The sequence below is a fragment of the Trichoplax adhaerens genome, genomic scaffold (assembly GCF_000150275.1).
Source record: "Trichoplax adhaerens TRIADscaffold_6 genomic scaffold, whole genome shotgun sequence".
Lineage (NCBI taxonomy): Eukaryota > Metazoa > Placozoa > Uniplacotomia > Trichoplacea > Trichoplacidae > Trichoplax > Trichoplax adhaerens.
The window spans coordinates 4473427-4545515 of record NW_002060948.1 but is presented as its reverse complement, the minus strand read 5'-3'; the positions used below and the strand labels follow the sequence as shown (position 1 = coordinate 4545515).

At 32.1% G+C, this 72089-nt stretch overlaps 8 protein-coding genes across 8 annotated transcripts; 4 read left to right on the top strand and 4 right to left on the bottom strand.

The window, feature by feature from the left end:
* Positions 1 to 2312: 2312 nt before the first annotated feature.
* Positions 2313 to 3972, bottom strand: TRIADDRAFT_57620 (uncharacterized protein; the record flags this gene model as incomplete). The annotated part of the gene is made up of 2 exons (XM_002113404.1): positions 2313 to 2603; positions 3784 to 3972. 2 exons carry the CDS (start codon positions 3970 to 3972, stop codon positions 2313 to 2315), a joined length of 480 nt encoding a protein of 159 aa, XP_002113440.1.
* A 22383-nt stretch (positions 3973 to 26355) lies between these two features.
* Positions 26356 to 29848, top strand: TRIADDRAFT_37880 (expressed hypothetical protein; the record flags this gene model as incomplete). Its single annotated transcript, XM_002113784.1, has 16 exons — positions 26356 to 26548; positions 27107 to 27165; positions 27290 to 27359; positions 27453 to 27520; positions 27688 to 27753; positions 27924 to 28089; positions 28188 to 28244; positions 28318 to 28398; positions 28471 to 28535; positions 28657 to 28711; positions 28787 to 28871; positions 28956 to 28985; positions 29070 to 29156; positions 29254 to 29362; positions 29463 to 29521; positions 29595 to 29848. The coding sequence occupies 16 exons, from the start codon at positions 26356 to 26358 to the stop codon at positions 29653 to 29655; spliced, it is 1311 nt and encodes a 436-aa protein (XP_002113820.1). The 3' UTR covers positions 29656 to 29848.
* Positions 29849 to 31413: 1565 nt separating this feature from the next.
* TRIADDRAFT_26288 (uncharacterized protein) lies at positions 31414 to 33813 on the bottom strand (the record flags this gene model as incomplete). The annotated part of the gene is made up of 13 exons (XM_002113403.1): positions 31414 to 31528; positions 31631 to 31725; positions 31816 to 31874; positions 31993 to 32042; positions 32119 to 32173; positions 32237 to 32332; positions 32406 to 32505; positions 32590 to 32715; positions 32797 to 32892; positions 33013 to 33097; positions 33253 to 33328; positions 33497 to 33545; positions 33730 to 33813. Coding segments are annotated over 13 exons (1086 nt in total), but the record flags the coding sequence as incomplete, so codon positions are not given.
* Positions 33814 to 42428: 8615 nt separating this feature from the next.
* TRIADDRAFT_57617 (uncharacterized protein) lies at positions 42429 to 45841 on the bottom strand (the record flags this gene model as incomplete). Its single annotated transcript, XM_002113402.1, has 11 exons — positions 42429 to 42512; positions 42599 to 42715; positions 42811 to 42933; positions 43034 to 43111; positions 43215 to 43319; positions 43456 to 43510; positions 43622 to 43656; positions 44806 to 44864; positions 44998 to 45088; positions 45159 to 45228; positions 45321 to 45841. 11 exons carry the CDS (start codon positions 45839 to 45841, stop codon positions 42429 to 42431), a joined length of 1338 nt encoding a protein of 445 aa, XP_002113438.1.
* Positions 45842 to 46139: 298 nt separating this feature from the next.
* On the bottom strand, positions 46140 to 49273 carry TRIADDRAFT_64028 (uncharacterized protein; the record flags this gene model as incomplete). The annotated part of the gene is made up of 8 exons (XM_002113401.1): positions 46140 to 46573; positions 46943 to 47108; positions 47286 to 47348; positions 47493 to 47517; positions 47706 to 47808; positions 47903 to 48045; positions 48589 to 48707; positions 49205 to 49273. 8 exons carry the CDS (start codon positions 49271 to 49273, stop codon positions 46140 to 46142), a joined length of 1122 nt encoding a protein of 373 aa, XP_002113437.1.
* A 3600-nt stretch (positions 49274 to 52873) lies between these two features.
* TRIADDRAFT_57615 (uncharacterized protein) lies at positions 52874 to 56037 on the top strand (the record flags this gene model as incomplete). Its single annotated transcript, XM_002113783.1, has 12 exons — positions 52874 to 52966; positions 53275 to 53364; positions 53458 to 53483; positions 53662 to 53734; positions 53844 to 53922; positions 54070 to 54114; positions 54219 to 54410; positions 54488 to 54874; positions 54981 to 55116; positions 55245 to 55559; positions 55653 to 55855; positions 55949 to 56037. 12 exons carry the CDS (start codon positions 52874 to 52876, stop codon positions 56035 to 56037), a joined length of 1728 nt encoding a protein of 575 aa, XP_002113819.1.
* Positions 56038 to 62357: 6320 nt separating this feature from the next.
* TRIADDRAFT_64027 (expressed hypothetical protein) lies at positions 62358 to 65376 on the top strand. The gene is made up of 3 exons (XM_002113782.1): positions 62358 to 62473; positions 64265 to 64556; positions 64746 to 65376. Exons 2-3 carry the CDS (start codon positions 64275 to 64277, stop codon positions 64974 to 64976), a joined length of 513 nt encoding a protein of 170 aa, XP_002113818.1. The 5' UTR covers positions 62358 to 62473; positions 64265 to 64274; the 3' UTR covers positions 64977 to 65376.
* A 3330-nt stretch (positions 65377 to 68706) lies between these two features.
* On the top strand, positions 68707 to 71848 carry TRIADDRAFT_57613 (uncharacterized protein; the record flags this gene model as incomplete). Its single annotated transcript, XM_002113781.1, has 10 exons — positions 68707 to 68778; positions 69580 to 69648; positions 69738 to 69818; positions 69935 to 70075; positions 70223 to 70264; positions 70578 to 70709; positions 70933 to 71003; positions 71084 to 71137; positions 71361 to 71541; positions 71633 to 71848. 10 exons carry the CDS (start codon positions 68707 to 68709, stop codon positions 71846 to 71848), a joined length of 1059 nt encoding a protein of 352 aa, XP_002113817.1.
* Positions 71849 to 72089: the final 241 nt, after the last annotated feature.

Genomic DNA, 72089 nt, shown 5'->3' with positions numbered 1-72089 from the left:
TTTTCTAATTCTAAAGAAACGCTATTTCGGTAGATCCATTATATTTGGTACCCCTAAATTTAAAATGCATACCATTTAATAACAAAAAGATATATTAATCATACTTATTGTTATCGATATAAAATTATTCTTACATTTTTGCATTATCTTTCATTTAAAGATCTCAACTAAATAATCAGATATTTATAATATGAATTAACCTATCCAGTAGATTATATTTATCTTTCCATTTTTATGGCGCAATTATTCATTATCATACGTTAGCGATTTAAGTTTTGGGTTAGTGATTTTGGTTTGCTCGTATTATAATACCTGAAATTAAATAGTATTGTTACATTACAGCATTATTAACATCTACTAGCTTTATAAAGACTCAATTATATAAATCTACTACGAATAATAGCGCTGTATTGCTTTTAATAAGAACTCTAAATGCAAACTTGCTAACGATTTTATTTGTAAGGGTTTTCATTACATAAAAGCTCGAATTTTTGTAGATGATAAATAAGACTTATTATACAAGTACTCTTTCATTATATCCTAAGAGTAAAGATTATTAAGGCGAAATTTACTTCAATAAATCAACTCCATAGAGCGTAGCAAACATTTATCTAAGATATGCAACATTTGAACCTTTAACTTTATGTTCATGATTGCTTTCCACAATTATAAGCCAGTGGGAAATATTTGCTAGGCTCCACGTAAACATCGAACATATATAAGGATAACCTTTGTTGATTGATTTAGAGACAGAGTCGTAGAAGTTTAGAGATATTATCGCGTGTTTTGCAGTTCTACTATTATAGACTAGCCGACACGCACCTTTTTAAATATTGTAATAAAAGCAGATCTTTATCTTAAGTTCGTAGGCCTACCTTTATTGTGGTTTAGTAAACTTATGCAGAATAAGATATAGTCTGCCACATTACAATCCTACAGCATATTCAATTAGGACTTAAGCAAGACATAAGGCTCTTTATGATTATGATACAAATTTATGAACCTATATTTTCATTTGCTCGCATTAAGGATACAAACAACTATTACTAATATTAATTGTAAGTTATCAACCATTAAAACCTCACTGGCGCCTGAAAAATTTACAATATATAGTGTCACAATAGAAATAAACTATATAAAGGAAAAGGATGGCTAATTAAATGTAAATAAGGTAGGTGTTCTATCGACAAATTGTCGGTTCGTAATTATTTTCCCTTTAAATATATTCCTATTTGTTACGTAGGGAAATAATGTACCCTGGTAGATATTGAAAATTATGCTGGAGATCCTCGCCTAATCAAAAGGCTATCTGATTTTCAAAACAATTCGAAATAGTTTTTGTTTCTTCGAGCAAAGATGATGAAAAAATGTGAGCAACAGAAATTGTTTGCACCAATTTTAAGAATTTTAGGTAATTTTTAGCAATCATGAGCACTATCGTTATTGAAATTGTAACTAAATACCGACATAGAGAATTAGCACAATATGGCGTACTCAAAGAAAATAATTCAATTTCAGAAATTGTTCTTAAAAGAGATGTTAACTAAGATTAATTAGCGTAGTCAGCGATTTTAATGCAGCTCAAATGCTATCTGTCTAATCAGTTATTAGGCCGTTAGTTCACATATCTTTTCTAGTACATTATTAAATTATTGGGCAAATTATCCGTGCAGGTTTAACTAAATAAATTTTCTTGATACCAATTGGTCGCTAGCATAAGAAAATTATTTTTATAGAGTGACTTATTGAAACTATCTTATTAATATACTGTAATCACTCAGGTTTTTGATTACTAAATATGCACTGAATACAATCTAAAAGGAAGTCTGCCAGATGGCAAAAACTTCAAAGCTTTCACAAAATCCTACTCTAAGAAATTTAAATTCATTAGAGAATAAGATCAGGCAATTCTTTCGTGTCATCTGAAATTAATGAGTCAATAATTAATTCATAAAATTTTATTTAAGCTATCAGTAAAATATTTTGATAGATTTTAAATCTATGAATATCAGGAGTAAAATACGAATCGACTTATTAGCATTATTCAGAAACATTTTAATCGATTTCATATTAGCTGTATATGACGGTATTTATTCTGATTAAATGCCTTTAATTCAAATATTTTGGGATAGATAAAGGTTACTATGCATGCGGTGGGCGACATACATATTTTACTATCTAGCATTAAATTTTATATAATCTCTATAGTAATTGATACTAAATTCTTTAAAGGAGAAGAAACTATAACTTTAGAGGCTAGAATACAAATGCTATACGATAGTAAATAGGTACCTTAATTTTTGACATCTTTACTATACGGCAATTTCACAGGTAGAATCTGGTAGGTCCAATTCCGCCAATTTAAGGTCTGGTTGTCGATATCGATCTAGCGATTGAGGTTTGTAGCAACATTTTTTGCGGTAATTTTCATCAAAAATGTAGTAGAGAACAGGATTTATCAGAGCTGTCGCCATAGCTGCCAAGTGTAAGATAATTATACGGTGAGAATTAATGCTTGTCGATGTCTCATACGGAGGTATAATCTCAATTATTGCTAAAGGCGCTTTGCAACTCAATGCAACAATTGCCGCAGCTACATAAATCTGTGTGATAAAAGGAGTATATCAGCTAATCTAGCAACCTACAATGATGAGTTTTTCTGATTGGATAATTATTTACAGTTATCGGTACTTAGAAGGAAATTGGGTGAGAAATATATTTGAAAGCAAGTATACTACTCTTACTTAAGCAAACAATATCTTATGTAGCTCTCATTTACATACAAAACCTTAAGATTAAATTTTCTTCATTTAAGTGACCTATTCCTTGACATATCCAAATGGTATTGATAGCTGGATATTCTCGAGACAATTTGCTGATAAATGGATAAAATTACAGTACTAATGATTGCCAATGACAAACTGACGACATTCCAGATTAGTAGAGGAATGGTGAAAAAAGATATCGCAGAAATCGTGCAATCCTAGCGCAAGAAATTATTGCAATGTATCAATTAACTTCATATATGAAAATAATTCTTACTCGATTAACTAAGTTAAAGTATTAATGACCATCTCACCATCAAATACAAAATATAAAATATGAAGCTGATCTGAAACCGAATTAGTACCGCTACTGTAGCAAGCAAATTATTTTATAGTTCTTAATCTTCTATTTCTCACACTATTCACAAATTATGTATTTGCGATGAAATTTCATATTATTCAACATAGTTTTACTCCATTAGTGCAATAAGTAATAGAGGTGATACTTGCATACTAAAATAAATATCGAATGTTTTATGCTAAAGTTAGAACTTGAATTAAGTAGCAAGATAGTTAAGATATTAATATCTATTGCTCTTTGCAGAATATCGAGATATTTTCCCTAAATTAAATTTGGCACAGTACCTTATAGAAAGAAACATTAAATGTGTACTAAACTTAATCTTTTCGTCTAAAAGCCTATATAACATCTATGTAAGAACTTTTTCAAACAACTGCATTGCACTTAAAACTGGCATTTATTAAATTTTAAATGCCCATTAATTTTGCATGATTTCTCTTTATTTTCACTATCACTTATAGATATCATGATAAGAAGTAAACTTTCATTATTAATATCTATAACATCTGTACATTAATAACCTGGCTAGAAATAGCTATTTACCGGTGTCAAATATACTCGAAATTGATTACAGTATAGTCTTTATAAATGACGATAGCTCGATATTTGATTAAAAGTTTGGTACTGATAAATAGCATAAAGATCACCGTAATTTACCTGAGTTTTTGAACAGTCTGCTTTTTCGTACGGGAAGAGAAATTTTCCAACATTAAGAGCCATCAATGTTACAGTTAGAATCCAGGAAACCACTATAGCTTTTTTATAATATTTTTTCCGAAATCTAACTGGATCACGACTAATTTGATCGATCATGTAACAATGAACTACATCTTTATCGACAGCCATTATTATCAGTATACAGCCTTGTATACATGAAACTCCAACCAGGCCACTTTTGAAAAGCTGATTAATAAAAGGATATTGAGCACCAATAAATAGAATCACTACGTATAAAGGTATAATCACGATACTGCAAATAAAGTCCGTTAAGGCCAGATGAAAGATTAAAACGTAAGCGTAATCTTCGGCAGCTTGAAATTGCCAATTGATGCCAATTCTATAACGTAATAAGGCTACTATGTTACCATATGAACCAACTATGAACATCAAACAGCAGAAACATATGTAAATGATCAAAATTGGCCAAGATAAGCTTAAAAATGGCAAGAACGTATCCGGAATTTCTTCCTCCATCGTAGTATCAGCATCAGTAGTTTGAAGGTAGTCCTGGATGCAAGTTATTTTAATTTCTGGTGGCGATACAAGATCAGTACAATTCTAGTACTAGTTGTAGGATAGAAAACTTAATGGCTGTTTTCAGGTCAATATATTTCTAGCAAAACAGTATACTGATGTACATATAGCTTTCTATAGCTGATCTAGGATATAATCTGAATAATATTTGTGGCTTTGCCAATAGGACATCACTTTTAAGCTTTAAGAATATCATCTAAGTACGTACTAATAAGCAAAGTTGTGCTGCGTGTCAAGTGAGAAATACTTAAAAGACTGATTCTTATAAATGTATCTACGTGTTTTAAGTATCTGTTGTTCTATTGATCAACATCGCTATTAAAAAATAATTAGATTCAAGAGATAGTTTTCTTTTAGTTGTAATGCCGGAAAATAGGTTTTCCAAATAAAAGAACTTGCATAATAATATTTATAGATTTTATATCCCACTTTTAAAATTGCAAAATGTAGATGCATTCGCTTTATAAAATAATTTTAAGTTTTCTATAGATTATTTTCTGTATATCCGTAAAAAGTTTCATTAAAACAGTACTTTTAACACTTCTTTAATGGATATGTGCCTATCGTTAGATATATTATATTTCCAATAATTTTATTTCTCGAATTGCCAATTTAGTTTCTATACATAATCGTAAAATTATTAGCTACTACGAAATAAAAATATAGCTAAATTCCAAGATATTTTTAATATTTATGTGTTTACTCAGCCATATATATCTACTGTAGAGGTTTTAGTAATCATGTGGTTTTAGAATTAGATAAAAATTGAATTACTAGACAGTCAGCTGAGTTGTATATCTAATAATCGAAACTTTTCCGAAACGAATCTGTATACGATACATAGGTATGAAGTTAATATACAGTCGTAGACCTACGATTTGCTTTATTTTAGACTGTCTATTATCGAAAATTATTAAATAATATAAATTAATCATGAATATTCAAATGTTTAGCAGGTATGAAGTAATAGAAAATATTTTGCTAGACGGACAATAGCAAGGCAACCATAAAATGGGAAATAGTACAATCAGGATTTAATTAATTAATGATCGCAAACAAATACTCTATGTGAACTTCGACTGTAATTGTGTGATTGTATTTATTAAACCATAGCCACTTCTATACAAGATCTTCGTCGCATTTTATCTTAAATTCCTAATACTATATCAGTATGCGTGAGTTGCTTGATCTTTAGCATCGCTCGCTCATCATAATTGGTTTTTCTTATAAGATTTTGCCGGAAAAAACGTTCTCAACAACTGACACGGGTCTGTAACTCTGCTTTGCACTTTTCTCCCTCAACCTTAAATCTAGCAATAGCCACTGTATCAGGTGTATAGAAATACGAATTTGTAGTCGGTTGGTTAATTAATTGTTTTAAAGCAATATTAGAGAAAAGATTAAAGTTATATTTTAATTTGAACAATATATTATTAATACAATAACTTTAGAACTTGATAAAACATCCCATTTAGTGGTAAAATAATCTCTAACATGCTAAGTAAATTATCCTTCATTGCCCTAATGCCTAATTTGACTCGAACTCCAGCTTGCCTATTTCTGCTCAATGTACTGCAGTATTTAACAACATTGTTAAATGTAAATTGCGACAATTCTTCAGAGTGAAGCTTACTATGACGTTAAAACGTTCTGAAATTTAATCTTGTTACATTTGATTTTCAGATTTTGTCAAAATCAGTCTGTCTCGACTCACTGCATTCTGTATTGGTATTTTAAATCACCGGTGTTTTTGTTACTTAATTAGTGAAATTCGTACATCATTAGGCCGAACTATTTATGTATCATAAGAACAAAACAAATTATTGCGATATTTATCAATATTAAACGTGTTTCAAATAAAAACATATCTATCAGCCTCATTACGTTGTTACCAAAGTGATTCGATTTATCAACACAGTATGCACCAAAATTAATATTATTGTAACATAACCTAAGTCAGAGTGACATCATGGGATTCCCTAATAATTTACCCTATTTTATCATATTATCTATGATGAATAGAAATCGTAACACTTCTAACTAAATATCAACTACCATGAAACACTAACCAGGCATTTCTAGCAATCTACACTTACTCTGGATGCTCTTTTACCTTAGAGGTAAAATATACTACATCATTGACTACCCTTAGTTTAGTTAGCATTCTATTGCCGTAGTCGCGTGTTGTAAAATTAAAAAGAGACTTTAATAACGTGAGAGGGTATATCTTATCAAGTAATCCTTTTATACGTTCTCGACTCAGTTAGTATCTTCTTTAGTAGCAAAGGAGCTTGCAATTTACAATAAGGTAAATTCTTAAAGATAGTTTAATATCATACATGCTTACACTCATATCTTGTGTAGTCTATCGTAGCCATTTTGAACTTAATAAGATTCATCTTTATTAGCAATGGGTTTATAATTTTAAAATAATAAACAATCAGTTAGCTAAAAGAACTTAATATTATTTCTCAGATATTTATGAAGGATAAGATATACCAATATTTATTTCAATATTCATGTTACTAAGCCAGAAATTATTTCTATCTTCGCCACTAGCAATCCATAGTTTGACAAAATAATAACTTTAGTTTTAGGATTCCTTTCTAGCCATTTCTCTCTGTTTACATTATAAGAACTGAACCTTCAATTCTGTATACAAGTGTAGCTCAGGTTATCATGACTATTATTAGCTATTCAAGCTAGTCTGGTAAAAGTATAAAAATTTTAATTATGTACCACTTACTTAGAATTTATAATAAAACAAATTTATCGAAGTTGTTGCCTATCTTCTGATAGAAACAATTTCTAACAATTAATAATTAAAGGAATAAGTTAAACTGAATGTACATTCTATAGTTAAATTAGCATTTAAAATATAAATCAATTATTTGCTCAAATATCCTTTCTTTAAAAAGCGATATAATGTTAATGGATGTGGGAATAGCCTCTACGAATATAAGATGCAATCGTCCGTGATATTCTCATAATACTTACTAAGAATAAACGTGATGGTATGTCGGTCTCTACTATAGTGAGTACTATTGGGCTAGATACTGGTTAATACATAGATTACTTTTACTTTTGAGATTTAAATGCCAATTTATTCTTAATGATTGATTATTTCATTCTCTAAAAATTTGTTTAGCTGCTATTTTTCAGAGTTCTCTGAGAACTAGTCCTATTAATGATATTACCTTGAATTCCTATTGTAAGATTCTAATCACTGCAGCAACATTTCTTAATGAAGTCCTATTAATGCAGTTATTGCTGTATATTTGTTATTTCGCAATTCGTAAATTTAGAGTCCTATCAAAATTCTTGATCAATTATAAATATACATATTTATCATAGCACAATTCGGGGATCAAAGACGAAACCTTTCTCTGCCCTTCGTCATAATTACAATTCTAACTACGTTCACTTTTCATAAATTGATATAAAGTTTTTCTTATAATAACTTTTTGATTAGTTTAAGCAATGGCCATGAGCATTTGTATAGTAGACCTATAATATAGTCTACAGTCCCTAAATTATGCGGTGTACTCCTTAAATTGATATCAAAATCACTCTATTATAAGCGCCATGGAAAATTTAAATTGTGGTTTAATGTTTTACGTATTTGATAACGAATACAGTACTTTCTTGATATTCCTAAGTTCATAATATCAAAGCATTTCGTATTTCTCTTATCAAATATATTTCTTAAGTAGTGTTTTACTGTCAGCCCTACAGTCATTATAAGATCATGAGAACATTGAAAATTTTCTAGTGCAGTATTAAGTATGCTGTGATGAATTATTCCAGCATACTAAGAGGTATTACAGTAATATGTAAAATTGAAAAATCACGGAGAAAGATGTCAATTTGTACATATAGATGAAATATAACCTCCTCCCATTTGGGTTTCTATGTATATCGTATCGTGAATACAAGTATTTATTGCTACTCTTAAAGACTAATAAAAGGATATTATATCAGCATGCTAGAATTGGGGTCGTCATTTCTGAGTATCTGCATGATTGAAAAGGTAATTTAATTGCTAAATTCTATTTTACACCATAGTTGTAGTTAATAATCATCCTCAATCGTACTTATGTACATTTTAATAGTCTATTTTCCAACACTTAGCTTAGTGCTCAATTAAAAAATCCCTACTTTTCTTAAAGTGAAAATTCTAACGGGAATAATGACCGTGGCTACAAAATCGAGATCTAGGCATACTTTCATTTCGCGATAAATGGGATTTAGGGAGTTTTCTCTAACATCATAAATTCTATTATTTCAAATAGTTGCAAAATAGATTGTCATAAATGATCTAATTTTAATTATGTAAGATGTTCCTATCCTAACATTCTAGTTTGCTAGTTATATCAATAATATGATATGTTGTACAGTGAGAGAATTTATGGTTGCAAAAATATAAAGAATAAATCAAGCAACGTACAAATATTAGTCGTGGTAGAGTGCACCGCTAAAATACGATTTTTAGATTCAGATAGATAAATGATGATGAAGTCTAAGAAAAGGTTAGACTCTAAATAAAACGTAGTAATATCTTCCTAAAAGAGATAAAATACGCGTCACCATCTGTAATAAAGTGTCTATCGAAACGCAACGACTTCCACAACTTGAAGGAAAATCACTTTATTACAATAATTACGTCTTCTACCAAGGACTAGATTATCTATGGCTACTCTGTCTTCGGAGATAAAATCTCCTGCTTATATACAATTGTGTACAGAGTATCTTCGTGACACATAAATCATTATCTACCTTAATAAGGCTAACATCACACCTCTAGCGTACCTGGAGGTGCCAAGCAGTATGACTAATAACTTTTACAATCCGTATTGCAATTACTAATACAAATCCTCACATATTTAATCTCACTCTACGATCTAGCACCTATACAAGGGTATCTATCTTAATTAGCCTAGTAATTACGTCATGCACGATATTCACACATACTGTATATAATCTTAAGCTATATTTGGGCTGCACTACACCATCGCTTCCTTATACCAAATAGTACAACTTACTCAAGCATAATGATTGACTGGATTTTTGAAAAGCCTTATATCAGAACGTCGTTTGTGGCACAAGTAAGTAACTTTATTTCTATTGTAACCGCTCTACCGCAATATACCGTTGCTAATAAATAACAAAAGTGATAATATCTATTACACATTCTACTCTTATTAAATGATCTAATTCGTCAAAGTCGCTAATGGAAATCCATTAACGATTTAACATATCCCAACTCTACTTTAAATGAAAATATGAATAAGTGTTTTTTCTATTTACGGTAATGATGAACCGTAACGCCATATGTTAACTTTTATTCATATTTTAACTAGTTTAACCTCAAAACTTAACTGCTGTCTATCAATCTTTGCAATAGCAATTTCCTAAAATCTAGTAAAAGTCAAAACCAATACGGACATCTTAGCAGGTTCTGCTTCAAAAAATGGCATTTATGAATATTATTTTTTCCCTCCAATCTGAGGATCTAAAATGAATAGTGTTAAATCACAGCGCAAGCATTTGTAATCCTGTAACGAGGTTAGTGTATACTATAATATAAAATTTAATGTTATGGTAAGCATAGCTTACTGTATAGTTTCATAACTGTTTAGCGTTCCGTAAGTGAGCGAACTGCCTAGTATGAAAGCTACTGAGAAAGCTATCGTACTTTTCAATGCTAAGGAATAAATTTTAAGTAAATAAGTGTAATAAAAGTGTCTCTCAATAAGTGTCCTAGTCAAATGGTATTTTCTAAAAGGCTTTTATTGAAAGTTTTTAGGAATAGTAGAGCAATAATTGATAATTACAAGCATCTAGTCTAAATCTACAGTATTCCGAGCTCAAAGCGAAGCGAAATCTCCTTTCTCTCCGTGAGCTCATCTCTTAAGTTCTTAAATACATTTTACTAAATCCGTTTATGATAGCTTAATTAATTTATAATCAGTCATCAACAAAATACTTTTCTGAATTAGAACATCATTATCTTCTACAATATAAACCTATATACTTAAGATATCATTACTCTTCTATTAATGTTTAGCACCTTTCGGTTTTGGGCATCTCCACAATTACAGAGTTTCTAGTCACATAAATCTCGTACCATATTTAATCAACTTGCTAATATTAGTCATCAACAATTTATAATATAGTGGTTATCCATCATCTAATATTAGCTTGAGATAATATCTATCCTTAGTAACCTAAATATATCAAATATAGCTATTAATACAATCAAACATAGCAACCCTTATAATTAAATAAGGGGCACATCACTGCAATAAGTTACTTGTTTCAACGCGGACAACCTTTAATAAACTACCAAGGTCACTTTATAGTAATATTGGTACTGATGATAATTATCGAACGTCTGGCTGGCTCAATTTAATTAAACGGTAATATCCTAAAGGACTAGTGAAAGTAGACACAATTATATTTGCATAATACCTTAAAGTCGCTTCATCATATAGATAAACTGATAATAATTATAATATATTGCAGACAAGATTTGATCTAAATAAATCTACCCATCAACCGCTGTCTTGAAACGAAGTTAAAAACTTACATAATAGAATAATCCAACATAGCCAACTTTTACGTTAAAATTTTTATGCATACATATGCACGAAAAACATAATAGTCGTATTTTTAATGTTGAATTAACCTCCTGTAGCTTTTAGTAGGCCATATGGTGTTAAAGGAACTGTTTGCTCTTATCTCAAATTTATTCAGAGGATTAAAGTTTACATAAGTAATCATATAGCATACATTATTATTATCTTAGCCTTTAAAGTACTGAAATAATAGATACCTCCTTTTATTTTATTATTCCCAATCAATTCTACTCAAATACTTATTAGGAATCCTTATGGCAGACTTACTGCAAAATATCCTATTACTTGGTTTACTAGCAAATAACAGAAGTGATCGTTTGACCGGATAAAAGTCTTACGCCTACATTCGTAAATCAAATACACCCGACTTTATCAATTCTCTATTAAATCTGGCTTACATCAAGAACGATATAAAAAAAACTTTTATGCTGTAACTATCTCTTGTTACGTCAGCAATGTTATTTCTTTATCCAAAATACTCCCACATAACAAGTATCGACGGTAGCTCTAAAGATTAATTCTATTTAGAGGATATAACAGTTACAATTAGGCTATTCTATTCCATTTTCACCGCCTTTTTAATGGCTTATTTGCTACAACATACAATAAGTACTGCTAATTAATTTTTGTAGAAACTCTTTTAAGTTTCACGTCCATGAGCTTAGTTATGCAAAATTCCGAGTTATGTATACAGCGATCTTAAAATGACTTAAATATCAGAAAGAGAGTATTCATGTTACGTATATAATATATTAAAATTAATCAATATATCGATTCATGGATTGTATTAATAATTTTAATCAATATTTAATTTCTGATATTGTCGTGGAATTTGAGCAAATACAGCCCGGTATCGATAATAAACAGGGAGTATTAGTAAAAAATGTGGCTGATAAATATCATATTTACGTTTTACCGACCGTAACAACAACGGTCTACTTGTAATATGCCCTGTCTGTGTAGGATTACCTAAAATTAATCTAAATATGCTTTATTTGTAGACCATTAACTGCCATCAGCTATGAAATATTGAGAAGTTGCTTCCGCTGCCGCACTTCTAGTACCGGCGGTTATTTGCTAGCAATATGAACTACTTAATATTTCCTTTATCAATACTTAATAGTATATTACTGTACTTGCAGTTGGATTTATTGAAGATATCTCGTAATAATATAATCTTAAAATGCAGAAATAAGTGACACTAGTAGTTTAGGTTACCCGACTAATACTACCACCCATTATACGTAGTTGTTGAAAGAAAATCTTAATTCAATCAATAAAGTCATGCAAGAGTCCAGATGATATAGGCAATGTTTATCATAATTATTGCCCTAATATCTATCATACTGCTATATTTTTGTAAATCCACAATATGAATATGAGATAGTTATCATATCAACATTATTTACATCTTCTATGAAGGATACATCAATCGCAAATCGCAGGTTACATATGAAGTAGTAATTGTTCTCATTCAGATCCACTGGCATACTAGTCTATATAATTCATCCAGTAAACAAATGCAGCAGCGAAGTTTCATATCAACTCATAACTTATTTTTATTTTATTTATCAATAGTAGAAAAATGAAGATAATAATTTTACTGAAATTCAATGAGATTCATGCGAATGCGATATAAACTTAATTAAACGATTCCAAGTTATGGAACTGTGTATACTTGGTGTCCAGTAAAAGGAAAGCAAGTAAACATTAGTCAAATGGCCTACTTGTCATGACTATGTCTTTGTTAAGATTAATAATTTCATATTCTCATTGTTAAAATACCGTATAGATTTTAAAAAATTTTGTAACTTAAATAGAAAAGAATGCTAGCGGAAGCGTAGGTCTTGATTCAAGACTGTACATGTACTGGGGCAGTGTCATATAAATTTAGCGATCCAAAAATTTTTAAAAAGTAACAAAAACATGTCTCGTTAACATTTATCATTTCCTATTTCACGTCAAATGACTCATGAAAAACTACGTAGATTGTCGTAGTAGATTATGAAATGGAATACAAACATTATATATATAAGTCATAATTTATTGTTATACTAGGAGGTAATAGTTTAATTAATCAATTCATTATAAATTTATTAAGCAACGGATATTCGTTGCTTTTTCTTTCAGGCATCTTAACTAAGGGTTATCAAAATTGACATATATATTAATTTATCATTTGTACCTTTAACGACCTACATTATTGATTATCTAAAATAAGTAACTACCGTCATGCTATCAATCATATTTCATAGCCTAAGCTGAAATAGAGACTATTTACTGCAGATTAAAGTTATATTTAAAAGCACAATTTCAACTTATGGAAAAGTAAATTAAAATCTGGCTTTGTTTGGATTTCATAGAATTTTACTTGATGTATCGCCATCTCATCATGGCCTTTATAATTGTTATTACTGTAATTTTACGTAGATATATTTTTGTTACAATCATTGATATAATCTTCTAAAGCTATAACATCATTTGATGAACTATTATGTAGTAGCAAATTTCTCAAAATAAAACGAAATTGAAGCTATTTAAATTATTTCTTGTAAATGATAGAAGTTCATTTACAAATTCATATCGTTCTTTCTATGAAATAGACTAATACTTACAGTTCATATAGAATTGAAGTTATTTTATGAAAAAGCCTCATCGTATTGTTAATAATACCGGCAATGTTAAAATTTAATAGGTATAAAGAATAGTAAAATATGTGTAGGTGGAATTATTGATGATAACAGTTCTTTGTTTTCATGTTAGAAACGTATGTCTGTGATTGTGATTAGAACAATTCTATTACTTTCTAGGCTGACTGACCTTATGGATCCTCCCACGATATGTACAAAACTGGCGGCAGAATTACCTATGAATTAGGATTACAATTCAGATATGCTGCTATGATAGATACTCATTTTAAATCGAAAAAAACATTAAAAAGTATGATTCAACTCTATTTTAATATATGGTTAGCCAATAGTCATAGAGTAGATGGATAACGCATAAATTTTCATGAATACTTCATGGCATACTGATTATTAGGCGAAAAAGGAACAGTTAAAACATCGTAATATACAGATTGTGTTGTAATAGTGCTCATATTGCATACTGCTAATTTATCATTTTGGTTATCAATTTAATACAAGATTGATAAAAACCGAGCAACACTCAAATAGTAATTAATTTTCTATAAACTCGAGTGCCCTATATTTTTACGTAAATAAACTTTCCATTTAAACTGATTTCAATCCACCTATGATAAATAATAATTACAATTTTGAAAGACGATCAATTGAAATCATGTAGATCAAGATACGCTTGGAAATATTTCCTTAATGACTACTTATGATTATTCATGTAATCAAATCATATTTTAGTATAAAGCAAAATTTTAACTCTACTCAGTAGCAATTTAATAGAAATAAGCGAAAAACATCCGGAGATCGACAATGCTCTTCTTGTAATAAATCATCTTCATGCCAATTTTAGTTTGATTGACAGATCATTATACTCACTTTGAATGAGTTGATAAGTTTTTCATGTTTTTAAATGTTGAATTTAAGCTGTAACAATGTAAATGATAATTTATGCCAAAACGATAACAAGCACTCTGGATAAAAAATTAAGGCTTTGGTTTTTATTACCTATTGTTAAAGTGGATATTGCCACCGCCAATTTTCACCATTCAACCATAACATGTTCATTTCCATCTTACGTAGCCGTGAGAAACTTAATGCACTAAATTATTATTCTTTCATATATCTATTAACTTCCATAAAACTATTTAACATAGCTACGTCTCATCGTCTTGATAGTATCGAGAAAGTCCTTCAATATATGATATTTATGTACGATTGAAAAACAGGAGAAGTATTTATTATTATGCTCTTCGTATTATTCTCGAAAATAAATGTAACATTACCAGTTAGTATTTAATACTCTCCAATCCGCAATATATAAGCATCATCAAATCAAACATAAAATACAGATCAATCTGTATCTATTGCAAATAAATAAATTATATCAACAGACAAGACAAACAAAATTTTTAATTCAAATCAAATGTATAAATTTACATTCATAATACGTTTAGTATTGTTACACAAGGTATTTGACATAGGAGAGATAACAATAAGTTAAATTAACAACAAGAGAAACTTTGTCATCATTATGACTCATTGTTGATCGGATTTGATCGTCCCATTATCATTTAATAGCATAAAAAAGACATTGCTACATGAAAAACATATTCATTTATCATGTTCGATTTAAGTAATGAGTGAAAAAATTGTGAACTAATCTCTTATGTATGAGTAATTTTGATGTACCTGGTCTTAGGCAGAATATCTAGGGCTTTCTTTACCGAATATTTAGTTGATAAGTAACGGTAATTATTATTGGCTGCAATAACTCTCCATTCAACGCTATAGTATCAAATATTTTCAGAGGAAGGTAAAAGCAGCAGGTAAATTCTATTTCTATTTGTAGCTATGCATTTCGATGTTGATAATTATAACAGTAAATACTTAGACGTTAACAATATTTCGGAAGGACTTCACCTTGAGTACCGTAATATATCATTATATTTAATTTTGTAGCCTAAATTATTCCGAAATCATAGTATAATAACAAGTTCGTTACATTTTTCGTCTACATAAAGTTTTATGACAAATTTATACCGCCATAAGTTCACCGTAGTTAATTTAATTCACGCTGACATCGAATGCTTGCTCAAATTTTTCAATTACTTCAGTTGAAAACTGTATGAATAATATATTTTTTAATTTTTATTATCGTTTCCAACATGATTAGTCGTCATTCGTCGGGGGCTCTTATGTTATATACTAGATAAAGTAACGTTATAATGTATGTTCAGGCGATGGTATTATCTAATCTTCTTTACTGATTTGAAATTATGAGCGTGAATAAAGATATATGTTAGAACTGAGTCAAAGTGAAATACCGGAGAAAAAGCAATCTCATATCAGATTTAGTATTGGCCAAGAAATGTAAAGAACCTACTAAGAGTGAATTGGTATATGTTTTACATCTGTTATGGACTGCTGTATTACTATCACAGTAAGAATATCTTAATTGCAATCTCGGCTATTTTCATATAGTCAGTTGATAACAAAAAAGCCTTAACATCGAGGGAGTTTCGGTACTTACAATAACATTCTTGATACAGTACAGCAATTGTTCAAATTTGTGGAGTGTTCATTAATATCGTACTTCTTTAGGCAAAATTCGTGTTCACTCTACGGTTGATCAGTTGCCAATAATAACCATCGCCGGTGATACATGTCTTCATAGCTTACAATTTGGTGATACTATGCAACCTCACTGTTATTTTTTTGCAATCACTACCGATTATTCAATTTAATTTTAGCTAGTTCCAAGGTACAGTATCTAATCACATCAGTAAAAAGTATACACGGTGCATTTCTACAATTGCTAGAGGCGATCTTATTGTTTCTTATAATTTCTTTTAAGACAGAGATCAGTTTATTAAAGAAAGAGCGACTAATCAAGCAATTTTAAGCGATTGTATGATAATCATGGCCAAAAGCATACTTCTAACTTCAATAATGATATTTATTTACAGATTTATCAAAGTTGACCGTCAAGTACAACTTGGAAGATCACCAATACTGCTGTTTTCCTTTAAACTAAAGTACAGGCACTGAACATCGCACAAGAATGAATTTAACAGTCACTGTGCAAACCTTTTCCTTTATTGTATCAATGACTACCATACTGTTGGCTGCAGTGAGTATTGTGGCTAACACCTGCATCTTGATTATTTTTTTTAACGTAAGAAGATTAAGATCAACGACTAATTGTTTAGTCGCCAATCTTGCTGCCTCTGATCTTTGCTTCAGTATTTTTGCAATACCCTGCCAGTTATTCGAAAGATTTCTACCTGAATCTGAAGCAATCTGCTTACTAAATTCGATATCAACTATATTTTTCACTACTTCGTCTATCTTCAGCCTTTGTTTCATTGGTATTATAAAATATATTAATATTACTAAACCTTTGAAAAATAACCTTATCATCACTCGAACTCGGGCATATAAAGCTATCGTATTTATTTGGCTGTTTTCTTCTCTATTAACGTTCGTACCCGTTATTTTTATAACGCATAGAAAATTACTATGTCATGGATTTAAATACCGAACCGGAAAGCTTCTTGATAAATTTTATTTTTTAACCGTGTTTGTTATAACTTATCTTATACCAACTGTAATATTAATTTATGTATACACAGTTATATATAAAATAGCTCGACGCCAATGCTCACGTATACGGCGATCAATTAAATCCATTCATCGTAATACAAATGAAATTAGGTCCTCTTTGCCTTCATCGAAATCTGCAACATTTTTGTTGGCTTTAGTTACCTGTTTTATCGTATGTTATACGCCATTCTTTTGTTCTGAATTAATTCATAGATTTATTGCACCGATATCGAATAATGTATCGCTATATATTACAATTTGTTTCATTACTGCTAATTCAGCGATTAATCCCTTCCTGTACGGAATACTAAAACCCGAATTCAAATATAATATTCAATTTTATTTTCGGTTATCATTATGCAAAGACGACGGCAATATTACTCATTCATCAAGCTATAGCCAAAGATTACCGTTTCAGCGATCACCGAGTCAAGTATCTACAACAAATCCACGATATGTATAATATTACTATTACTGTATATATATAATTACATCTTAATGATGAAAAAAAACTACTCATAAAATATCCACAAAATGAAAATGATTACAGTACTATAAGTACCATTCCAAAGATATCACGTATATATTACATATAAGTTAATCCTGTTCAGATATGACTTTCTATTACTTTATACTGTTAATTTCTATTCAATTTGTGACTTAAAAATACCATCTTCCGCCTGCATGACTGTTATACATTCACTCTGTACATTATTGTAAAGAAAAATTTAATGTATAAATGTGCATATGTTAAATATTTTGTACAAATACATAGAAATTTATGATTTTGTGCCATAAATCCATTCAATATAACAACTGAATATATATTGCCAATTCTATTAGTAATCTGAATGAATTAATAAATTCTTTCTACATATATGTCAAAACGAGGTTACATTACTCTTTGTATCAAAAAAACTTATGGTCTAAGGTTTAGATCATCAACTATTCCTAAACATTAACACAATTCCTTATTCAAATGACTGCTATATAGCGTTGCTTGCTCTTGCTTTATGATAATATATCATTTATATAGAGCAGATAATTTTAGTGAGTGACAATACTTGCCATTTTAAATCATTATTTGGCATAGTGATTTCGAGTATAATATCATATTCAAAGGTTACCCATGTCAGGTCTTTCTCACAAAAATCGGTATTGTAGGCTTGAAGGGAATTTAATTATTCACTGAACTATGTTAATAAGTTATTTCGCAAAGCTATTTAATAATTTGAGATAACTATGTAAATACGTGCAAGCTACTATTAAGAGTATCACGAATTTTCTTATTACTCATTCATTGTTTTAAATCCGTACTGTATCTAAGGAATTTACTAGTATTAGTAATTGATTGCTTAATTAATTCTTTATACAAGAAATAGAATCCTGTCATTATTTTATACCTATAATTGATCTCAAATTTTGTATCTTTCATTATCTTTTATACGCAAGAGTTAAAGAACTATTTCGCCGAAAATAATGAGTACTCTTTATGTACTGTAATTTTTATATTACTACTGCTAAATAAAATAGAATAATTTAGTCTGAATATCTTTCTAGTTTTACTCCGGATATTATGTAGCGTTTGCATATAAGAAAATCATAATGTAAAGATCAGTAGAAGTTGCATTGGAATGCTTATTAACTAACGGAGATACATATTTTGACTTAAACTGAACGAATAAATTATATAACAATAATAATAGCCATGAAATGTAATTATCCTTACTTAAAACACTCGATATAGAATTTTTTTTAATTAATTGTAGACTGAATGTCGTCTAGCCAATTAAAGTGCGGGGTATAAAATCATAAGTATTCTATACTATACTCAATTATCATTGATAAAAATTCTAATTTGTGCTATCTCTACAAGGCAAATATCGCATTTAATAAAAAGAATCCTGTATGATTATATATTTTAAGATTTTAATAATTTTTAGGTTATTTTCATTATCATACGTTAATTAAAACTGTTATAATAACAAAATATTATTACAGTACCGACATCAGGTATTTTTTTCTATTTAATGCGATTGCAAATCTTATTTTCTTCTACTAATTTTACTTAAAAACTACTTTACCTAATAATAAAAATTTTATGCTGACTTACTATTGTATAATATACAGTATGCCTCACGATAAAACATTCTTACTTTAAGGTAGAATTATTACAAATTTTAGTACGTAGCTCGATAATATTTATCATCTGAGAGTAGCAGTATACGTGTAGATCAGAAGATTTGCACTGGCGCTGCAGATGAGCAGTGCTAAACAAAGAAATCATATAAGATTTCAGTAAGTGTATAACAATACAAGAGTTGGGCATTAAAAATTAGTTTAACATACGCCATTCAAGTTCACATGGAGAAGATAATAAAAGCATAAATGCGAACATGACACGTAATTTTTAATATTCTATATTTCAAGTACTGTACTGCAATGGCATTGTTAGCGTAGTTGTTAGACTACCAACACTTAAGAAAGACTACTACTTTATTTAAGGATATTATTTTATGCTGTAGAGGTGGAGTCAGTTGAATGGGTTTAGATATACTAAAGCAACTTTCTTTAATAATAGAAAATAAAGTAAGTTTTCATTCGTGAGTAAAAAATTTAAGAATATTAATTATTAGGTGCCGGTAGAGCTTATTGCTCAAGTATTGCACATATTCTTAAAATATACTATCGTATTATTAATGAAAAGAAAAAAATTATTGAACTTTGATCCCTTATAGATCATATTGTAACTTACGCTAATTATAACTAGAGATTTCTTATTAAGTCAACTTTTATCATGAATACATTATTAACATTACGCAATGCATCATATCAGGTGATGGAATTATAATTGATGCCATTCAGATTCTAGAACCCTTAACAAATTTAGTTATCATCAGCTGCTATTTACTATCAATAATATTTTATGACGCGAAAGGCGTATCCATCGTTTGTTAATATCTTTTATGTCATATTTTATCTGCAATAAATATTTTCGTTATTAATTAATTAATTTAACCGAATCACACCTGCGCCAAACACGATTGGTAACGTATCAAAATAAATCAAATTGAAGTCATTTAGATTGCGTTCGTTTTGATATGCTTTCTTAATGCCATTTTTAAATTATTGGAATTACGAAAATGAAATTGCAACTAAATCTCTTTTACGAGTATGCATCTGGAAACCTAATCAGCCGTTATTTTTAACTGACATAATTCTAGTGATCTACAAATTTTTTCAATTAATTGATGCTGCATTTAAAGGTCTATAGTGAATTTGAGTTAAAGCTCATTCCAACAATATAGGTGTAATGCATAAAAGCCAAGTATAGCATATTAAATCTGGTTATAGAGACTTTATTTAAATTATATATTTTAACATCTGTAATTTCTTATTATCAATTTACTCGTATAATGACTACACTAAGATTTATGAAATACCAGGTAAGGATTTAAAAATTTTTCCTAATATCTAAAAATTGTTTAACTTTATTACTCAGCTAGTAAATATTACGTGACTAGAATACATATATCCTTTATCGAATTCCTTTTATTCTTTGCTTAAATCGATGTGGCAGCATTTTTATCGACTTCAATTATACTTAAGGTAGACATTATTTGAAATATTAATTATATTTCATGCTTCTATATGCTTTGTTAAAGATAATTTAAAACCTATCAGACTCTGTAATGAAAAAAATTAATGACGATATTTTGAGGCAAGCTTTCAGTTCAATCCGTGACTTGCAGTATGCGTAAGAAAAGTTAAGATTATGAAAGACCTACTATGGCATATCTTACAGAAATAAAATGTTGAATACATTATGCCTAATTCTGTATTTATTCATTAACTGGCATATTTAAAATCAAGATGTCGTACATAACTTGAAAGCCAATGAGTTTAATTAATTGCTTGTATCTACTATTGGAACTTCGTTTTTGCTAATAGTTTTATTTGGATCATTCGACGTAGAATGTCAATCGATAATTACTATTTTTCTTCTTAATGATTTGAGACTAAAATTTCGGAGAAAAAAATAGACAATATGTCGTACTGCAGATTAATAATATTAATCTTTACATAACTATTTTATTTTATGTCTGTCACAACCCTCACTTGTGGCAAAGGAAAGTAAAGAACTCTAGTGTAGTTACTTAAAACTTGGGCTATTTCTCCCAGTACTTTCAGTTTCTATGAGAGAAGTATTTGAGAACTCGATTTCTCGGCTGATCTCCACAGACAACTGACTAATTATTACACTATTCTTCACGATATGAGTCTTGCCGTTTCTTGAGCAATTACTGTTTTTATTCTACAAACACACGCGCTTAAATAGGTTTCTACAGTGAATTCCAATATTAACGAGTGAGAATTCATGCTTTGCAAGTTACATTAATTAGTATAATACCATTACTAAATATACATGTCGATATTCTCAGACTTAGATAGCTACAAGCTATCAGGTGTTAAGACGCTTAACCTTCGTCCATATACAGCTCAATTTTTAGAGATTAACACAACTTATAAACCTACAGTAAATTAACTGCTAACAACTTCTATTTTTATCTCATTTCTACCATCCTATTATAAGCTACAAGCGCATTAAAACATAGCACATAACCTTATCTTATCTATTCATAAGCATTCATTAATTTACAGTTACTTAATTAGTAACGGCGTACCGTGACAATGTCTGTGATGTATTATATTGCAATGCAGAAAATCAATATTTTAATTAGACGAAGATTGAATAATAAATGCTCGTACACTGAGATTTAAACATTTAATTTAACAAACTGTATTTGATGACGTATATCTTAAGGATTAAAATTGTTTTATTTTTTAAATAGTAACACAATTATAGTCTATAGGATTGTAAGGGAATTGATTATTAATTAATTTATGATAGAGTATCTTGGATTAGAATCTGGTTGGTTGGAAAGTGGTTCTCAAATGTGTTTACAACGTACTATGCCCTACCAAATGATTGAATATTGCAAAGTTAGCATTGGTTGATGAACAGTAAAGTATTTCTATCAAAAATAATGCCATAATAAAGTATTATTTGTAGATTAGCAAACATGCCCATTCAAAGAGCGAAATACAGATATATAGCATAATCAAAATGGATTCTTACCATGATGTGAAACATTCTAATTCAATACACTGTCGTATAGCCTCTTATAGGACAATACTACATGGTGAAATACGTATTTTTGATCTATGTATAATAGAATAATTCTTCTAAATTGTATATTGTATTGTTCAAAGTATGGCATTTTAATAGTGCAATTATAGTATTGGATGATATTGATATGGTGAATGAAATTATTTTTCATCTGTTATATAAGTTTTATCAAGTCGAATTCCAATAAATTCTTACTTTGTTATCAAAGAGCTACGATATAATCTTCGAACCATCTATTCCTTTTGATCTTATTATATATTAAATCTTGGCCCTTGATTATGCTGTCAAATATATTCCCTCTGCATCATTTTCTATTATCAGATATACGCGAACAACATCTAAAAATTTCTTTTTGTTTCTTAAAATATACCTTGCATAGTTTGCATAATTGCTAAAATCGCTGCGAATCTATGTATCTCTTAATTCATTTAGATGAAAGGATTGGTTAGTAATGTCAGCGATTAAGGTTAATTTGTATGTATTTGATATTAACAGATTAGAAAGTATTTAGCGCCGGATTTTCTTAATAAAACTGTCGTATATATACAGTATATTAGATATAGCAGCATAGATCAGAAGTAGACAAATTCCTTTCAGGTAGAAGTGGAAATCTTTCCGTTCTTCACTTTTACACAACACAGAGTAACGCAAAAACTAGCATCTCTCTACAATCTACATGCATATATGTATACCTCTAGCACATGCTTACATCAGTACCGATTACAAATGTACAAGTCATGCCAAATTATAATCTACGCGTATAATATTATATTTTACAACAGAAACCATCTGGAATGAACTTCCATATTTAAAGTATTGTTACAACCATAATTTGAACAAGCATAATTTTCTAAATTTAAAAGTACGCGTATAACTAGTCCCAAGTTTATTGCTGCTAAGTGTCTCTAGTCACTACGACCTAGTCAAACTACCTTAGCCATGTAAACACTGCTCCGCATTAGGTATAAGCCTTTATTAAAAAATACTTTTACTACAGATTCATCTACCTCTTCTATCTTGATAGTTAATTCTGAAGCTCTTATACATCTTTAACAAGATTAGCACATACATAAGTGATATTCAGAACACATATAAATTATATAGTTTAGTTTCTATTAAGATAAATCTAACATCGATTTATATGAGATGCAATCCTATTAATTCATTTTACTCGCTATTCAATTCGGCCATTAACAGCTAGGCATACTCTCTCTCGCTAATGTACGAAAACAATCGTTTTAAATTCTATCACTCTAAATTTCCATTAATGCCATAATTTTTAATCAGTCTCTATCATTGTAACCATTGCTGGTAATTTACAATTTAATCATATTTCCATTAACCCTTTTTATTAATATCATAATAATACTATTCTATTAATTAGCAATTATTCTGGTAGACATTAATAATTTATTTTTATCTTTACGATATCCCTACCGTAACAAGTATATAAGTAGCCCTTCGGAAGATTAGTACTGCAGTTATAAACTGGTTATAAGTATAGCTTAACAGTATGTAGTGGATTTTGCAATTTTAACATAACCGAACGCATCAACATACCACGCAGCTGTTACTCATTCTTGTGCTGTAGCAATTCATATACTCTGGTTAAAGATTAATATTACGAAATCTCTATGCTTAATCTCTATTTTACTATCGTTTGTACCTGGCAGGTAAGTGTACCAACGATGTATCAAGTAGTCTGGCTTCGTTTTAATTGTATTGACAACCACGTAGCGAATACGGTAGCTTATTTCTAAGCTAGTTGACAGTGTTAGTACTATGCATTCAGTAAGAATTGATAGCATTTGATTAGCATTAATTAATGATAAAAATACTCGCCACATTGAACTCTAGTAAGCCATAGCTTACTGCAGTTAATATTGTCATAACCTCTGCTACAAATAGCTATAGTTTTCGTTATGTTCTCTATCGCGACCCTAGGTCAATCATGCAATGCTCGGTTAGACACAGCAAAGTAGCCTGATGCTTGGAGTCCACTACTTTATTCTGGGTTGCCTTTCCCACAAGTGATATATATATTACATACGTATTAGTAAATTACTAGTGAACGTATCAATACAGTTACGATATCAGTATCATACGGCTATCTTATCAGTTAGGCAGCTATGCAATTTATCTGCCCTAATTCCTAGACATTACCAGTCTATCATACATAACAGTTTTCATACCCACAACATCAATGCTAGATTCTTTCACGACTACACTGGAGGACTAATAGGCGAGCCATTGCTGGTTCGATTGTACAGTACAACTTGTATTAATAAGGAAGGCAAGATACAGTACAGTAGGTTAGATAGTAAAGTCATGATTAATAAAATTATCCTTATTTTATTGAGATGCACAGTTCTACATCACATGTATCACTGTAATTTCTACTTCATAACTACTGTAATTAGCTGAAATCATTACATGGATATATCATCGGTATAAATCGAGATTCACAACGTGGAAAAAGTACGCTATTATAGAAATTCATTAACCCTCTTAATTTACGATATACGGCGGCGAGCTTTTGCACACCATCCAGTTTGCTGTCCGTCTGTCAACAATGCCACGTCCATTCATCATTGCGCAATTTCTACAATAGGATTACGTCACATCAAATAATCATTTAACTTCCATCTACTGAAAGGCATACTGCTATACTGTACACTGTACAGTGTACAGTACTGTACGTTATTCTTTCCGCGAATGAGATGGAGAGCTTAATAAAAGTAATACAGTATTGCACCGTTGATTACCGTGTCGAGTAGCAATACTATACAGTGTACAGTACTCACTCAGTCACAATACTGTACAGTACAGTACAGTGAGTGTACTGTACACTGTACTATACAGTACTGTACACTGTGTCCGTACAGTACTGTACTGTACTGTACTGAAGAGATTATACTGTAACTACAGTACTGTACAGCGTACATTGTACTCTACAGAGTCTGTACAAAATGATGTCACCCCATTACCGTGTCGAGTTGCAATACTGTGCAGTGTGCAGTACTCACTCACGCACTATACTGTACTGTACTGCTATACGGTGTACTATGCACTGTACACTATGTACCGACAGTACGACCAAGGACGACATTCATTTACTACCCGCGTACGCACCGATTTTTCTCTGTTTTGGCCATGCTGCGCCTGCTCAGTCAATAGGTAGAACATATATACGTGACAAAATCTGGACACATTTTTCATACAAAGCCAAATAAAATGTGTCCAGACTTTCCCCGACGCCCTGTACTGTATATATAGGCTGCTGAGCCCAGCTGTAGCTCATTAGTGACCCAGTCTCCCGTTCGGATTGCTGCCACTGAAGAGTTCCAGCTCATTTTCCTGACCGATCATCACTGTCACCAGGTATCATTTTGTACAAATGCTTCTCTCTCTTTCGATATAGAATGTTTCCAATAGTATGGTATTAATCATTGAATTTATCCCAATAATGATGCTAATTTTACAATTGAATGAACTAGAATCTTAAGCGATTGTAACCCAGATATGCTGCATCAGTTATTTGATGGATGAAAATACTGCAGGGCAGCCTTTGATCCCACTAATCACTATAGTAAACAGTGCAATACCGTACAATATTGCAGTAGTTAAAGCGATCATGGCGATAGATCACATTAGTAGAGTGTCATTGTTGTAATTCTAATAATGGTGTTAGCAATAGATGTCAGTAGTCCAGCACAAGTTTTTAGGCTATGTAACTAGGCAAGAAAGAGGACTTTTGCTACTGTAGTAGTTGATGGACGTGTACGTGACGAGCAAATCAATCAACCAATGCTAAATGCTAGGCTTAATCAAATACCTTGGATAAAATCGAGGTATCGATCAAGGAGTCTCAACTTTCTTTGTAATGGCTTTAGGGATTGAAATAATGTCTGACAACGCGGCAATTTTGGGCGTTCATGCTCGAGAGATCTTGGATAGTCGAGGGAATCCAACGGTCGAAGTTGAAGTCAAGACGGCTGCTGGTGTATTTCGAGCTGCTGTACCTTCTGGAGCTTCCACCGGTATTTATGAAGCTTTAGAGTTGCGCGACAAGGAACCAAGTCGCTTCTTAGGCAAAGGTAGGGAATAGCAATAGCAAAGAGGAGCATCACTGATCATGAGCAATATTAGGGCGATACTGTCTGTAAACGATAGCTAAGAAATGAACATTTATCTGTGAATGTTGTTTTAATAATAAAAATCGCGATTAGACTTGGTTATGTACTGTATTGTCGTTGCAGTAAAGGAAAAAAATTGACTTTTATTATCTATTATAAGGTTATACAAGAGGCATACAATTGGTCTAATTAAATCAAAATGTCTTGCAGAAAAGTACTAGTCATTAATGTAAATAGACTCTAGCAGAACTCGTTCAAGTTGAATGAATCTAATTCACAATTGATAAAATGACTACGGATCTGTTGGACTAGACGAAACACCATTATGCGCGTCGAATTAATTTATAGCTTACGTTGCTGAGGATGATTGAATGAATTAGCAGTGATTAGAGTGAAAGTAGATTGACGATTAGAAATTAGAAATTACATCCTGAATAGCTCGTTTTAAAATCGAGTAGCTTGTTCCATGAATATTCACCCACTAATTTGCTTCCAATCTTGGTATTAATTATATGCAAGGTGTGCTCAAAGCTGTTAGTAATGTCAATGATGTCATTGGGCCAGCATTAATTAAGGCCGTAAGTTGACTATACAATCTGACAAATTGCTATCAAGTACTAGACCAAGTCTTGACTAACTTAAGCTACAAATGCTTAAGAATAAGGATATTGAAATCGAACCTTGTATGGATTTACAATTTAGGGTGTAGCAGTTACAAAGCAAAAGGAACTTGATCAATTAATGCTACAGTTAGACGGAACAGAGAATAAGTGTATGTTATCTCCATTTTATGACGATCATTTTTGATGTTGATTGATACTGTATATTGTGGCGTAGTAAATGTTCAAATACCATTTATTCATAGCCAAATTAGGCGCAAACGCTATCCTTGGTGTTTCGCTCGCTGTTTGTAAGGCCGGAGCTGCACACAAAGTAATGTGAATGCTTCAATTTGTTTTAAATGCCGCTTTGGTGGTAATAGCTAGTTGATAATCTATTTAACCAAAATTATGTAGTGGTTGCTTTTAATCCAGTCAAAATAAGTAATATACATACTATATCATTTTGATTGCAATAAGGAAAAATTATTTTAAATCTAGGGTGTTCCTCTTTACCGTCACATTGCTGACTTAGCTGGTAATGAAAAAATCATCATGCCAGTGCCTGTAAGTGTAATAAAAATAGTTCATTTATCGTTTTACCATGCCCAGAATATAAATTACTGAAGGCCTTTCTGTACTAATTCTCGAACTACCTTAACTTTTATTACATTTGTACATCGATTTATATATCATGTCATACTATTAATATAGGAATATTATAACTTGATTTGCAGGCATTCAACGTCATTAATGGAGGAAAACATGCCGGTAATCTATTGCCTATGCAAGAATTTATGATTTTACCAACTGGAGCTAGCAGGTTTAGTGAAGCCATGAGAATGGGTTGTGAAGTTTACCATAACCTAAAGTCGATTATCAAAGCTAAATATGGACAAGATGGTAATTATAAAAAACTTCAATGTTTAATAGTTAAATTGATTCCTACCAGATTTTAGCTAAGTAATTTCAGTTAACTGGAACAATACTTCATTTTATAGCAACCAATGTCGGTGATGAAGGTGGTTTCGCTCCAAACTTTGCTGATGGTGGTGAAGGTAAGAAAATTATCACGTCATTTATTATGATATTCAAACAGTCGTCGGTAATACTATTATTTGCTGCTTTCAGCTTTACAACTGCTACAGGAGGCTATTAAAAAAGCCGGTTATACTGGAAAGATTTCAATTGCTATGGATGTTGCTGCGTCTGGTATAGGTTTAAATAATTTTTAGACTTTACGATGGCTGTAACTCATGTTAATTTTTTTGTTATTATTTCTAGAATTCTGTGAGAATGGCAAGTACAATTTGGACTTCAAGAAATCAAATGCTAGTCCAGACAACTTGGTATAACAAGAATTCGTAATACGTAGTATTGTCAAAATTTTAATTCTATTTTATATATTTCTAATTTCTAGTCGTAGAGGCTATACTGTATCATTTACTTACGTTAATCTTATAATTGTAGCTTGCTGGATCCGAATTAGTCAAACTATACCAGTCTTACGTCTCCAATTACCCAAGTATACATTCTAAACTTACTCAGGCATTTGCGCTTTTGCTATAAGAATAATATTTATGTTTTCGTTTGGTCTTAGTCGTATCAATAGAAGATGGGTTCGACCAAGATGACTGGGAGAGCTGGTCCGCTCTTACAGCTGCTGTTGATATTCAAATTGTCGGGTAGGATACGTTGGTCACATGCTTTGCTACTGTAGAAGATGTATGGCTAATTAGAATTTTTCTGAAATTTTAAAAATTTTTTAGAGACGATTTAACAGTAACTAATCCGAAGCGGTAGGAATACTATCGAATAACGTATTTATAGCAAAGTGTATCCTTTAATCGCAAAATGTCAGTTTAGAACGTTCTATCTTTCAGCATTAAAACGGCCATTGAGCGCAAAGCATGTAACTGTTTACTTTTGAAAGTAAATCAGATTGGCTCCGTAACTGAATCGATTGACGCGTATGTAGATTTATATATTTATCATATGATACTTTACTCCATTGGTCATTTTTAATTTTAATTTTAATATACGATGTACAACGAAATTATCATACAGCTGTAAATTGGCACAACAAAACGGTTGGGGCGTCATGGTCAGTCATCGTAGTGGAGAAACTGAAGACACCTTTATAGCTGACCTCGTTGTTGGCTTGCGTACTGGACAGGTACGAAATTTCACACCTTGATTTCAGACCTTTAAAATAATGACTTTTTTAGTGCCACTGATATACTACCTGCTATACATTTTTGATTTGCTTAATTCAGATCAAAACTGGTGCGCCCTGCAGGTCGGAAAGACTTTGCAAATATAACCAATTGCTCAGGTATAGTAGCGATCACTATTATTCGAAAATTTATCCATCGTACACCTGATTTAACGAAGTGATTTTAATTTAGGATTGAGGAAGAACTTGGTGATAATGCCGTTTTTGCTGGAGCAAACTTTAGAAACCCTTAATCGTGAATTGTATGACAGCAATGGTCGCAATCTAAATATCTTTTAATTTCTTTAAAATTTGTTACAATTCAGGTTAAAGGATATTTTAAGCCTTACCGATTAGAATTTAAAACACTTCAGTTATTACAAGAATCATTCGCTAATTTTTAGGATTAACATTCATGCAAATAAAAACTTTGCTTATGGCACCAATATCCATATTGAATTTATCGTGTGTTTATTTATAGCGAAAGGTAATTACGACTTATGTGAGATTAGTAGCGTTGTAGCTAGACATCTCTACTATGTTGGCATACTTAATAAATAATTAGAATAACTTATGAAAACCTGATACTTTTTTTTAAGGGTTAAAATTGTGATCGTTATATTTGCACTCTATTCACCTATAAGATAGATGATAAGGTAAAATAGAAGTGCGAGATTGATCTTTCTGGCCTCTCGTTTCCAGTCTATAGAATGGTAAATCTCAAGAGAAGTTGATATTATTTATCAGCTGAATTTTACTAAATACATATACGTAAATCTTATTTTATATTGGCTATCAAACGACCGATGATGCGACATTTCTGAGTGTAGCAATCTGTAAATCAATCAATCATTATTCCGAAAATTAACAGCTTGCGCACAAGATGATTTCTTAGTCTATCTCTCTTTGGACAATAATTACATGTACATACGCACATTTGCACTCTCAAAAGAATATTTGTAAAGCAAATTACAGTATAAATTATTACGCACCTGCTCGTTATCTAAATATTAAAATAGCAACGTACTGTAATGTATTTGCTATAACTAAAGCATTGGACTAAAATAAACGAGTAAAGAAGATTTGTACACGTTAATAGTATTATCTAATTGATAAATTTAAACATGTAAGTATAAGTCTGTCTAAAATGAGACAAAACAATTGTTGTAATGAGATTTGATAAGTATATTTACCAGGGAATTAGAAGAAACAAAACTAAGGGCGCTATGAAAAATGGAAATTGCTTAAGTCACTCCTTTATTATCAGTAAAAACTACTAATTTAATTAACAGATACTACGTACTTGAAGCATTTTATATCGCTTATTATCTGTGCAGTCTGATTAACTTAGTTAACCAAGCGTAACGCGGTCATTACCTAATGAGCAGTTTACAGTAATGCTATATGTTATATTACAATTCGTAATTACTTTGGTGATGGGTTCCAGTAAATTTTTTAAGGATCTTTATTCATAAATGTGCCTTAAGCATGAATGAACCGTCTCGTACTAGCAGCATTAATCATAGAATATGCAATTATAGTGTCGATATACGAAATTTAAATTTAAATTTAGTTTGTACACAGTATCATCTTTGGTATTAAACAACAGTCATTACATAAATCGTTAAAAGTCATTAAAGAAATTGATATGTAATCTTATTATTACAGTATATTTTGGTTACAGAAAATGTAACATTAGCAGTTAAACGTTTATCGCATTCGTTTAGTAGCGAGATCAATATTCTAAAGTGCAATGGACATGTGTTACGATCCGTCAGCTTTAGTGTATTGCAATAAATTTTAAAATTAAGTAAATTGTAAGTTTTATAAACAAATCAATTCGCATGGCATAAAATAGGTGTTGTATACTTGTATGTACGCAGATGATTAATTAAAATGTGACTATAGTATGTGATATTGTAAATAAACATAAATTGAATAGCAAAAGAAATCGAGCTTCGTGCGAAAGCAAGAAAATTCAATAAACATCATGAACCAATTTTGTATTTAAATTAAAATATTTCCGGAATATCTATAAAGTTTCCATCTAATCTGGCTTTCCAGTATCCTCCAGCATACATGTGGTAATATTCATTGGTATCTGGATCTTTCTTCATAACGAACCACCTGATAATGTTAGAAAGTCAAAGTAAGCATAATTCTAGGATTACAAAACTCTAAAACTTTAGTAAGAGTTTCCAGAGCAATATTAATTTTTTAGGCAGTCACCTGGGCTTGTACTCTATCTTTTCATTTGCACGATACCGACGGACAGCACGCTGCTTTTCTTCAAGTCTATGCTTCTCTTTAGAAGCTTCCAGTATCTTAACAGCACAGCGTGATAAAATAAAGAAAATAATTGTTAGAATTAATTTCTAGGTTATTCTAGGTAACTTAAACACTTCTACGGATACCTTTCCCTCTTCCATTAGCCTTTGATCAGGTCTGCACCTACTATCCGTGGGGCAAACACCTACAAGTACGATGGAAATTATTAATCGATAAAGCTATCAAAACTAATATGTAACAACAAAGTGTATATTTAAGACATAATTTAATTATATTCCACCAAGAAGGGTTGTATATCTAACCTTCCTGCAATTGATTAAGTTTCATCGCAAAACGTGTGAATCCATACATTCTGTATCAATAACGTTAAGCATTTATTATGTTAAAAGCATACGCATATACCTCCAATACTGAGATTAAAATACAACCTGGTAGATGCCGCCGGTCTCTCTCCTATAGTCCAAAGACGTTCAGTTTTCATATCTATCAAATTCAAGATTTTATTCTAATCTTGAAGGTTGAATAAACAATATTAACGCAGTATACGTGAATATATACCTGATACCGAGGTGCAATCTAAATAGGAATCCCACGCTCCATTTAATTCAAATTTAATCTTATCTTTTGCATCTCTAACTTTACCTAATGCAAATTTAAAAAATTAGATTTAGTAAATAATAAAATTCGATTTCGGAAGTCGTAACAGTTTTCCTACATTTTACATTCTTGTAACTTCTTCCGGCTTTATTCCATGAATCATAAACCATAAGAGAGATTTCTTGCGTTTGATAATTAGTAATTTTAGCAATTCCATCCTATTTTAATCAAATTATGATATCATCTGAATGCTAAGAATTCCTTTCAAAGGTAGTTATGTATCTTAGCGCTATAACGAGTACCTGATCAACCCACATAGATCCTATAAGTAAGTTATGTACAATAGTATCTGGTCTATTCCACGAATAGTGGTGTTGATTATCTTTGAATTTAACATGGACATCTCCAGTAGGCGATAAGCGTAGAAACTACGTGATATTAAAATATAAAGAGTATTATTTTGTAAAACTAGCAAGTATAATCTGAATAAATGATTCAAAACAACGCACTTGTCCACGAAATTTAGAATCAAACTTATATTCTTGCCATAATTTCCAGGTTCTTCCTTCACAATACATAGCTAAGACTGGTGGATGATGGCTAACCTACAATGGATAATAATTTGCAATTGTTGTTATGGTTCATGTAATAGCTAAAATATAACAATATTTGCCAAAGTAAACGCAGATACATTACTATTAATAGCCTTGTAAATGTTAAATTACCTGTTCACAGAAACAACAATAATCCAAGTTATCATCGATAAGCTCAAACGTTTCACCAAGTAGCGGATTGAATGGTTTACTATACCTACGAAATATAAAAAATTTCGATAAAATTTTCTTTTTCTTATAATAGTGACGTGTGCATTGTGCAATGATGACGATAATATTAAAAAGCAGTTGATCTAGATCACATCCTATAATTGTAAGTATTTTACAATACTGTATTGGTAGCACATTTACCTTCCAATCGTTGTAGAGAAAGGCGAGACGGCAAAAGCTGTAACCAACGCTAGACGTCTCATAGAGTCTTTGCATTCTTTTAGTAAATAAGTTATAATTATTAGTCCTACATTTGTTTTATAATAATTCTGATAAAATTACAGATACCAGACATAAACGTAAACTCGTCAGTAATGTTATAATCAATTACTCTATGATACGATACATTTGCATAAGATCGAATCAATAATAGCAATCTTATTACCAGCAGCTTGATTCAGTAAGTATGCGTATTCTAAATCTTCACAGATTCTCTGAAATGATATTAAGACTCTAGATTATTTTGTGTTATCATAGCAGATGAATCGACTATATAGTATACACCATAATAATTAGATTACTATCCGTAGTATCTATAGTTTTTCCGATAGCTTTTACATCATTAGATGTAATATCAAATGAGTATAGAAGTATAAATATTTCGACTACACAATTTACCTGCATCAGAGACAATGGCTCGTTAAAGTGAATTGGCATTGTAACACGCCATAATTCTTTACCAATTGCTGAACGAATCAAACTTTATAGATAAGAAAATTGATTAAAATGTGATAACAATCTTAATGTTTTCATTTTAAAATACGACTGTAAAAACAATAGCAGTAATCTGGACCTTGTAAAAATTAACAAGGCTTTCTCAGCCTTTTACATTTTCCTTCTACAACTGTTTAATTGATTAACAAATATTATTATATGAATATTGCAATAATTTATTACAGTAATTCAGATACAGAATGATGCCAGAAAACCTTACTTGAAAAACTGGCCTAGGGATGTTGCTATCTTTTCAGAAGGGATCCGTTGGCGTGACTTAGCATACCTAAATTCTGGTAATAGTATCGTTAAATACGATGAGATGGAGCGTGATCAGATTTTATTAGTACTACTCACAAGATAATCTACAAAGAGAGCCTACAAAGGTTCGTCTCTAGCTTAGCTTAAAGTACAAACCGTAAATAAGGCATTGTAGATATGCTAACTTTTACTGTACGCATACGATTTTGAATAAATTTATTATTGACCTATTAATACTATAATACTAATGTACTATAATAATTAGTAATCATTCAACTATTGACAACCGCAATTATCTGTACTATCCATTAAAGTATACTAGGTGTAAGATTTCTTTGAGCAAATACGTTATCATAAGAGCTGCTTAATATAAATATGTCGTAATGTTAAAAATAAAATTATATCCAATTACGTCCGTAAACCCTATTTTATTAATTTTGATATTTTCATTGCTAAGATCTTGTAATTGAAATTATTTATTATGTTAGTATTGTATAGTCCATAGTTAAAGACCCACCCCATTTTATTAATCTTTATATTTGCATTACTGAATAACCTGCGTAAGTTATACGAAAAATCAAGAAAGATCGAGTAATAGCTAATCCGAGAACTTCAGACCATACTCGTGTATGAACATCCTGATGTATGAGGCTTTATATCAGTCAACTTAATACAAAATACTACATAATCATAGCAAATCAGTTAACATATTTCAAATTACCATGCTATAGGAATATGGAAATATGTGAGCGACTGAATTCAATCAAAATCAAGAAATAATTAAACTTTCAACGCCCCAATATCTAATTATGCAGTATAACAACCGTTACCATTGCATTTGACCAAAGAGTTCATTGTATACTGTTAAAAGTACAATTTGCTTTCTATGAATTGATGAAGTAGATGTATATACAACATATAGTTTACTGATATCAGCTAAATTGACGTTAGCCCTGTTCAATATTGTTATTCTATTCTGATTCAAACATTTCATAATGTTACCTATCAGCATGATAGGAATCCTATATACCATAAGCATAAAAATCATATGACGGAGATATTACCGGTAACTTTTAATTACTGAATGTAACCCTCGTTAATCTCGTTATTTCTGTAACGTCTATTTCATCATTTCATAATAGTTTGTCTTGAGAATTAAGATAGACACAAATTAATGCGTATAATACTATTTAATAATTACAGTATTACTGAAAGGAATTACAAATCGCTGCATTGCCAGTGTTCATATCCATAGATCATTATATGTACGTAAAAGTAACTGAAGCGGGATTTATATATTTACTTTTATTGATTTTATTACATACATTTAAGCGAATGCTATTTCGAAACATAGTTAGTGAGATAAAGAAGTGTAACTGGCAGGAGATATTTTGCGTACGTACGTTATATATTACTGTACTATATATAGTTCAGTGAAATCGGTAAAGTGCACTAATTAGTTAAACTTTCTTAGCTATAAGTGTTGTTAGTTGCTTGAGGGTTAATACTGTACTGATTAATTAATACAAGCTTAAGCTTGATAAGAAAACGCCGAGGAAACTGGCTACAATAAATATATACTATATCTTATCCTATCCAAAGCTTGGTGGCTCACTCGTGTGTAGCCTTCTTTTGGTGATTACTACGGTTAACACAAGTAATAGTTTTTTCTAAGCACCCCAAGCTCTCGCTATAAGGTGCAGTGTTTAATGAAGAACTTGCAATATTTTAACACCTCCTGCTCTATTAAGGTTAATAGTTCTATTAAATACTAAAAGTTCTGGACAAATTCGGCGCAGACTTTATCGATTAATAAATCGATTCTAAGCACTGTATGACTAAAAGGTCTCACAATATGTATATTGTAGGAGTAAAATTTTTAATTTGCTACAATTAAGCTTATTAGTTGCAATTTAGTAAATCACATAGTCAATGTTTGTAGAATTCTTACTTGCAATAGTTCAGTCTCGCAATAAGCGAGCACCGTAGATACGTAAATTGAGTTTTCATCATTGAGTAATTAATTAATTTGACAGTGGGGATTGTGCAAAAATACGCAACAAAGTTGATCAAATTAGATGTACAGTACGTACTGCAGTATGATAAAGCGTTGAACATGCTGGAGATGATGGTACATAAATTTATTCATTAAATTATGCATGCCTAATTTCAACTACATGCGGTGTAATAACTACGTGCATTGTATGGCTACACCGCACGGTCAGAATGGTGATGCTTACGTAAACCGCTAGCGTCTATAGTAAAATATAGTAACGTAGATAGCGCGTCATTTCAATTACTATAATGCCTGGCTCTTGTACTACACGAATAGAATCTCCAATCTTGAGATTTAATAGCTGCAACTAGATCACAGCTGAGTCAGACATTTTTATTCAACTTACTCGCTTAATTTCAATTGTATGCAGTGTCTGATTTTTGTATCTTATGCGGTTAGAATATCAATCTTGAGATTTATTGCAATGGGTAGCATCCAGTTAAAATGCTGAAGAAAGTAAAAAATTTACTCCACATGCTCCCTTATTTGTAACCACAACCAATGCATGATTCTTGAACTGTACAATTATAGCAAATTTTAAGATTTAATTCCCTACTATAAGAGAGTCTTACACACAAATAATGGCAACACAACAAGATATAACAAAGCTAATACTTTCATTTGAAACTACGATAGAGAATTGAACACAACGCGATACGCCCATCTACAGCTTACGTGCTTACAAGTATTCATGGGTTAACCTCGATTTTCATTCATGTTGTAATACTGTACAATTGAAGTGATAGAAACGGTAATCACCGAGAATAATTAATTCCATTTTGACTTGTTGCAAGTAGAAATCCAAATGTTAACGCGAAATTATAAGTTGTGCAGGCTACAGAGTTTAAAGAATTGGACATTTCCTAGCTATCGTGATCATCACATTAGGTTATGCAGTATGCTATATGAGGTTTACGGTGTTTTCGAAGGTTTTCAATAGTTTATAGGAAAAATAGAATTGGCTATCAGCATCTTCATATATCATATGGTGGATTAATCATTTTGTCTGACATGACAACTGAGTAAACTACGAATTTTCATTTTACGAAGACCCATTAGCAATTTTTGCATTTCTACATTGAATATAGGCCAAGATAAAGAAAAAAATTAAGAAATAGGAACGTATACGCTTGTTCATCAGCAAAAGATCCTACCATGTCCCTTGCTATCAAGGCTAACGCAGGTGTGAAAGTAGGATTTAATTGTAGAATTGAGAAATTTCTATGGCGTGAACTTCACATCTAAGCATGTATTTCGTGATACTACGCGTATTTCAGATTATTCATGTATTTTTATAAAACATTAAACCTATAGCATCATCACAGTAATGCTCAGAATGATAGAAGTTAATTGTTATCCCAGTTAACAATAAAAATTGATGAAAAATCCGACAGTATTTTCGACGAAAAGACGATGCCCTTTTCAAGTTATTGGCATGTTAAATCCTCATCAATCGTATTACAAGTCCTAGCAAGGTATTTGTAACTTGCGCTTACCTGATTTTTGTATCAATTTTAATTCACTTTCTTCTTCTTGATCTTCAATTACAGTTTTTCCATCGGCTTGGCCATTGACAGTAAGCTCATCAAGTCCTTGAATACCATTCCTCAGATCATCTTCATCGAAAGACTCATCAATGTTATTTACGTCATCATAATCATCGTCATCTACTTCATACCAATCATCAACATCATCAGATATGTGATCCATATCTCCATCACGCACCTACAGTAGCCATTTTGAAAATAAAATTGATCAGTCAACTGCTTGACGATATAATTGGTCTATTTTAGCTAACTTAAAATGAATGCATCAAAATGGAAATGGTTGACAATCCATACCCTCTATTCTATTCCTCAACTGACATACAGTACGGTACAAACAGAGACCTTTCCTATCTAGGGTCTTTAAATTACAACCTATTTTCATCATCCAAAAGGACAAATAAATAACCAACAATTTAATCCAATGAATGAATTACAACTATCCAATCAGCTGATCATAGACACGGTACAACACTGATCGACAATTGTACAGTATTATTATTCTTGACTTTGACAACGACGGAAGCGATTTCCTTTGCCAACAAAAGTTGTGCATGCTATTACAGTATATCTAGTCAAGACTATATCTGCGCCGATTACTATCATCAGAACCATCGCCAACGTCATTTTAGTGAAAATCTACTGACTTCACGCTATCTATTTTATCTTATCTTTCTACAAGAAGAAAAAAAAGCTATCACACAAATACATCCAATAGAAGAAGTACCTGATATCTAATCTATAATGTACTTTAGATTAATAGATAATGTAGAAAGAGAAAACGTTGCATGTATGAACAGAAATATAATATAATCAATAGTCTGTCTAGTCGATATTATCAACGTTGAAGGTTGGCAAATGACGACACCAGGGAGAAATGGATCAATAGCTTAATATTAGCAGCATTCTTATTGTGGTTTTCCTTTATTGTATATTAGTAATAGCACAATCGTCGATGATATAGTACTTGTTATAGTTTTCATTGGTAGTCAAAAGCAAATAGTAGAAATTTCTTAAACCAATACGCCACAAATGAAGGCCATCTACACGATGGAATATACCAATACTGTCTCGTATATTTAAATATTCTTGATAAGGAAATATAATCTCTAAACGGCCAATAAACTATACCGGCTCTATTCAATTTTTCTTATAAAAGAGATTCAATGGTAGTTAAACTAGTGATATTTTAATAATTTGTAAAAGATGAAAGAAAATAACTGATTGAGAGTCAATATTTTGCGAACAGATGAGAACGATATATTTTTACTTTAAACTTTGTCAAACTATTGAAAAGAAAATCACTATCTGATTGCACGTCCATGTGTGCTCTATCCCCCTCATAAGGACAAACTTGCGATGGAGAAAATGACACTGTCGTCTGCGTTAAAAATACAGTACTATCTATCCAGCTTAGAAACGTTAGACATGAACTATACAGTACTCTACAATCTGAAAATATTAATCAGTAGCCTTACTAAAATTCATCTGTGGACTATTATACCACAGACTATATGCACTAAATGGAAAACAGAAGGATCGAAAATTGCAAAGAAAATGAAATACTTCAAAATTGCTACCCCCCCCCCCCCCGTAGGAACCGGCATAGAAGACTAATATGACTAAGTGTCGGTTTAACCTTAATAATATCTTGATCTTGTACATTACCGTATATTCAAGTTGTATTTACAGGATCATAGTTAACATGATAGAATTCGATTTAAAAATAGATAAATGATCCTTTGGATAAGGATGAATCATTGAGTGCAATAGAATGCAATAAAAGGAGGTCAAAAAGCAATCTTATTTTAAATCTTCTCCTTCATACAAAAGACCAATATACTTCTACAGAATAGAAGCAGATTAAGCAAGTATTTGTTTACTCAAAGTTGCAATCCGCTTACAGTATAGCAATCCACCATTGCATCGAGTTCATTTTTTTGTGACGTAGACATTGTTGATTTTGCAAAAATAGAGCGTGCAATGTTTAGGATCACGCCATTGATACAAGAAATTAATCGATGATCCTAATACCGCTTATTCCTCGGCTGCATCCAAGGTTTACTATTAACATGGCTGATCTTTGATGATTGGATCTCCAGCCAGTAGATTAATCAATGGGTGTCGAAAATTTGAAATCATCATACAATGCAATAAGAATCTCATAGTATCCCTTGTCACATTATCATGATTCTGTATTACCTTACTATTTCCAACACAAGCTATACCAGTACACCTTCAACCAGTTCTACTAAAACTCTTTTTGAAATATGCTATAATTACTCAACATGGTAAAAAAAGTGTTGAAATGTTGAGCCATGATATCCAGTAAAATTAGATAAGTTGCTTTGAGGGCGTTCGAAAAGACGAGGCCCTAGGGACCTTTCTCGTCGATGTAAGCTTATTCCATCTATTCCTATTCACATCGCCATGATCAAAGATGCCTTAACTCAATCTGTTCCGACTAGATGTACCTATCGATTAGTCAACCTACCGCCTAGTTTGCTATAATCATCACATTTTCCATCTTTAAGCCTTTAACAACTGGTATAGTATAAGGAATACACGAAAGGAATGGACGCGTCCACTCTTGTGAGGTAAACTACTTTTAAGCCTTCTACATGTACACGACAGTACAGTCCTCTGTTCTACCAACAAGCAACACGCTATCCCGTATGTTTAACGTTGAAAATAGCTTCTACAACGTGCAGCCTACCTTCTCATCGTCCATTTTCAAGTCATTTTCCATCGACAAGCATACAAAAACAACCAAGATTTGCCGTTGGTTAAAGCAGAAATTGAATTTTGTCCCTGCCGGTCAGCGCCTAAAACGTATATACTGTAGGCACTACGGATATTAATATAATGAATAGGTAATATGCGGTATTGTCTAGGATGCAGGGTACTGTATCAAAACAGTCACAGATATGATCAATGTATTCTAAGGCTACTGTTTTGAACAGAAGCTCGAAAGTGATTTATTACATTGTATCCAATCTGTCATTTCGCATCGGCGTATGGCTGTAGAAGGAGCATTTGATGCCATTCTCTATTAAATATCCGGTCTAAGATTATGTTGTGTCACCCCTAAATTTCATATTGGAGTCATGATGTAAGTGTTATCTAATTCATACAGACAAAGACGATAACATCATGGGTGACAACTTATTTTGCACAATAGAAAGAGGGGGTTGTTCACCTTTGGCAAATTGGACGTAGAACTCGTTGGTCATTCAGTATTGAATGCCATTGAGTGGATTGACCAATTTCTACTTTATGGAATCCTAACTACAGTATATGGGTCATTACTAGTAGTAGTGATCACATTACTTTCAGATTCAGATTTCTATACTGTTCTCAGATAATTTTTTTATTTATTCATCAGGTCCTTATTTGTGTTATTCTGGGCTGACCACGACATCTGTATGCACTATTATAGGGGCGTGGCGAGAGCCCTCCAAAATGGTTGAATAATGTTCAGCTATAGTGTTGCCTTCAATTATGTCTTTCAATTTTGAAGAAATGGACATTAAATTAGGCTCAAATGCCATGCAGACAGATCGGTACGACATTGAGCAATGGATTCATGATATTTTGATCACTTCATATTGCAGTATTGAATAATTCGATTTCTTTTTCAAGTTTCTAATACAAACTATCAGTCGCTGCAACCATTTTACAACTCACGTCGTAATGCAGGTCTATAAAAATTTCCCATCGCAAAGGATAAAGTACTTAATCCCACTGTAAATATAATACATATATAGTAGGTTAACAAGCATACAATCACTCGATTCTCAGAGAATCGAGCATTTGGTAATTTAAGGCATTGATAGCGTATTCACGATTGATTTGATATCATTGACACTGTTAACTGTAAACACTATTTACATCCATGAAAGCGTACATTTCCTTTATAAAGGTTTCACTAACTGCAGTACAGCAACTAAATCTTTACCATTTACCACGATAGTAAATGAAGTATTATAAATTTATGATACGGAGATCTTCTTTCCTGTAACTGCATACTCGTATACCTCAAGTCCCCAATTTCCTACGTAATAAAACACCCATTAATAAAGTTACGTTGTGCATGAATGGATAACGCAGTGCAATACAAGCATGCTAACTAACAACAATAAAATAATAAGTATAATCAGGGGTGAGTTTCCAACACATCTCATTTACGAGTATTTATTACACTACAATTCCACAATAACATCCATCATAATACATATACAGTGTCATTGAATTAAGACCACTGGTGAATACATACGAGTATAATCCGTGGTGAAAAAATATATTATCCGGTTAAGCTGTGAGGATGGATAGCATTAATTACATTATTTACTGATAGATAAATTTTTAGAGACTTTTGGTCTGAACCAGTAAACCTACTCAAATTAAATAAGTATAGTTTCATTAGATTTGGCTTATCAGCGTTAAAGTTAATTTCTATCTAACAGCATGATTCAAATTATTATCATAGATCAATAGATGCGGATATCCTCTAATCATAAATACAGTAATTGGCATTAATGCTTAATGATATTATAGAAACACAGGCAGGCATGTATCTGTAAATTATAATTCACTACGATAACTAAAAAAGAGTTTCATAGCGTCATTTTAAGGCAATAATTGAATATGCAGTCCGTCTTGTAAATATGCGATATTCTGCACTGTGGAAGATACTATGGCATTTTATGCGAGTGCAGAGTACACTTTCAAAAATTAAATAATTATTTGCTTTCACCAAATATTTCCACATATTCGTTAAAAGTGTCGATAATATATTCCTCACATTCTCCAACTGATAAATCAACCTATAAGACCAACGCACCCGTAAATAATGGTTCATAGAGGGAATATGTTATCATTCAGAAATCGATATTTCATATATGTATTTTACCTTGAATAAATTACGCCATTCTTTTGTAATACTAGCTATAAATTTTTCACAATCAAAACTAGTCGCAAAGCACAACGGAATACTATGACTTTCATCACTTTCCACGATAATGTACTCCTGCAAATGCAAAAACATTCATCTTTTCAACAGAGCAAAATAATGTACAACAAATTCTCTTAACTATCAACTGAAGGAAAATTCAATGATCTAACCAAACTGCAACAATACGGTATTCGCCCATCTTTATCTTTAGACACGGAAATTATACTCTCAATCGGACATGATGATATCATCTTTAGAATCTCACTTTCTGTATTAGTCGTACAAATATATACCTGAGAGAAGAACAATCATGCAGTGATATTTATATTTCTGTAATTGCAATTTCATAAGCGCCAAATATTTCATAGGCGTCGAAATTAACGTAATAATTACATTTGTCTTCGTGATAATCAAAGACCCAAGAACAAATCCCGGACCCGGACATACAGCATTATTCTTTCTATCCCACACCTATCACAAAAATAATTATTTTAAAGATTATCGGTAGTCCGTACTTCTATATATATACACTATAGCGATAATGTACTAAAAAGTTGCTCTATCACTAATTTACATTTTGAGTTAGAATATTTTCATACAGCAACGTTAACCATATTCTTAAAGACTCTCCATCTTGAGCTGCAAGAGCGAACGAAGTGCTGCCATCTTTCATTTTAATCTTTTAGTAATAAATAAAATATAATCAGACGCCGGCGATATAGTAAGAAATAAGAATGCTACAGTTAAAATTTAAACATCTATATAAATTACATAAGTCCTCAGCATTTCAGAAATTTTATTATCAATTTACACACCTTAAAAGCAAATGGCTTTTCGCTATCTGGTATCAAATTGCACTCTGCACATTCCCTGCACAATGAAATTATAATAGTGCAAATTCATTCAGAAGACAATTATACATTATACACCTGTTAGATTTATTGATTATATTTATAAGAAGCTATTACGACTTGCACTAACTTTAAATCAAGAATAGCTTTCGGATGTCTATCACCCTAAAGATAACGATATATGAATTTAAAAAATAGGCAACTTGGCAGTCAAAATTTACTACAGTGATAGGTTTGATACCTTTGCTAACCAATGGTATAATTTTCCATCTCTAAATAAAAATACAAAGATATAAAAGCAGGATAACATTAATACTAATTGAATATAAAAATACTACTTTTCGCAGTAATATACAGTGAATAAGCTTTGCCGATATTACTGCTTCTATCTACGATAAATACTAACTGAATGCAAAAATACTGTTTTAACCAGTTTTGGCCCCTTCCAAAGTAACCTTGTGGTTTATAATATTCAAGCCACCCGTCTAAGTTGTGAAATGTACAATTTGTTATCAATAAAAATTTATTTAATGATTCCCTACATTGTTTGAGGCTACTGTATGTGTGTGTCTATTCGAAATCCAAATAAATCCATTAACGTAAGCACTAACTATGTGTCACTGTTGACTTTCGCGGTTTCATTCGTGAAGCGACGTTAGAAGCACAGCAAAACTGGATGTATTTAAGCGCAGAGTTATCTTTAACCTGTTATATAAAATATCAATAACAATATCGGTAAGTGTATATACTGCAAAATAACAAGAAAATGTGTACTCATTTGAAAAATATTTTATATGCTTATTTAGTAATTATTACATGCATCACATATTACCACTTTTTCTTCAATAGTATCTATCCACTTATCCAGTTCTGTTATTTTATCATAAATTATCAAAGGTTCCAAACCCCGGCAAGATAAAATTTTCTTTAATTCACCAATTATAGCTCTTAATTGTAGTTAAAGCCCAATAGTTGGAATATAAAATTTAACTTTTAGCTACAATATCAAAGTTCAATACTTTTACGACTAGATTTACTACTATCTTACAAAAATCGAATATTCATAACAGCAATAAAAAATATCTACCTCCCATGCAATTCACAGAGTGTATAGATATTTAGTTTGTTGTAGTTTGCTGATTTGATTGCTATTCCTAAAAGTTGCCAATCGATTCCAATCTTCCAGTAATAGATATTCATAATTATTAATTTTTAGCTATCCTGCCATACTACAATTCGTACTTTCTCAATATTCATATAAATTTATGATGGATAAAAAGATCACGTTGGAAACAACATTAATTTAATCTTTACCACAAAATGGTCAATAGCATCAAGTTCGAAGGACAACTTCTTCATATAACTGCCTGAATCTGTAATAAATAGAATGGAATATAACTCACTAATTGATACATAAAAAATTTTATCAATTGTCTTACATTAAATTTATAACAGTATATAAATTAATACAGCTTTAGCTTATTAGTCTTAAAAATCGCATTATACCTTGATAAAGCATGTAAATTGTTGCATCGGTCAGCAACAGGTACTGAAAATTTACGAACATGGTATTTTCGAAATACGGTACCTTGTACATCTACATACGGTTAAAACGTTACTAATTGAATTGAACAACACACAATACAGCGAAACACATCCAATCATACCTTACAGAGACTTTCGATTTCGTCATCAATCGTATTTAACGTTAATTCTAGTTCAATACTAGGGGTAATGCTAAAATAAACATAAAAAAATTATCTATCGATCAAATCAATTCAGCACTACAGGATTAATAATCTAATCAGATAATGATACGATTTACACACTTTATTTCGAAATCGAAAGCCAAGATGTTTTCAGGTATATTTTCACTAGCTGATAAAGAATGACTTCTGGTTTTCTCATTATCCTTATCAATGCTACTACCATCAGTGCTCGTTGCTGCTGCATTACCAAAGTCATTATTATGTGTACTATAATTATCAACTTCCTTGTCACTGTTAGGACTTTCTATGTCAGGCTTAGCTTCGGTTTCAGTAATAATATGGTCTTCTACGACTGATAATTCATTAACTTCATCGTTGGGCAACGTGGAATGTCTATTTTGCAATGAAGTCTCCACCAGAACATCCTGAGATTGCAGCAAATCCGATAATTTATTATTCTTAGGAGGGGTTTCACTATTATCTATAGGATTTAAGGCATCCGTGGTTACAGTTAGCTGTTCGCTACGTTTCATGTCCATTTCTGATTCAACATGAAACCCAATTGTATCATTGGATTTCAATGTTTCAGCATTTGTACTATCATTAAGAAATTGACAATTTTCGACAGTTTGATTAGTCATTTTGGGTGTTCTAGATATTTAACCAACAAAAACCACTAATTAACATCAAAACATCGCGCACAAAAAATAAAAAAACATAAATTGCAACAGACTTACTCATTATCTGGTAACTCCATAACTGTATCTGCTAATATCTCTTCATGGTTGTCAAACCCGATAGTGATTATTTCTTCAGCAGATCTAATTTCATTATCATCTGTTACAATCTGCAAGTCGCTCCTTTTAATAGGTACGAAAATAATAAAAATACATTAAGTCAATCACAAACATCAGAAATAAATCCTATAGTTATAACATCCTACTCAGTTTGGAGTAGCTCCGAAGGCTTTGTAATTAGTTCGCCTTTCGACGTCACAGATGTACTATCTACTGGATCCATAGGTGCTTCTTTTGCGTGGAAATCATTCTTATTTTCTTCAGTGCTAAGATATTTATCATCCAGCACATCAGTGGGAATTTTGTCATCTGTGATAACATCACCATGCGATTTAGCCGACTTGTCGTGACTACTTTGGCTAGTGCCTTTAGATGATTTATTTTTTTTCTTTTTTCGATTACGACTAACAACAGTGTCAGCCATATGTTCAGAAGATGTTATAGACGCTTGCAGCATTGGAGGAATAGGAGCAGAACTTAGCCGCGGATGTTCTTTTTGGGGCAACTTTTCTGGAGCGGTTTTATCTTTTTTAACTTCTGCATTAGGCGATATGTTATCATTGGCTGGAGACATTACTATTATGCAGTACATTCAATTAATCGTCAACGTTAATATTACAAACCTAGGCAATGAATACCAGTACGTGTATTTATACAACGATCAGTGCTTTTACGCATAACACATTGATATATGAAGCTTATTAAATTCAAAATCCGTAACAAATCACTCACTCTCAATTGAAAGACTTACTGATTCTTATCAAATCTTATAACTGTAAGCTAATGATGAATAAATGCCTTGCTGAAGCTATTCATTGCTTATCTTTTGAGATATTCAGTAAGTATTTTCGAAAAGCAATCAACTGCCTACTGTTATTCTATCGTCCACTACTATGCTACTTTAAAGCAAATTCGCAGTACTATGCAACAGCAATTCATATTTACCAGCCGACTTGCTTTCACTTGACTTGACAACGCAGTCAACGTAGCCCATACTGGTTAATACTTTCTTTTTTGCAAAACCAGGTGTATTAGAAAGCTTATCGTCGTTATTAACATTTCCCGATACAAAAGGGGTAGAATAATCAACAGAATCCATGTAAGGGACGTCCTAAAAGAATAAAAATTCCGCCCACTGTCAATGCAAGATAAACTTTTACCTACTAGAACCGCTCGCATATTACAATTTTAACAAGGTAATCTTCTAAATAGACCGGTTACAGGTAAACATGAAATACTCTTGTTTGATTGCTTTAGATAAATTTACGAAATAAAATGCGTAACCTACCATATCGAGAACAAACTGGATAGCATCTAAACCAGATGCTACTGTCTCTAGTAGCTGCATTCTCTGCACAACAAATTAGTGAGAAGGATTATTTATCATGCAACCATGTAATAATACCAATATATATTAAAGGCTAGTTACAGTTACAATGCAATTTCAATAAAATTGTGTAATCATTATCAGTAAGACTTCTAGCGTTGATAATACCTCAATGTCACATAACAGTGCATATCTGTAAATGATAAAAAATTTGTTTTAATTGGTTTCTAAAAACTGTAATATTCTCAAATTAAATCCAGAGATGTGTATAAGCAGATGATTTATTTCTTAATTTAGAAATTCTGGAAACCTAAGGTATTACTAAGTATGATACAAATGTATATTAGTGTTGCATTAGAGCTGCTACAACAGTTAGCTTACCTATGATAATGTTTTCTTTTGTGTATATCGTTCTGTTTGGCAAACAAACGTAAATAACTTTCTAGGCTGCTTTCTGCTAGTATCAAGTGGAGCCACGCACGACCTTTACGAATAATTGATATTTGAATATTGTATCGTATCGAATAATAATAGCGTAAAAGGCAATTTTAAACATGGTCAACTGATTTTCATCCTACCCTTGCCGATGTCACTTGAAACATTTGCTAATCCTTCAATTTCTTGCACTGTTTTCTTAGGAATAACTCCGTGAAGATACTTCCAAAATCCGTTTTTACCAGCACGTAAACTTATAATGCAAGACAATGTAAGATACGTATTCCTAAATTATGAGGTTATCTAGAAGTGCATATAATGCTAAATAAAGTTTCTCAACTTGCTATACTTGCATAAAGAATCGTTTGCCTTATCCTTATCGATTAATGAACTCTTATTGATTTTTTATAGTTTTTGCGAAAACTGCTATTTACCCCTATGTCGACTATCGACTACACTGGAACATGCCCGACAACTGAGGTAAGACAAGACAATCTTTTAAATGATAAAATAGAATGCAGTGGTGGTATTAATGGTTATTTTGCTCGGTACAACTCTGCTCAATTCTACGTACTGCGATTAGAATAATTAATCAAAGACTGTAATTAAACGATTCCATTTACAATTATCCCTGCTAAATTTATTTATTGTTCGATGATAATAAGTGGATCGATAACAGTATCGTATCGTTCAAAGACGGGCAAGAAAATAAATTCACTATGGTTCAATTGACTTTAACCGTATCTCTATGGACAGAATGTTGAATCAAGTACAGTATCTACAATACAAATATTGGTGTCCAGTGAAGAGTTGTGCAAGTAAAACATACCCATGACAAAAAGCTCGATCCAACTGTATACAGAGATCATGGAGTTGCAAATTGTTGTTTGAAATAACCTTTGGTGTATCTTTTGAGCGATCTTTGGATGAAATGGAATACAGCTGCAGCTATAATACATATTGGAAGAGTAGTATTAACGAATATTTTGTGCTATAACAAATGGCTAATGACAACTTTGCATTCATATTATTCCGTGCGACAGATGAAAACAAACACCTACTTTACTGGGGTAAAAGCAGTTTAGTAGTTAATTCATTAATCAGGCCAAACACACTGTTTTATTGCTTCAGAGTAAATCATGCTTGTATATTTAACTAGTAGACTATCATAGCCATGAGCAGTGGCTGTATGGTAAGTTAAAAGATTCGGTGAAGTGGATTCACCAATACTCGTATTAAAGACTTGAAACTCAACGTGTCGATATATATTCGAAATAACAATACTGTACTCTTGTTACCGAAGTTATTAACTCATCGTCATGAAAATAGCCTTCATCGAAAATATTGATGTTACTGCCAGCACTATTCAGTATAGAGCAATATTATATTATGTGCTGATTTAATGATACACTGTTGAGCATCAAGTCAAAATGGACTGCCCTTACGCTCTTGATTGCGCCAGAGATCGCCACTACCATGTTGTCCTTCACTTTGGTATCATCATATTCAGCCATGGCGTCCTGTTCACATTCACGCACGTAGGGCACAATCACACGGTCACAAATCAACAAGAAACATGGGATCCAATTGACCTCTTAGCCGTCTACAAGCATTTACGTTGAATCAATTTAGTCAACGTAGTATAATTATGGTTTTCCTATAGATTTAGCGAATTATTTTTGTTGGAAAACTGGCTGTAGGATGGAGTTTTATAAGAGTGGACGAATGTCCTATATCGGTGTTTACTGTTTAGTGCACGTTGTACTGTATAATGTCCACCAGAGACCCTAAGAGGATTTAGTATACTGTACACTTAACGCTGAGTGCATAGAACACTACGGTAATAATGACTTGTAACTCGCCTAGTGTTCTGCAGTCGCTATCCTCTTGTTTTGTTACTTCTGAGTTCTGCTAGTGCACCGCATATCCCAATTACTCTACTATACTTTCTTTTTCCGATGTTCGAGCAATAATTCTAGATTATGTAATCTACAGTACTGTATATTTTAACCATCACATCTACTGTACTGTACTGTACATCAATATTAATTATTAATCACCTTATTATCCTTGTACTGTATATGAGTGGTAATTAATTCATTATAAATTAATTATTCAGTCAGAATTGAAATTGAATTAAGCTGCAGAAGCAGGACTACTCAAGGAAGAAGAGAAACCATGGTATAACGTGTAACTGAAATTCAGTTGCAATTCAACTCCATTGCAGAGATCTCAGATTTTCCACAATAGCACTATAGAACAGTATAGGGATCATATATGGTAATGTATTTGCGCCGTAGATCCGATATGATCCCAGTACAGTCTACGTATAAGAAAGGAGTAAATTTAAAACTTTATTTTCGTACTGATTCAAGCTGGCAATTTCACCGTTTGCGCTTTAACGCTTTAAGCAGCCATCATGCAATGAGTACGACGTGTACAGTATGTACCAGTGTTGTGGTATATATACTGTACTGTACTGAGTAATTCCATGAGAGACAGCAGCGTACACTGTGATTGTTGTCTGTCATCAATCGAATAAGATTACAGTACACAATTTAAATTGATGGAGACGCGATACACGTGATTAATAATAAAATTATTATTATTATATTATATTATACCAGCCAGTGTAAACCCAGCGTAGCCGGGCTGAGCTATTCTACACAAAACGTGTCAATCTATTCACGCAAAATATCTACAGACAACTCGAATAGCCGAGTATTATCGCCCAAATTCTAAAATGTAGTGTAGACTGTACAGTACACTGTGCAGTACTGTACTATACTTTTTCGTACAAAATGTTTAATGCCCACTAACTGAATATACGAATTTCTAGCCATCATTATCAAGTGCCAATAGTGCTTTACACGTGAACATGTACATACTAATCATTTTTGGCTTTTGCCTCTTGCCGGTATCAGCGGCTGCTAAAACGAAAAGAGAGATGGGACGGGAAGCCGCTTTTCAGTACAAAATAATATGGTATCTAGAGGTAGCTGATCATGTTGCAGGTCCTTCTCCAGTACAGTACTATACTGTACTGTACTATCTACGGTGTCGATGAAACCGTATCGCATAAACTTAACTCAACTTAACGGCATAATTGCAAGCTTGCAGCTAATTGGGATGCCAATGGTAGACTGCATATTATTAATTGGGAATTAGTATAGTGAATGATCGTTTCTTGTCTCTCTCTTTCTCTTTTGTAGTCGTTGCCGGTAACATGTGCGTTTTTCGATAATGATGCATTCGGCATTGATACTTGGCCAAGCCAGCAGAAAAGCTGCTCGTAGTCCACGGCATGGCCAAACCCTCACGCCATGCTGCGCGAATGATTTCTGGTAACTCCGTACAGCTCTGTACTGTACTGTACACTGAGTCATACTGTGCCTTGTACTGTACACTGTACAGTACAAGGCATGAAATGGTCAAGCCGTACTGTACAGTACAGTACAGTACAGTACAGGACTACGTCATCACTGCGTCAATCATCAACATCAGATTCAATACTACAGTACATCACAGTGTACAGTATGGCTCACGCTGTACTGTACTGTACAGTATGTACATTGCGCAATGCAGCATGGAGTACAGTACAGTACGTACTGTACTGTACAGTACTGTACGTACTGTAATCCAGGGTACCGTACTGTAAAGTACTGTATCGTGTACAGTACTTCTTTTACAGTACAGCATGGAGTACTGTAATCCAGGGTACTGTGCTGTACACTCAAGTGATTCATACAGTAGAGGAAACTACAGTAATTTGTAGTGTACTTTACTGGAGATTCGACAAATGACGTCCAAGCCTCCGAGATCCATGTGGCTGGAAGAATTTTTCAAAATTTGGGGGTATCAAATCCAAGGGCAGAGCTTTCACATTCTCCACGTTGGCTTGTGTATCGACTAGGTCTCGAGCTTGGTGCACTAGCCTGTCAGCACTACTGTAGACTGTGCTCTAAACTAAAGGGAAAGCTTGTCATTTCTTGCACCACAAGTTGCTACAGGTGACACCGCCAGCTTGGACAACCATTCTACGGTAGGTGCATGTGTTTTGATGACTTCTTTCTGCTAATTTGTCTCGTGAGCCAATAGCATTGGATAGTAATGATCAAGCTATACGATGTTAGTAATTGATTGCACAGATTTGATTCCATTTTTGGCTTATTCTATGTGGAAATTGCAACCTGACATACAACGCACGCTGATGCCATGAGTTGGAGCAAGTTGCTCGTCTTGAGACAGCATGCTCTAATAGATCATGTTCATTACTATCAATTCAATCTTATCATGTGCTCTGTACTAGTTAGAAGAGATCTATCTGCATTCAATAGACATAGAAGACAGCGATCAATGGGTTTATTTTCAGTCATTCAAATAAATGAAAATGATATTCCTTCCATGTCAGCTTACGCTACTTAGTACATTCGAAATTAGCAATGCATTGAGTAACTTGCAGTACAATTACTTCGAGTAGGTCGATGAGTGTGGGTTGCTAGCGGGTAACTATGGTTTTATCGTTGGCATCTCCATGCGATCTACTGATAACCAGACCGTATAAACGATAATGATTTAGTCTACTGCAAACTGTGAATAGATTGTGCACTACTTAGAAGTGATACATTCATGATAGTTGAAAAACTTTTCATCAATGTGTTGTCGACTGGTAATTCCGGCTTGAGCTATGACTAAATAGACGAGCGTAACTGAGCTCGCTGGTGAACCTTTTCTAGCACAAACCTCGCTCGCTACGAAACTATCAATCAATCCTCCTCTAAACTCTACAGGCAACTCTATTGACTCTCGTCATTTACTGTAATACGACTCACTGGATCAAGATTTTGTGTTGCAAACGTTCCAATTTTTACTCCATTGCATGCCCACAATGCAAAGTACTTTGCAACTGGATTCATTTTCCAATGTTGGCATGCAAGCTAGTGTTGCAACGATTGTAATATAATATAATGTACTGTACTGTAATACGGACAAGTGTCTTTAGCTATGATGTTGCCGATGTTAACTAATTACAGTATAATGCGTATTATGCATCGTATTTATCGCTTCCGTTCTTGTAATGGCTACATTCTAAGCGTGCTATTATTGCTGTAAAAATGACTAGATTTGAAAATTGGAGCAAAAAGTTGTACAGTATGGGAAGTGACAAAACGAAGAAACGTGAAACGGCAGCCGTCAAGAAAGGCAAGGTATGTGCGGTAATCGATTACAGTAGTATACTTGTAGGCTGTCCTAGCTCACACTGTGTTGCATATTACGGGATTTTCAAAGCTACAAAATCATTTTACTGCAAGTACTACAGACTACACAGTTAAAAAAGATTTACATAATAAGTCTATTAGTACTCGATAACTCACGGTAAATGTATTTTGACGGTCTACTGGAGCGCCGTTTATTAGTATTACTGTACCCTACATTGAAGTTACATCAAGGAATTCAATACATGTTCAAAGTATGCTATCGGCCTAAAATTTGAGCTGACATTTTGTAAATTTAGGCTGCTGAGAAAACGAAACAAGCGGATGTAAAGAAAACTAAGAGAAAGGAATCCGAGAAGCATTCTAATCCCGCCGTCAAGCCAGCTAAGGTAATAATTCTTTGTAGAAATTTACGCTGTATATTGATTTACAAATTCTAAAAAATTCTAAATTTTCTTTCGTGTCGCTTTATTTGCTTTTAGGTTGCTAAAATACCTGAAAAGAAAAGGTTAGCTTATCCGACGAATTAAAATTGTTATGTGTATGATGGTCAGGAGCCAGTAGTATTGTAACGGGTTATTAAACTACAGTATAGTGTACATAAGTATATGGGTACAGTGGCAAGATTCTTTATAATTAAAGTGTAAGTTTTATCAACCTATTAATGATTGCGTACCACTTCCCAGTAATCCCAAAAAGGCAAATAAACGCTCAAAAGTAACGGCCCCTCCTACTCCCTCGGACAGCGACAGCGATGATGTATGTACCCCATTGTTGCTGAAAACTTTCTAAAAATTAATGCATTATTTGTGGCTAATGCCAATTCTTCGTCTACGCAAGATTAAAGTAATTATTTGCAATATTTTAGTCCTCAGAAGATAGCTCGAGCGTCGAAGAAGTTACTGATCCGACTCCTGTAGCGGATACTTCTGACAGCGATAACTCCGGTAGGTGCCTCGGCCTGCATCGAATAGAAATTCTTGGACATTACTTAATTTGACATCGTTTTAACATGCACAGTACTGTATGCCTGTTTCATAATTAATGCTCATATTTACGGTACTAATCATCAAACTATGTATCCATTCTCTTAGATTCTTCTGAAGAGGAGGCCGCTGAAAAAATGCAAGTCGATAGCGGTAACTATCTCGCAATAATATATAGGATTATCCTTTACGTTACGCCCCTTCAACTTTGCCTTGAGTGGGATAGAACTAACAGAATTTAATATTTTTCGAAACAGATTCTGAATCGTCGAGCGAAGATTCAGATAGCGAGAGTGAAGATAGTAGCAAGGAAATAAGCAAGGTAGCTACGAAGGTAAAAGCCGATAAAAGCAGTAGCACAAGCGATGATGATGACGACAGTAGCGATGAATCAGACTCAAATGTTCAACCTGTTGGTGAGGATGCCAGCAGTGATGACGAGAGTGAAGGTCAGCTATTTGGTTATAGATTCTTACATGGTGTCGTAACTGATTTATTAATTTATTAATGACTATTTCTAACATAGAAGACAGTGATGATTCCGAAGACGATAGCGAAGAGGAATCAACAACGAAAGATACCCCTGTAGAAAAGTCTAAAGAAAGTGACGATGATTCTGACAGTGAAAGTGAAGACTCTGATGAATCTAATAATGATGACAGTTCAGACGATGATTCAGATGATAGTGATGCAGAGGTAAAGAGCAAAGAGGCTAAAATCCAAGCAGACGCCAGCGATGACTCTAGTGATAGTGAAGATTCAGAATCAGATTCCAACGAACAAACGAACGAGAAAGAAAATGGTAAAAAAGTAGCTGACAAGGGTAATAATTCTGGTTCCAAAAAGCGAAAATCAGAATTTAATGATGCTACTCCGAGCTTCAAGCGTTCGAAAGAAGAAGAAGAAGAAGAAGGTTATTTTCACGCGCTAACATCAATATCATGAGCAGTCCTGCCATCATATTGTTGTATTCATTCGGCACTTGATAACTGTTTAATACCTTCTTTATATGTATTTAGGCGGAAAAACTGTATTCATTGGTAAAATATCTTATGATACCGATACAGACAGTTTAACTAATTTTTTTACAAGTAACGGTTTGGAGCCTGCTTCCGTTAGAATTATTACCGATAGAAATACTGGGGATTCGAAAGGGTAAAAATGAATTACAATTACTATTATTTATCTTATCATAGATTCATGCCTTTAAATTGGGATGAAAGGTTCACCTTCAATTGGAAATGATTTTGGCAGGTACTGATAACATTCACTGTTACTTATAGATTTGGCTATGCCGATTTTGAGACTGTAGCGGATGCTCAAAATGCTATCAAATTAGATGGATCTGAGTTGGATGGAAGAAATCTAAGAATAAATGATGCTAACGCAAAGCCAACTACACCATCTCAACAACGCCGTAGTTTCTCAAATCCATCGAGCGGAGGTAGAGGAGGCGGTGGTGGCAACAGTGAACCGTCTACCTGCCTATTTGTAAAAAATTTATCTTATAATACTACCGAAGAAACACTACAGAAGCTATTTAAAGATTGCAAAAATGTTAGAATAGCAACAGACAGAGAAACTGGTAAACCACGTGGGTGAGTTTTGTAGTCATCAGGAATTTTATAATATTGTTAATTTTACATGAAAGAAACGCTTTGAAAATTAATTGTTGTTTCTACCCGATCTAGTTTTGCGCATATAGATTTTTATGACTCCGAAGCCACCTCGAAAGCTCTAAAAAATATGCAGAACAAAAGTATAGATGGACGAAATATATTCCTAGATTTTGCCGGACAAAGATCGAATTTTTCCCCAGGTGGGGGAGGTGGTCGACCACGACGTGGATTTAATAGATCCTTTGGACAGCAACGTGGTGGAGGCGGACAGCGAGGTTCGTTTAAAAACTTTTTAAATGTATATTTCGTTTTTAAAAGGTAAATTATCTTATACAATATACGTAAGTCAACATTTCTAACTGTAACAGGATTCTCAAGGCCTAGAGGGTCTGGTCCTCCAGCTTCAAAAAAAGGATCTATTCAGGAATTTCGAGGAACTAAAATCTCTTTTGATTAATCTATTTTGAGTTAGAATTATGAAACTGATTTCTGCCCTAGACTTTATTAACAAACTGTCATTGATGATTAGATTTATTTGCAAGTGATGCAACTATTAGTATTCAATCCTTACGATTTTGTACTAATCATTGCTTTTAAGTATTAACCACTTTAACTTCCTACGTTCTTAAGATACAGTTTTGCAGACTAGTTGCCAAACTTGCTTAATGAATAACCGTATTAACCATACCATTGGTGTAGGACACTTGACATTGCAAAGTTTTTCGAAAATTTATCTTTATATTGGTATTGAACTTCTGTACGATACGCTGTCCTCACACAAACATGTGATTATAGGACTAAATTTTATTCAAGTATTTGCAATTTACAATATCCTTGCTATCTGAGATTTAACCTGTAGCATATCGTAAGTGTCGTAATATCGAACTGAAATTTAAGACAGCCAACTAGTTATGGTAATAGTTTCAACCTAGAGAACTCTTTGATATATGCCTAAATTAGCGCCATAAAAATTATGAGTAATCAGAGATGGTTGATACAAATTTCGAAGTAACTATTTAATCAATCATTTTCGATTTCGCCAAGATATTTGTTCAACATTTTCCTTCGTATGACCTCCAATGCGTATTTTAGTTACATTATCATGAAATAAAAAGTACTACGCTTAAACTTACTTAACTGGGTTATAGCCTTGGTTATGGATGCTATCATAAAATCTAGATATTTGTAAAAGTTCAACTTGATCCAACGGGCAAACGAAGTTATGCTTAATATATAATTGTTACGATGCAATTTTATCTTAGCCGTAATTACTTCAACTAAAGCACGTTTCTATATAGTAATGGAAGACCAATATATGCTCGTATTGCCATGATTTTGCCTTCGATGCATGTGGTGTGATAAATTCTCACTATACCAATCAAAAATATCGAGATAAGCTACAATCAGTTTTTGGTAATAATAGAAAATAAACGATATCCTTATACTTTCTAACTGATAGAGTATTGACATACTACAGTATTATACACATTGAGCGAACGACTATCTGATACCCAGTCTAATTTTCTGTAGGAACAGTAATAACTGATATTTTTACGCAACGGACACTTATATTATGAGCTTTCTTATAACACAATAATTACCATTTCATTAATCTAACATCTTTTGGCTATAATATAATTTCCTATCAAGTTCTTCTGCTTGTTTTACTAGAGAAAATGTTCTATCCGGCTAAAAATTGAAAATCGATGAAAAAAGTTATATAGACCAAGTAGTGTACTTTCATACAACTTCATGAAAAATGATAGTTACCAATTGAAAGAATTTGTAAAGCATTATCTCAAACACGCAACGCTAGAGGTGGTAGATTCCATCGAAAAAAAACGGAAATAATTACCAAATGCTTAGGCCAATAATTTGAAATCCAGAGATCAATTTAGTTAAGTGGATAAACTTACGTCTAAACTAGTCTTTGTAAATATAGCCAAAATGTCATCGAATAAATCATTTTCCTGGATTCGCAATCGAAGGTACAAAGTATCCCTTCGAAGATAAGATTTCACAATGAATTTTTTTTCAATCTTTAGAACCTTAGGCAACAGAGACTAAATATAAGCATTTCGAAATTGCGTTTATTCGTAGACTCCTCCTTCGTGTTAATAACACTAGAACATTTCAATTTTTTCATCGAATAGATCCACTGTAAATTCTAACCTCATTTGTATTCTTAAATGCAACTTGCATAAACGGTTCTTGAAATATGATTTTAACGTTGCTTGTGGGAGTTTTCTTGCTTGATCTTAAATCCTAAAATAGTCAAGTTGTACATCGTTCAGATTCATAACGTTCGATGACTATTCAATTTTAAACTTAATATAACAGATTTTAAATTTTTTTTTAACTGTAAAAATTCAACATCAATATACTGTATGACAATGCCAGAATACTCAGTAAAAGGGAAATATGTCATTAACCGAAATTACTTACTCTGATGACAGTATCAAAGAAATCAACATCGAAACTTTTACGCCGTTCTATTTTAAAAAGAGGTATACCCTAAATTGAGAGAATTAAAAGATAGTCAACGTTTATGTCTTGCATGTTTAATATTTTCTAATACATAAAAAATGATCCTACATCGAAGGTAAATTTACACTTTGAAATGTCCATTCGTTTAGTGATGAAGTAAATATCTTGACACCAATATCTTAATCACCAATTAATTAACAGAAGAAGACATGTAAAATCACCAACAGTTTATCTTCATGAGCTTGTTGGCGTTGTTAATCAGCCAAAATGAAGTTCACGCTATCAATATGGAGTTGAAGCAAACCCCCCCAAAATAGTCGCTCTATCAAATTGGAACTTTACACTTTATATTTTTGTAGATTAGATTAGTCCAACAGCTTCTTTCTTCTTCCTGCTAAATCCTAGCCGATTATTCTGTATTGGATTATATGGCTAACACGCTTAAAAGTAGTCAACCTAATCGCCTTGTCTATTTAGTAAGAAATTAAAGACTACATAATAAGTGTTCCTAAATATCTCCAAGGAGTAAAATTACAAGCATAAACAGCATATACATTTAAGGTCGATAAGATTATAAAATCCCTGGAGGTTACTATTTTGATTTCATTTATGAAGAATTTACTTGCTAAAATAGGATTTAGGTGTATAAATTTGGTTAATTTGAGATCTCGAAATCAATTGAGTTCGTTAGCCAAAAATACTTCAATTGTAATTCGATGCTGCGAAAGCTGAAATTTGTTGTCGACACTAGGCAGTGTTTGCGCTATTACTATAATTGGCAACTATAAAGTTTAATCTTCTATGGACTAGGCTATATTGTGCTACTTTATTAGGCAAATTTCAATACTTTTAGAATGCCTTTTATACTTTAAAGGTAATCACATACCTGGATTTCTAACAGCTCCCTACTAGCCGTTGAATAAGGACATATAATTGATTTTGATGTAATTTTTGGTTTTGACGTAAAATGTTCGGTGATTAGCTACGGAAATTTAGACTATAATAAACTCTATAACGAGTACTGCTTGTACGCTAATATACTGTACATTCGTACAGTACACGATGGAAAATTCGGGATATCATCAAATCTCTATTAATAAGGACTTTAATTAAATTTTGGAGTAATTTTTGATTTTGATACAAAAAGTTCGGTATTATGCCTCTGAATTTTATTTTGTATTTTTATTTTTATAGTAGAGCCTAGAACGAGTATTACATATGCAATATGGGAAATTAGGGATACCATAAAACTACTGCTGTAGTAAGGCCTTGTTATTGAATTTTGATGTAAATTTTAGTTTTCATACGAAAAGTTCGGTGATATGCTATTTATGTACAGTATACAATGTTTACTAATAAAGTTGCGGTTGAAAATATCCGAGAAATGTACATTAATACGTTATTCTACGTAGCTAACTAAAACTGAAAACTTTGACTAGCTAGCCCCTTTTTAATTTTTATACTAGCCTATATCGTCTATTCAACTCAGAGTGATCATAATGCTACACATTTGGTCCTGTTTGAAATATTTTAACTATGAGAAAAAATTCAAACAGTAATGTATAGTTTTCTCCATATTAGTATTTCAGCCTATAAACTAAGATAATATAGCCAGTGTAATTGACGTAAATCATTACAACTTTACTTTTAGGCGATTTAATCCTAAAACATTAACTCAGTAAGATCGCTACTGTAATAAGTACGTGTTCTAACTTGACCATAATTATGTTCGTAGACGACTAAATATCAGTAAATATTACGTTTCTGTTCGATTAGCAAGTTCTCACCAAGCCTGCTAGGCTAATTTCTAGAGCATACAGAGCTTATAGAACAACATGTTGTACACTAGTTGCGCTGTATGATAGCAGCTTCTACGAAAAATTGTTGCTGTGGTTGACGATCAATATGTTATATACTTTTAATCTAAATTGTATATTTCTCTGCAAACGCGACATAATCTGCGAATGTAGTAACAATCAATTGATTGGTTAATTATTATTAGGTCTTGCTTGGTAGCTTCGGTCTATTCCTCAATATGGCTTCTACTTTTAGTCGAACGACGCCATTTCTAGCCCTATCTCATACATTACTAAAATTTCCACGCTTATCATACATGAGGTATAAATTATTAGCAGTCATTGAATAATATTATGCAGTCCATTAGCAGTCAAATAATATAGTATCGTTTTTAACAAAGTTCTAGATATTATTCGAACTTATCAGTACAAATTAAATATCAATATGTTGTACTCGTTTGTAAACCGAATGATCAATCCTTTACAAGATTCTATAACAGTATATGAGCCTATCGGTGAGAACATCTATGAAAAAGTGATACGTTAACAGTTTAAATTAATAGCGTACATTTCACAACGGAGAAGTACAAGTATGCTTTGCTAGTCGAATGATATTATGTAGCCGCATCACTATGAAGGTATAAATATCAAATAGAGTGCATACTAACAATCGCATTGGTCTTCCTTAATTAATTCAGGATGCTTTTTCGTTATAGAAGGAACAAGTTAAAGAAGAAGCCGATAGTGAACAAAAATTGATCACACATCAGAAAGGATATATCCTTCAACAAATTCTATAAATTAAGCTTGAACTTTATTACACGCGCTTCCGGCATATTTTTCAGCAAAGTTCTTGATAACATTAAAAAAACTCTACAGATATACAAGGTACCAGTACAAGCATGCCTGCAGCGGCCAAACATGTACAGTAAATTAATTGTATACTCGTATTTTGCTAGGCAAAAGGAAGTTCTTCAGCAATACTCAATAGGATAATCAAGCATTAACACTGGTAGAGTTTCAGTGCAGGCCGTGCTATTGCTCCAATGGCATGCTCCGAAAGAAGTCTCGATCAGGGTAAGATCTGTTACTTAGCCAGTAGAGACTTGAGGTAGTTCCTTCTATTATGAAAAGCTGCTGATACTCTTTTCTCCGTAATTTTCGGCTAACTTTTAATACAAGCAGTCTAGATACGAATTTTTGAGAATGTAAATCAGGGCTACAATGTTCCGAAATAAATCTTTATCATCGTACAATCTATAACTTAGCCAGTAGGACAAGGGTAGTTCCAGTCATTATGAAATACCATAGATACACTTTCTCCTTGATTTTCGCCTGACTTCTAATACAAGCAGTCTAGATATAATATTTAGAGAATGAAAATCAGGTCTACTCATTGATAACTATTTAATTTTTTGTCTCTGTATGCTACCTTCTATGACAACCAAAAATCGCGGAAAAAGGTAGGCCGGAAAATTTTATAAAAACGAATAACCCTAAGTTAGGGGTGCGGGACTTGTAGAGGGAAATTGTTGTTAAGAAGTCGATGGTATAATATATACTAGCATGGTCATTGAAGACGGACTAAATATTACCATGGAGTACATTGTGATTATATTATAATCCTTAACGAAGCTTTATAGAATATGCAAGCAAGTTAACAAAGATACAATATCAATATGAGGTTCATTACTAGTCGAATTCTGTAACAAAGCTATGCTTAATCTTCCAGCCTATTAACCAGTTATGCTACATAATCATGTGGTTCATCACAAGTCGAATAGCAAACATGCCTCAAACAAGCTGCCAGTAATATTCACGCGTACTCAACAGAGATCCATTCTGGTGTTCTGTTAATCAAATAGCCAGCCCTTCAATAAAGTTTTCTACAAGACGCAAGTATGCACAGATTCTTAGCATGTTATCCTCAATCAAATAGTATCCTATTTCTGATCATCAACAGATTTTGAATCGTATACCATTTTGTTAGCGAGCTTAGAATGCTCTTGCTCGATAATTACATCCATGTTTAACATTACTATGGATTAAAAATAAATGAAGAGATCAAACTGTGTATAATAACATCGATGCCCTAATGCACACTGCATGGGTCAATGCGACTAAGCCTACGAAATCCTCAAATTCAGGAATGCATGACTGACTCAATGGATTAATATACTCTTTTCCACAACCATATTTTTTAGGCAAAAATGACAATCAATCATGCCATTACAGCGGCAAAGAACAGACGATTACGATTATGCATTTTATTATTTTTATTAAATTAACCTAGACAAAAGCCTGCTTGCATCATAGTTAATGCTAAGAAAATAAGCAATAATTGACTCATGGATAACCAGGAATTAGCTATAACACAATAGATCGACATGACGACGGATACGTAGAATAATGACGGATCGGTAGGTGTCCAATCGCTTCGACGTCAATAGAGAATGGATGCCTATAGAAACATTGAGCATGAACAGTATAAAGCATTCAAGAACGAAAGATTTCATGTTTACTTGTAAAATTGGAAGATTTGAAAAATTGAAACCTTTCTATACTCACTGATTGAATCAGTATTTTACAACAGTTCCTCCTAATCAGCATGTAAGTTGTATCCAATATGGAGAATAGATTGATTTAGAAAGCAGATTGATGTTGTTGTAATACCGCGTTAATCGATTTGCTATCCCATTTAAGATATAGCGGTGGAATAGTGAGTAAACAGTAGTGGAATGGAAGTAATTATCCTAATCAATAAATTGATCACACAATCGCCATGAACTTCCTTCTACGCGTCCATCGTAGAATGGATGATTGATTACTGGACCTTGACCCATATCTGAAATTTATAATCTTATGTATGTCTAAGTTTACGATTGATTCAATATTACATAACCTATATTAGCAAACTCTTCTTCTACTTCTATTGATATTTTTCATCAATGACATTGATAGACGATAGTGAAGCCATAATATTGTAATCGAGCTACTTTGATCAAATTCGTCATCTTTCTAACAGACGTTGATTGGTTTTAAACGATGTGATGAGGAAACAAACTATTTAAAGTCGGAATATAGCGTTGTAAAGAAGTTTAGTCACACATGTATCTAATACATAAGGTTATAATCGACTCAATATAACACTCTTAAATTTCTCTCGAAACAATTTTAAGTTCTTTATCGCGTGTAGAGTGATGCCCGCGCAATGTAACAATCAACTGTAACAAATTATCTATCATTTCGACAAAAGCTGATTAGATTAGCATAATGCACAAGAGGAACAATATTATCTTAAAGTTAAACGAGTGCGTGGTAAAGTAGTTTAATTTAACGTATATTGTGAAAGGTTACTTTCGACTTATATTATAGTAACAATTTTATCTTCTAATCTATTTTAATATTTTTATTAGTTAGATTAGCAGATCTAACAAAGACTGATTGAACTTAAATTACCTATACTATACGATAAGGAAGACATATTTTTTGAGGCTCCAAAATTTGCAAAAATGGATTAATTTTCAACTATGATCAAATGGCAAATGAGGTGGATAGCAATGTATTGCGATGGAGGGATGAATATATTAATAATCATTAATTAAAGCAGTTTAATTTAGCATATGTTGCGATAGGTTATTTTCAACTTAAACTACAATAAAAATTTAACCTTTTAATCAATTTGAACTTTTTTCATTAGTTAGATTAACAGATCTAATGAACATAGATTGAACTTAAGTTATCTATACTGTATAGTGTACAGTGTACAATCAGGAAACAACCCATTTTTTCTGACTCCAAATTTTACAAAATGGATCTGTTTAAACTATGAATAAGAAAGAAATGAGGTAGATAGTAATACTTTGCGACTGAGAAATGGATACGTAGATTAATGATAATATAATCGAAGATCAGTGGCTTACTAATCAAGACCAATCATGTCTTACGTCGAGTTCTATTCTTTCTAAACAGTTGGAAAAATTTTATTAATATTAATCAATACCTTTACTATTTTATCATTGACTAACTTTGAAATTGTAGAATTGAATGGATGGCAAATAAACTAATGATTTAACGACAAAATCTAATTTTAATTTTGTTGTACTAGCATACATATATTTTTAGACTGTCGAAACATATTTATATTTAGTATCCACATAGCAGCGCTCGTAAACTACACTTAAAAAAAGTATTTGTTTAAAAATTTCATCTCTACCTTCATTGATATAACGGTAATTTCCACCTGTGTAGATGATGAAACTCCTACTTCCATCATTTTGCTCCATTTATTGAATTATTTCCGTCCGATAACTAAAAGTTTTCTGTTATATTGTTATCGATTAGTTTCAGTTTCTTCTCATTTAGTAGACTTAATTTTCGTCGTTTTAATATTTTCGCTAGTAGATGGAATATGACGAATAATCGGCTTTTACATCTCTTAACCATTCTTGCTACAATAACCATCATAACCGCAAGCACTGAGAACGTTCAAGTCAACAGCCAAGACAAAAATAGTACCAATACTGCTAATGCTGAACTTTACGATCATCAGACTAGCAATTCGGTAGAAGATAGCATAAACAGCCATCATAGTTATGGTATTTCGCAATTACCGATAGCACCAAATCAAAAAGCTTGGTGTAAACTTGCTAAGATCGAGCAAGTTTTGAGCCATCCAGGATGTATAAGTAAAGTAAGTTTCCTACTCATTTATGGACGGGTATATTATATATATTATTCTTGTAAGAAATTACCGATAGCAATACATTTTCAAGAATTGTGCAATCGGCTTGTAAAATTAATATCATACGTATTCGTCATTCAAGATCATCTCATTTTACTTTTACAATTTTTTGATCTTTTAAATTCATTTCCTTTTTAGACAATTTCCAATCATATTTGTGTCGGTCAGTGCTATTCTTACAGAATACCTAAAAGCTATCCGCCAGAAGCCGGGCAAGAAAATTTGCAACATTGTGAATGCTGCCATGTTGTCGATCATACTTGGAATACAGTCGAATTAAAATGTCCAACGTTAAAAAATAATGTGGATAAATTAGTGCAATACATTAGATCTTGCGATTGCAGACGATGCCACCACACCAAATCTTGAAATGTTTCTCTAAACTTCTGTGTTACTATCTTGGTGCTACCGATTGATAACGAAATAGACGACTTCAGAATTGAACTATCTGATCAATAAGAGTATAAGTCGTTTGAACTACTAGGGGTCATTTCCGAGGTCAATTATCTTGTGGTATAAGTGTAGTCATATATATTAACTCTCTTCCAGTAAAAAAATGGCGTACTTTAATACTTTAGCTATTTCGAAGTGTTTTTATAAGCCTTTTGCATCTATAACTCATATTTTACTCTTATTTCTTGACCGAAATAAGGCTATTTCGATACTTAAATGATTAAATTCGATGGTGACTTGTTTAGCAATGAATTCGTAATCTAATGTACATATCCTTGCATTTGTAATATCATTAGATTGCTGACTAATAAAACAGTTTTTAAATTAGATGAGAGGTTGCAATACTGCATTTTATGATTACTCCGAAAAGTAAATTCCATAATATAGCCGTGTTATAAAATTTTCGTTTGATAGAAATGACAACAAATGAGTGACTTTTATGTAATTTTAAATATAGTGTTGCAATTTAATATTAAAGTCCTAGATTATACTGATTTTATGTTTAGGATAATTTCTTAATGGATAACGAGAAGGTAGTTCGTCTTTAGGAGAGTCCTGAAGGTGAATCTTAATTACCAGTACTTAAGCGTAGAATGAAACACTAATTAAACGTAGTGTCTCAGCTTAATATTAAAGTCCTAAACTATAAAGTTTTTATTTTTTGGATGATTTCTTGATGGATAATATGAATGTGGTTCACCTTTAGAAGAATCTTAAACGCAGAATGAAACACTAAATAAACTGTGCACAAATAATTGTCATAGTAGCCTATTTTAATAGTAAAAACGGCGACATAGATGACTAAAGCCTCAACAAATCCATTACTGATGAAGTTTTAGACTAATCTAAATAGTTTTGTATGCCTTCAAATCTAAACATTAGTAATTAAAATCTTTACTCAATGATTTATAGACTTAATTTATAAGGAGCTTGGTGCAGTATTGTAGAACAAAATTTAATTTTTAACTCTATCAAACTTTGATGAAGAAAATCTTTTTAATCCATACCAAGATTCAGCTCATTAACTTCTGGCCAAGATTGCAAGATACACACAAGCATGAGTTGAATACTCAATCCAGTTGAGGTTTTTCGTCCAAAGAGAAAAAGGATCTTTACCCTAATTTAGGCGGACCTTGATATTTTGGGCATCATCGCACAAATTAACTTAAACCTCATTTTAATCCAAATGATCCTTTTCAATACCATTTTAGAGGAATAAGAGCTCCTCAAGAAAGCTACTTTCCGCTATGACGTCTGAGATTCGTCAAAGTCGGCCGAAAGTTATTACTTTCACTTTAGTTATAGATGGGTTACTCCAATTTGAAAACAGTGGTTGATACTTGAATTCGATTTCAAGTTCATGCACATAAAAAAATTTACGCTTTATAAATCCCATAGACAGTAACAGGTTACTTACACGTATATAAGGATCAAGTTAAAAATGAAATCAAAATTTATCGTCGAAGTTTGCTAAAATTATGGGTATTTGATTCTACAGACAGAACACAATAAAGGAAATCAGAGGCTGTAAAATGGGCTTAAAAAGATTTAAACCCATGCGTCATGGATGAGCTCCACAAATCAGCGAATGAACTTCTACCTTGGCGATAGTTGACAAATCTGTTATTATCCGTACACTTTCTAGACTTCGTCAACTAAAATATTAGATGATAATTTATTGGCATGAAGATATTGGCGTTGAAATTTGCGCAATTTACACGTAGACGATTTAAAGGCATCTGTAGCTATTTTAGCTCGATCCAATTTGAAAGACAGATCTTTTCGGACATTACTCATTGGTTTCTTAAGCTATTAGCCTAGTATTACAGTATATCTACAGGGAAGGGAGTAGAGTCTTTCAGATACTTTAATGGAGTATCTGATTACCGAAAAGACTGCGCATAGATCCTACAAATTTGCCTGTAGATTGGTAGCTCTGGCTTTAAAGTAGGAATTATCATCCTTCCTTCTTGGCTTTCCAGAAAAAAAGCCGTGATTTCTTCATTCGTGGCACCTTATATTAAGAGCAAATGTAAGTATGCAAATCTGGGGATTTCAGTGTTATTTCCTGTAGGTCAAAAATATTTATTACTAACTAATGTTTATTGTTTATAATTACTCTTGGTATCACTCTTTAGCAGTAAACTTTACAAGGGCATATTTTTGTTGTTTGTTAAAGTCAAAAATGGCCCTGTTTCGGTTCTGATAAGTCTTCAATTGCCTATATCGAAATAGCCGTTTCTGATAAAAAATTTAATATCAGTAGAATTTGAAAGCTAACATAAATTATATTACAGTATAAGGCTTGCACGATGTAATTCCCTTAACTATTTGTTTAAATTTTATTTCAATCTTAATGCATCGAATTTATGATTTTAACAGCAAATCTTCAAAAATCATAACATAATTAAGAAGCTAACAAGATCAATGTCTAGCGAGTAAAAGCTATGATATCCTGAAATGTATTTTATACATGCTTGTATACGAGTCCAAGATCATCAGAAATGTGTTCATTTAAAGACATTTATTCAATTTCTTATAGCATATGTCTGCTAAAACATGATTTCATTGATTGTTATTGATGAAAATGTAGGAATAACTACATGATAGTAGCATGACCAATATGATGTAGAGTAAATTAATTGATTAAGATCAGAAATCTCAATGTTATCATATTTCATTTTATATGGAAATATTTATAGAGATCTAGAATAAGCGATACAGTATGGCACAGAACAGATAGATTAAGACCATAAAGTTTTAAGATTTCCGTATCTCATCTTGTAAGCGATCATACATTCAAACTACAGTAAAACTAGCGTAAAGAAATCAGCCGATTAAAATAGCAATTACTAAAAATCGGCACTCATCTCTGTAATCTATTTAAACATTTACCAATAACTTCGAATACGATACAACAGTTAGTAGATCAAAGAATTGGCATAATTTTGCTAGTTTCCATTTCTTGGTAATGTATCAGTCCGTGCTAAACATCTGTAAGAAAGGCAGCATTGACTTTATCGATTAAGACTAAGTTCTTTATTTATCTATTCTATGATATAAATTTTGATTCAATTTATCCTTTACTACAAAGATTTTATGACAATATAAAACAAAATTGCTACTTCCTAGTAAAAGAAATTTCATTATTGTGTTCCAGCAATTCAATAAAATTTCAAATTTCGTAAGTCTTTAGTTTGAAGAATACGAATGTTGGTCTATATTCTTATTGCTTTTGTCATATATTTCTAACTTTTAAATATTGGGGTTACAAAATGAATTGAATATAAGTCTACACACCTAGTAAAAATTAAGTTGATCATGTTCATACCCTTAAACACATCCTTATTCATCCATAATAATACCTGGGTTTATATCTCTTATAATTACGGAGAGAGCTAGTAAAAGTTATGCTATATCCGTTTATATGTCGTGCCGTATTACTAGAACTCTCCTCGACACCTTCGTAATTGGATTTGATTTACATAAACATGTTTACGCTCTTTCAAATAATTTTTTCTGGCAATTTTAACCATAATAATACATTCCCGCTATTATGTAAACATCAGCAGCTCATAGAATGTTTTTTATCACGCAAAGATAGAGGAATAAAGTAGTAAATTAGCTGATCAAAACCTGTAACAAAATGGATTCAGAATTAAGAGAAAAAGCGTCAGAAGATATCGATCTCCACAGACATACGATAGGTGGATTTTACGTAAGTATTTCTTTTAGAAATATAGGCAGATCTTGGCACCAACAAATTTTTAGTTACAATGAATGAAATTGTAAATCAAAACATAAATGAAAATTTTCGTTAAATTTCCGAGTATTCTTTACTTAAACGAAATAAGTCAATCTTCGGAAACACTGCCATAAACACCTTTCAGATCCACTTTTTGTTTGATTGCGCTATTTTCAGTCCTAAATATTCAAATTGCATTTACGGAGATTCGTTTTGCTCCTTCTAACAAATTCTAATAGCTAGTATATGTGAATCATTGCTAACACTGCTATGAAACTGGATTATAAAACTTGGAATGAAACAACAAAAAGCTTGTGACCGATAATTATATCCGATGATATCGAAGACGATATTGTCTCTTTCATTTCAAGTAACAGATTTTATAAATTATTAGACGATATGACGGAGCTTAAAATACATCGAGATACTGTAATTATAAATAAGAATAAAAATTGTTGAGATGATATGATGCACATATATTTCAGTCTTATTCATATCTAAGTGTTCTACATACCAACTTACATGTTGTAGTATGCTACAGCTACATGTCATGCGCGCATATTTTACTTTAAGATGTCAAAACAGATTTTATTTAATTCAAGAGTACCATCTCATAATCGCCGATTCCGGTAGCATTCTCCCCAGTAACATTCTCTTCTGCTCTATAAGCTTGTACCGTACTTTCTCCAATCTAGGGGATTCAATTCTGCAACGTATTTTAATAATCGTTTCAATATGCTTTACTATATTTACTCTTTGCTGTAAACATCTTAGTTAACCGATTGTTTGGTATCCTGCGAAAGATTCTCCATTAATGAACAAGATTTACGTCAAATCTACCTGGTTAGCTGTATGAGTACTAGCATTGCTTTTAACAATATTCTAATAGTTGAAACCGATAATACTAAAATAGAATAATATCTTTTCGATAGGATGCTCTACCTGCAAAGGGAACTCAATTATTGCCGATTTTGATTATAGTATCATTAAATTTCTTAAAAATTGTCAATTTGGTAAGCATTTGGCGGAAAAACTGCGAATAATACTATATTCCGTTTTATTAGGGCTATATACTGCGGTACTTTGTTAATATCATAACTAACAAATCATGCTTATAACACGAGTTTAGGTACGCATTGAGGTATTGCTTCAAATTCCCAACCAACGCTTCACCACTTATGTCGTTTGCAATACGATATACCTCCGTTTCTTTGATGAGTCTGCTAAATCGCACAAAATTGCAGCCGTCCATACTGATAAAAGTATAAATGTAAGAAACTATGTTATTCCAATGAAACCGCTTTTTAATTTTATTTTTATTACGTTTGTATCAAGCTAATGATATATGATTACCGTATACATATGATAAGGAAGTGTAATATTGATATTTCGATTTTTTTAATATCTTCAATTTTAGATACTGTTATTCCAGATAGCACTGGCTCAATCTTTTAACGTGGTAAAATGAATTGAAATTTCGTAGCAATGATAAAATCTTGAATTAAATGTATTAAGTCTTATGAATCATTATCATGTGATGAGATCAAGTACCTTTAAATTATAGAATTTATGAATTAAATATGATCTGGTGTGCTTAACTTTTGTTATTACATCGCAGAAAGTTACTTTATTACTATAATTCAATCATAGATTAATATTGCCAAGTCTGATTAAATTTCATTCGAATGACAAAACGTAAAGTTCTTCTTCAATAATAATGTACGCAATAGGTAATTTAGCTAAGGCATAGATTTTTTTCATAGCCATTACAGCCTATGATGTGTTTATCGTTACCGCTGTTGGAAGAAAGAGATTATAGGATACATTATGCTTCACTAGATAAGGAAGAAGATTATTTACATCCCAAACTGCTGAATATGTCACGAAACAAATACTCTCCACCGGTAAGCATGGTAAAATTTAATAATAATAACTAGCAAGGTATCATTCTTATTCAGTATGTTGTTGAATGATAGATTAGATAATCTCTTCACATGCTCATAATTGTGAGTGTGGCTGTTGGATTTATTATTTTTATGTAGATACTCATACGTCAATTTATCATGGTGAAGTAGCTTTCCTACCTGCAGGATTATATTTTGATATTATCCTGTTTTCTTAACTTAGGTAAAAGCAGTAGCAGGATTGTTAAATCCTTCGGTTGATTCCTTGGCCGAAACTGATACGTCAAGTAGCGCGTAAGATACCTCATATTGGATGAGAAATTATTTTGATTCATGAAATCAAATTACGATTACTAAAGCCAATTTATTTTCAGGGTATTTTTTAAGTTTGATTTAACATTGCCATGGGTTCAACCGAATTGGTCGTGGTTAGTTTTACATACTTGTAATTTAGAGTAACATTTAGCAATTTGCTTTAAATTGTTGTGACAATGTTCTAAGACACTAATTCAGATAGCCATTGCAGCTGGTATCAATATTTTTCTAATCAATCAAACCTTCTAACCGTACTTTATATGTATAAATTTTATAAGAGTTATTCCAGTTATAATTATTTGCCTATCATAATGAAGCTATTTTTTGGAATTATAGGAAAACCACGTTGAATTACTTTACGGAAAGAAATATTCCTGGAACCTTTATTTTTAGGCTGAGTGAATCTCAAAATCAAACTATTGTGTTGTCTGTGCAAAGATATCACAATCTATCCAAAAGTGGAGGGAGGGCTATCAATTTTAGATTTAAAGTAAAAGACCGGAAGTATATTGCTGAAGTGAGTATAGAAAGCATCTTTATCACCTAACTCACTTTTAACTAGCACTAGCAGTTTGCTAAGTAATGGTTTACAATCATCTATCTTACAGAAATTTGACGGAGATTCATATGATAACGTTTTGCAAATTATTACCAGATATAATCCAAGGGTTACGCAAGACCATGCGACAGGAAACCAGGATAATATTTTCCTTAACGCATCTATAATTCCGGATAGGGGTAATCTTACTAACGATCAAGCGAATACAGTTCATTTACTAAAACAGAATCAATTCGATCTAACTTGCTTACACGATAAAAAGTGATTCTATGATCGCTGGTCTATAAAGTAGTCGACTCCTTTTGATGGCATTTACCACCTTGAATTACGAAAAAGTATGTTCATGCATGTACTAAAAGTCAAATACAGATATAATGGAGTCGAAATTTGAACATTCTCTGACATAAAATAGATTCAATTCGACTTGATTACATTAAACTACGAATCACACGTCGTAAATGATGCGATTGTGCTGATAGAGAATCATATAAACCTTTATTTTCATT

What these genes read in the sequence shown, in the direction of transcription:
- TRIADDRAFT_64027 (XM_002113782.1), top strand. Translation starts at nt 64,275, where the DNA reads ATGACGAATAATCGGCTTTTACATCTCTTAACCATTCTTGCTACAATA. An exon ending in ATCCAGGATGTATAAGTAAA is followed by an intron (nt 64,557 to 64,745) that starts GTAAGTTTCCTA and finishes TTTCCTTTTTAG; the next exon opens with ACAATTTCCAATCATATTTG.